The 65,204-nt window shown below is 33.6% G+C and overlaps 1 long non-coding RNA gene across 1 annotated transcript; it reads left to right on the forward strand.

Moving 5' to 3' along the window:
- The first annotated feature begins 33,003 nt into the window (after nt 1-33,003).
- On the forward strand, nt 33,004-58,854 carry LOC143235373 (uncharacterized). Its single transcript, XR_013019149.1, has 2 exons — nt 33,004-33,237; nt 58,671-58,854. It is a non-coding gene; the product is annotated as an uncharacterized LOC143235373 (long non-coding RNA).
- The last annotated feature ends 6,350 nt before the right edge of the window (nt 58,855-65,204 follow it).

The raw sequence follows: 65,204 nt of genomic DNA on the forward strand, positions 1-65,204 counted from the left end.
TTAGTTCTGTAGTATGCGAACATTCTAAAGTCTAAGTTATCTTCAAAGTAATTTTTTGTATCACAGTAAATAATTTAATCACCTTCATTTTTCTGCAGGTTAAATACTGTTTGTTCGAGAAATTTGCAGATAAAAACCGGGTGAAAAGCTGTGACCAAGTCAGTAGTCATTGGTTCAGTCTACTTTAATTAAAGAGTAATTAAAGACACGTGAACTGTTGCTGGGAGAAATATATTATGTAGAATCAATGGACAAATCAGGATAAATGAATATTTAGATTTTTTTATTCTTATGTTGGCGTATTCTTTGCATTTATTCTGACCATTACAGCTTAAAATTTTGAAGCATAAATATTTGATGATAAAGACTTCTGACAATCGTTTGATCAATCAATTTGTTCAAAGCGCTAAAAAGAACTCCCATCCTTTAAACAATAGGCCATTAGCGAGGCTAAGAACAGCTAAACATAGGGCTAAAACACATTGTCAGGTAGCAAACAGGCCAACTTTAAAATAAGCTTGTTTGAAGCCATCCATTTCTACTCCACTAATTTTTCAGATGTGAAGAGCTGAATACAGTTTTGTTCACAACACCTTGTACCCGATAGGATAAGTTAATTTTGACAAGATGTTTATACTTGAACCCCTAAAGCATAGATGCTTTTTAGTTACCCTTTAATGACAAAAGTATAACTTATAATATTATATTTTATTTAATAGCTATAGAAATGAAGGGTGAGGGCATATTTTAATTTTAAATCTGATCGAACCTTATTCGAACTTGGACTATACAACCAGATCAGAGACATTTAAACTTTACATATATCTAGTCGTTACTAACCAGAGAGGAAGTATCAGCAAGCAGTACTTACTGCGAAAGGACCGGATGACTGTTATTTTTATAACATCGGATAAGTTCTAGAGCATTCATCTCAAACCCGATAAGCTAACTATTAGGCCCAACTTTATGCCTAATATAAAATTAGTCAGCAATAAATTTCTCTGAAATGATGAAATCACTAAGTCGCATCTTTGAAACCGGTATTAGTTTGTTTCGGTCAACGCTTACTGAAACCAGATAATATAATCATATAATTTTCTAAGTGCTCAAAAACAAACACACAACTAGTAAGAGTTTCAAACTAAAATTTCATACACCACAAAACGCTGAAGAGCATAAATAATTTCTGACTCTTCCAATAGGCTGTATAAAACATTAGAAGCTACGAAAGATACCCTTACATCCCTTTTGCTGAATCGTGATAGAAACTTTTAAGACTTGCGTTACTACCATCGGAGACCGTATGAACTAGTTTGTTTGTTTTGGAATTTGGCGCAAAGCTACACGAGGGCTAGCTGAGCTAGTCGTCCCTAATTTAGCAGTGTAAGAGTAGAGGGAAGGCAGCTAGTCATTACAACCCACCGCCAACTCTTGGGCTACTCTTTTACCAACGAATAGTTGAGTTGACAGTCACATTATAACGCCCCCATGGCTGAAAGGATGAGCAGGTTTGGCGCGACGGGGATTCGAACCCGCGACCCTCAGATTACGAATCAAACGCCTCAACCCACCTGACCATGCCGGGCCTTATATGAAGGAAAGCACGAGTATGAACTGCGAGAGGCGACGTAACTTATATTTAACAGATATTACTGTTGCAAGTCAAGTACATACTACTGTAAAAAACCAAAAACAACCTCAACTTTACCTATTATTATTCAGTATTCTGTTGTAAAAGAGCAAAAAAAGAACAACTTTTAAACCTCGGAACTGTGCATCCAAACAATTTGCGGTCACCCTTAACAGAATATAACACGTTAAATCATTATACGGAGAAAAAAAAACAAAACCGACTTACATTAACGTCGTAACTATTCCACCTGATCTTACTTTGACAAGTGCAGAATGATCAATACTGAATGAGGAACATAAATGTATCTCCATTCCACCAAGCGTCAGTGAATTTCACTCAAAATGAGATTGCGAACTATTCTTTCGGCGCTTAACGATCCACGATTATCTTGATGTCGACAGTTTAAGTGAAACGAATAAAAAGCGTCTTACAGACGATGTAACAACACAAATTACAAACTGAAGGCCTCTTTTAGAACTTAAAATACATTCTCAGCAGGTGAACTCCTCCAATTAGGTCACTTTCACCACTTCATTATTATTTAGACAAATGTCATATAAAGATCAACAACATTTACTAAAACCACTACGTTCTAAAAAACAACCTTACCCAAAAAGAATACAAAGCATTTACAAAACATTTGTTCTAGAGACGAAATCATTATCAAACCATCGGGACGAACTGAGGCTGAATGATATAAAGATCTTATCTTCAGGTAGCGCCCCGTCACCTGAGTGACTTGCTATAAAATAAAGAGACGACCCGCTACCGAAATATCATGAAGTCATCACCAACACTGTGAATGAATTAACCAGTGCTGTGGAACACCCAAGTCTGCCAAAATATAGTATTACTAATTTATAACTGTAGAACAGGTGTTTTCTATTTAATACGTAAAATACATAAACCTAGCAATCCTGGTAGGCATATTGTGTCTGCCTTTAATGTACCAACTGAACTTATCTCCAGTCGTTTAGGTTCTGTAATAACTCCACTCCTTACTTACTCCTTACTTAAATTAAGGACAATTTTCATACCCTCTTGAACACAGTTACTTTTAACCCCAACCCTGATTGCGTTGTTTTTTTTTTTTGTTTACAATGGGCATCAAATCATTATACAGCGTAATATCACAAAAGGGTTTAATAGCCTTAAGACATATTTTGATAAACATCCTGAACTTCACACTTCCACAAGTATTTTGAATCGTTTAGGAAAATTAGTTTTAAAATGCCGTGGGTTCTGTTTTAACAATGAGCAGGTTAGCGGTAGAGCTATGGGAACTAAAATGGGCCTAACGTTTGCAAATCATTTTTGTAGGATATATCGAAGAACTCGTGTTTACACAGTATGATGGTCCCTTACCTCTTCTCTACAAATGGTTGTGTTGGGATTTTCACAGACTACTTGTCCGAACTAGAATCATTCATTCCATTCTTTACATGTCTAAATACGTAACATTTGCGATTCATTACTGCAGTTTCTGAATATTCTTCCTTCTATAACTTCCGATGAAATAACAACTAGTGTTCATTATGAATCCACAAACCCATAACTCTTTGCATTTTAATTATAGCTTTTCCATTTACATGCAAAAGAACATCCTAAAATCTCAGTTAATTAGGCTACAGAGAAGTGAATCTGATGATTTGAATGCCCGTTCGACAGAAATAAAATAATTTCTATGATTAAGGCTATTCTCAACAACTTCTGAAAAAAGCTCGCAACTCCCCTTCATTCTTCATGATAATAAACTCTAAACCTCTCATGTATCAGACCACAATTTAACTGTACATCAAAATAAATCATATATTCTACTGTATGCACGCGTTGTGGAAAATTATGCAGAGGAGAAACCAGTTGATGATTAGCAGAACGGATTCGAGAAGATCTTAAAGACATAATAAATTGCAATACGGATAAACCAGTGGCTTCACACTAATACCATACATTTGAACATTTTAAAATACTTGTTTTGAAGAAGGGTCCTAAAAAACAAATAGAAACTCAAACTACAAGAAAACAAAATCATTTTTATCATGGAAACTACACACCCCGATGGGATAAATTAATGTTTTAGCTTTTTTAATGTTTTTGTTCTTTAGTTTTATACAGTAAATTAAGTATTTATTTAATCCATAATGTTCTATATATTTTCTTACAACCTGTTCAGTGCTCCTTTTTTTTACTTTTACCTAATTCTTAGTTTATTCATATGTACATATGTATATGTACGTTAATTCTTTTCTATAAATATATGTAATTTTCTAATTCTCCCATAATGTTTGAAGTGTTTGGTACACATTGTCAGTAAACTTCGATTTACAACTTTTTCGTTTACGGTTTTATTGTTCAGATGGAAAAACCTGGTGAAGGGTATTGCCCAAAGCGTTGCATCTGCAACAATATACATAAAATTATGTCTGCAGTTCACATTTTACCCTGCAACATATTTATTTTTCTTCTTTAACCGCTAGGTTACGTTCTGACCTTTTAACTATACAGTAAACTGTACTTTTTTCACTGTAGCTGAGACTAGAATTTCCAAGAAGATTCAAATAAATATATTTTCTGGAGATACTATTATTAGACCATAAGTACTTTGTTCCTTTTCTCTCTGGGAAGATAATGTCGTTAAGTAGTTCCTCTTGGTCTTAGAACATAGGGCGATGAGAGGTCTTCACTTTACTCACTTATACACAGATGTTTTGGCCTTTCTTTAGTTCATACTTGTTTCCTGCAAGCTATCTTTGATAGTGTTACACCTGGTCTTCTTCAGATACCCATGAGGTGGTATTCTGCTCAGTGTTATCGCTTCTGCCAACTATCTGTAAATCTGATGCCATAAGCTTCATTCTGCATTTTAACACAATTACTTCAAGTTGTCTCTGTCTACCTCATCATAGAACCTCTTTGTTAGTGAAGTGGTCCCTGTATGAGGTACCCAGGATTTTACGTACACATTTTTGATAGAAAATATTAAGTGTGTGACATACTTTCGTTATCTTCTGATATATCTCGTAAGTATATATGACCATTGGTAAGATTACAGAGCTACAAAGGTGTAGTTTCGTGGTTACATAGATGATATTAATGAATCCAATGTTTCTAAGTCATGCAAACACTCCTGTTGCTTGTCTCATATGGATATCGACCACATTTTCTAAATCTCTATCCCTTTCAATGATAATAGCAATGCATGTTATATGGCCAACACTTTCGATATATTTCTCCTTTATTATTATGATGTGGCTATGATGCTTCCAGAAACTATAAACTACTTATTCTAAGTTCAATTCCGCTCGTCAGTAGTGGTCTTATGTAACGTATTTGTGTCGTTAGTGAATTAAAGATCTAATATCCATTGTTGTTGTCACCACGGGATGTCATATTCAGAAATAGCTATTGTTGTTTTCATAATGTAGTTGACAATAACGAGTGAGAGATGTGAAGAAAGTACGCAACTTTGTTTCACTCCAGTCACAATGTCAAAAAAGTCTGTGACATCAATGCTGGTCTTCACATTGCGTCTGGAGATTTAGTACACTGCTTTGAAAAAATACTAATATGTTTGCCAGGTATGTTTATTACTATTTTTCACAATGATTGGTGATTAATTCTATTAAAAGCCTTGTTAACACTGAGAAATTGGCTAATAAAGGCTGCTTTTTGCTCACTCCAAAATTGTCCATTTCAAAAACCAGCTTGTTTTTCCCAGAACATGTTATTCATCTCCGTCTTCAGTTGGTTAAAGATGATGATGCAGGAGGTTTGTCTCAATATCGTAAGTGTTGTAATTTTGTGCTAGTTCTTACAGTAGGCGAGGTTGCTCTTTTGGGGGAATTTTGACAATCATTCCACAATTTCACTCTGCAATTATGCTCTCTGTTCTCCAGCTAAGTTTGAATAAATAACAGAAGTCCACTATTATGATGTATTTACCATGTTTCAGACATTTAGCAGATAAATGGTCAGTTCCAGGTGATTTGTTATTTTTATGTATCGTGTGGTTATTTCTGCAACAGATATAACATTCATTTTTATGTCAAGTTGTAGAGAGTTATCTTCTAGGTCAAAGTTGAAGGAGAACTGTGGACTTAGGAAGATTAGGATTTCCCTTAAATGTTTGATCTATCTTGTATCTTTCTTCTCTTCTGTTAAATATGTCCTTTTAGCTTTGTCTTTGATTGGAACATTAATTAACGCTGCTTGGACCTATCAATTCTCTCACGATTTTCTAGAGAGTCTTGGAGTCGTCACGATCTGCTGCTCTTAGCTTCTCTCTCTACATCAAATTTTACTCCTATCTTCACTCTTTTTCCTCATTTGTTTATTTAGTCCTTGGTCATGTATAGTTCTTACTTGGTCTCTTTTGGTCTTTTAGTTTCTTCTTTCGTCAATAAGTTCCTATGTCGTCAATAAGTCCTTATGTAATTTATTATCCATATTTCTCTACATGTTCCTCTTCTCATTTTTACCATCTCTTTTTCATAATAAGTGATATGATTAACATTATAATACACTCATCATTTCTTGAACCTTAAATTCTTCACCCATATCTTCGTTTTCAACTTCCACTTTCTTTACTTTATATTATTTTAGATGTAAGTTATTGCTTTCATCTCAAGTGCTATTTCTTAGATATTTTGGTATGTAATAAGTGAACAAATAACGTACAGGTATCTCGCTAAAAACGAGATTTTTAAAAAGATAACATAAGACATTATGTCATCTACCAAGGTTTTTTATCAGAATTTTACTTTCAGTATTCATTTTAAATTCTGTTGTATTCGAATCCCATTTTTCACTTTTGCGGAAAAATATTTAATTTCATAAAACAGTTGGGATCATAAAACTTTCAGCTGGTTTCTGGCTATTTCTGACCTTTGCTCATTTTTTGCACCAAAATGATTGGTTTTGTTGAGCCATAGAGGTTTATTTCAGTCTTTTAATATTCCTACTGTATGTGACAGGTCATTAGTTAATATTCCTACTGTATGTGACAGGTCATTAGTTAATATTCTTACTGTATGTGACAGGTCATTAGTTAATATTCCTACTGTATGTAACAGTTCATTAGTTAATATTCCTACTGTATGTGACAGGTGATTAGTTAATATGTCTACTGTATGTGACAGGTGATTAGTTAATATTCCTACTGTATGTGACAGGTCATTAGTTAATATTTCTACTGTATGTAACTGTTCATTAGTTAATATTCCTACTGTATGTGACAGGTCATTAGTTAATATTCCTACTGTATGTAACTGTTCATTAGTTAATATTCCTACTGTATGTGACAGGTCATTAGTTAATATTCCTACTGTATGTAACTGTTCATTAGTTAATATTCCTACTGTATGTGACAGGTCATTAGTTAATATTCCTACTGTATGTAACTGTTCATTAGTTAATATTCCTACTGTATGTGACTGTTCATTAGTTAATATTCCTACTGTATGTGACAGGTGATTAGTTAATATTCCTGCTGTATGTGACAGGTCATTAGTTAATATTCCTACTGTATGTGACGGGTCATTAGTTAATATTCCTACTGTATGTGACAGGTCATTAGTTAATATTCCTACTGTTTGTAACTGTTCATTAGTTAATATTCCTACTGTATGTGACTGTTCATTAGTTAATATTCCTACTGTATGTAACTGTTCATTAGTTAATATTCCTACTGTATGTGACAGGTCATTAGTTAATATTCCTACTGTATGTGACGGGTCATTAGTTAATATTCCTACTGTATGTGACAGTTCATTAGTTAATATTCCTACTGTATGTGACAGGTCATTAGTTAATATTCCTACTGTATGTAACTGTTCATTAGTTAATATTCCTACTGTATGTGACAGGTCATTAGTTAATATTCCTACTGTATGTAACTGTTCATTAGTTAATATTCCTACTGTATGTGACAGGTCATTAGTTAATATTCCTACTGTATGTAACAGTTCATTAGTTAATATTCCTACTGTATGTGACAGGTCATTAGTTAATATTCCTACTGTATGTGACAGGTCATTAGTTAATATTCCTACTGTATGTGACAGGTCATTTGTCAAAACACACAATATTTCCGCACCAATACCGTTTTTGTTGAAAATACTATCAATTCAAACAAAAGATAATTAGTTGTTTTGGCTAAGTTTAACTGATTTTACTAATTATACTAAATCGGACGTCCTTTCAAGACGTTTTCACATATTAAAACCAAACTTCCAGCTCAATCGACCAAAAAAACATCTCTAACAACTGTTCAACATTTACGACTATTCTGAAAGTTTTGGATCCAAGCGCGGCTAGTAAGTTAATATATTGGACTGTGTAGCTGTTGTTCTGTAACTAGCATCTCGTTACCACAAATAAATAAATCGCACTTCGCACACTGGAGTAATACCTAATTATTTAACTTTACATTACTAGCCCAAGAACTAGCTTGTTGTACATGTTGACTATTTGCCTTCCTTGTAGTTTTTCAATTCAAAATGAGAAACGCAGATGAGAAATAATCACAGAAACAAAACTACACTTTTAAGGTAAATGATATCCGATTATTATGACTATAAAAGGATATATGGTAATTATTTCTTCTGCTAGAATATGAGCTTTCAGTAGGAGATATCAATAGGTTACGTTAAACCTCGGTTTGAAGTTGATGTGTTGATGAATTGTGCCCATTCAAGAGCTATGTCTAAGTTTTCTTAGACTAAGTCTAGAAGCTAGCTTCATTCCAAATGAAACTTTATGTTGATATGGTAATGAGTATTGTATTTTGATAATACTTTTTACGAGTTAGATGAGCGTAATAAAGATACAAGATTGATGAAATGAGTTTTAGTATTAGATTTGTTACATACAATGTGCATTACTTCATGAAAATAAAACAGATTTTTTTTTTATTTGTATGACATACAGATGCCTGTTATTGTCTCACTTGTGGAATTATTAGTGGAGCAACAATGTTAACATGAAAGTGTTCGATCATCATTTCAACACAGAACACTCCCTAAACTCCTGGGGCAAGAATTCCAGTATTGTAAATCAACAAAGTTCACTCATCTTTTCGTACTGTTTAATCAATACATTTCACAGCAGCCACTATAAGGTATTGGGTAGCATTTTAATAATAGAAAAACATGAAACATTTTCGAATATTTCATAAAGAATAATAAAAACCTCAAACTTAAGGATATGATTTAAAAACATGTTGTTTCTAATTGTAGAATAATTATTAAATACGAAAGCTTCAGTTAACTATAACTGAAAAGAACAAATAAAATCAAAACAAGTATTTGAAACTCAAACTGACTGTAGTCGGTACCCGTTTTGTTAGAAGAAAAGAAATTATGATAGAAAGCAGTGTAACTGCTCGATGACAATAATAGCTTTATACAGCACTTAGTAACCATAATAACAATATTAAACAATGATAATATTTCTCTAGAAACTCAAGAATGATGCAAAATAATCAACTTCAGATACACCAAATATCTACAATAATTTACAGCGATAACAGTTCTCTATGGTACACAATAATTACAACAATTATCTGACATTTTAAATGAAGAAATAAATCTTTAAACCTGAGACAGGTTTCTTTCGGTATTAAATGTCGATACCACCATTGTGCAGGGCATGACGATTGCCAATCATTTTTTTTTTACGTTAATCAATGACTACAAGACCTCTCAACAGAGATACCACTATTTTAGAATACAGGATTACCATAACAACTTTGTAGTACTCAATGGTGACCCCGGAGGAAACTTATAATACACTTATATATATAAAAAAAATATATAAATAGCTAAATTGTTAAAGTATGTCTTTCGATATGGACAATCAGAAGCAACATGTACGAAGTTATAACACTTGTCTTTGATACGTCATGAAAACATATCCAGCTACAGCTCACCCAAGCGAAGGATATAAATGTTTGTCAGAGTAGAACATGAAAACTTGACATTGTCTAACTCCTAACAGAAATATGAAATAGGGTGTTCAACAAATGAAAGAAACAAATTAATATTATTTATTGTATGACAACCGTAGATAATGATTGTATTTTAATATTAATTAAAAACATCTTTATATCATATTGAATTTCTAAAACTGTTTTATAACAGAAATAAAGAAAGCGTCTTTGTACTCAATACTGCCAGCTCTTACATTTATTTTAACTCAGATATATCTTCAAAAGATCAATAAGTAAAACATAATATGGAGAACAGAAATATACACAACAACGCGGTTTAAATTTTACCAAAATCAAATTTTCTTCAAAAACATTAAGAATTTACTGCTACCTTTATGTTAAATAAAATACGTATTTCGCTGCTCAGTAAATTAATTATCCTATTCCTATACTTATTCTTCTGGTTCACGGTTTGTCATGAATATTTCTTGGATAATATGGTTTAGATAACTGATAATTTTATTGGTAAAACCGTTTTTTGTTAATCACGTATTTGCAGTTAAAAATAATTATCTGGATTATTTTTATGTTATGATAAAATAGTTAGGCTTAGAGAGGTAAAAATCTGATAACAAGAATTTGCAATCCCGTGTAAAACTATTAAAACACATTATGCTTGTTTTGAATTTCGCAAAAAGGTACTCGAGGGCTATCTGCGCTAGCCGTCCCTTATTTAGCAGTGCAAGACTAGAGGGAAGGTAGCTAGTTATCACCACCCACCGCTAACTCTTGGGCTACTCTTTTACCAACGAATAGTGGGATTCACCGTCACTTTAAAATATTGTGTTGTTTATTTCGTTGAATTACGCTCAAAGCTGCATAAGGGCTATTTGTGCTAGCCGTTCTTTATTTAGCAGTGAAAGACAAAAGGAAGGGTAGCTAGTCATCACCACTACATGTAATTTGAACCAAAGCTGCATTCAACACTGGCACATGACACACAAATATAAATACTTCGGATTTTTTTTTTTGATATTCAATTATAAATTAAGAAATTAACTAATGTATAATACTAAAATATGAAATATAGTCTCCAATTTGATATACAAAAATGACATACTTCATAAAATAGTAATTCAATGACACTTTGGATGTGAGTCTACAAACGCGATGACGTGACCTTTCAATCCGTAATCGTAGGAAGACCCGTTGAGATAGGGTCAACAATGGGTTATCATGGATCACTCAGTGGGGCATGGATAGTTCTCCTACACTGTCATGTATGTACACATTTCGGTTATAAGCCAGAAGTAATAAATAAATTTAAAAAAAGTAAAATTCCACCAATTAAAGCATATGTTTTAAGTATATCTTAACATCACATTATATGTAATGCATAAGTAGTTAATTTGTTAATTGCACACATGCTACTAGAGGGCGATACAAACGTATCAAGCTCAGGCATTGAAGTTTGTTTGGAATTTCGCGCAAAGCTACCCGAGGGCTACCTGCGCTAGCTGTCCCTAATTTAGCACTGTATGACCAGATGGAAGGCAGCTCGCATTCACAACCCACTGTCAACTCTTGGGCTATTCTTTTACCAATGAATTGTGAGATTGACAGTCACATAATAACGCCCTCAAGGATGAAAGGACGAGCATGTTTGGTGGACGGGATTCAAACCCGCGACCTTCAGATTGCTAGTCGAACGCCTTAACCCACCTGGTCATGCCGGGCCTGTCAGGCATTGAGGAGAGATTTGATTTGAAATTCGCGCAAAACAATTATACGAGGGCTATCTGCGCTAGCCGTCCCTAATTTAGCAGTGTAAGACTAGAAGGGAGGCATCTAGTCTAGTCATCACCGTCAACTTTGGGGTTACTCTTTTACCAACGAATAGTGGGATTGACCGTCACATTATAACGTCCCCATGTTTGGTGTGAGGGGGATTCGAACTCGCTACTCTCGCATTATGAGTCGAGTGCCTTAACTACTTAGCCCTGTCGGGGCAAGAGGGAAGGAGAAGAGACGATGGTATCAACGAAATGACCAGAATACGTTTTGCGAGGCCGCCATGAAAACCAGACATGACCTCATACTTTTACTTCGTGGAACTCCATTCATAATGAGATCTTTATAAATGTCTCCACGTGTCTAAATTTAATGCTTTCGATATATGTACAAAACACCATCTCATTAATTTTATAAATAATCATACTTTGTTGGACTTTCTGAGCTCTTAAATGTAAGTCACTTATAGTTCAGAAAAGAACATTTAATTAACGTGCAAGCTTACCACAATTATTTAATTAACGTGCAAGCTTACCTCAATCATTTAATTAACGTGCAAGCTTACCACAATTATTTAATTAACGTGCAAGCTTACCTCAATCATTTAATTAACGTGCAAGCTTACCACAATTATTTAATTAACGTGCAAGCTTACCACAATTATTTAATTAACGTGCAAGCTTACCACAATTATTTAATTAACGTGCAAGCTTACCTCAATCATTTAATTAACGTGCAAGCTTACCACAATTATTTAATTAACGTGCAAGCTTACCACAATTATTTAATTAACGTGCAAGCTTACCACAATTATTTAATTAACGTGCAAGCTTACCACAATTATTTAATTAACGTGCAAGCTTACCTCAATCATTTAATTAACGTGCAAGCTTACCACAATTATTTAATTAACGTGCAAGCTTACCTCAATCATTTAATTAACGTGCAAGCTTACCACAATTATTTAATTAACGTGCAAGCTTACCACAATTATTTAATTAACGTGCAAGCTTACCACAATTATTTAATTAACGTGCAAGCTTACCTCAATCATTTAATTAACGTGCAAGCTTACCACAATTATTTAATTAACGTGCAAGCTTACCTCAATCATTTAATTAACGTGCAAGCTTACCACAATTATTTAATTAACGTGCAAGCTTACCACAATTATTTAATTAACGTGCAAGCTTACCACAATTATTTAATTAACGTGCAAGCTTACCACAATTATTTAATTAACGTGCAAGCTTACCTCAATCATTTAATTAACGTGCAAGCTTACCACAATTATTTAATTAACGTGCAAGCTTACCACAATTATTTAATTAACGTGCAAGCTTTCCACAATTATTTAATTAACGTGCAAGCTTACCTCAATCATTTAATTAACGTGCAAGCTTACCACAATTATTTAATTAACGTGCAAGCTTACCTCAATCATTTAATTAACGTGCAAGCTTACCACAATTATTTAATTAACGTGCAAGCTTACCACAATTATTTAATTAACGTGCAAGCTTACCACAATTATTTAATTAACGTGCAAGCTTACCACAATTATTTTACACTCGTTGATTTATACTTTTCATTCACATATGTTTTACAAAGGTTGATTGCGTTCTGCATATACATTGTGTTAGAAGCTAAATTGTTTTACAATGTGTCTCAACGTGTGGTTACGTCATCAATCTCCAAAATATAACAATTATTTAATAAAAAAAAAACTGTACCCCGCTGGCACAGCGATAAGTCTCCGGATTTACAATGCTAAAAACAGAGAGCCTTAAGTGGGTTTGCTACAAGAAAACACACACACAATAATAAAACTGTTATAAAAAGGTTTATACGTGTCAGTTTTATCACACAATCATTTAAATGAGACAAATAATTCCCAATTATGTGTCATGAAATATTTTTTTTTCATATCTAATGTTTTTTTATAAATATTGAATGATTTAAAATAAATATTATATTTTTCGCTCTACATCTTTACTTAGACTAGTAAAGATCTAATAAAATTAGGCATTTTATGTCCTAATAAGGACACTTTTTAGCTTTCTATACACATATAATTCATGTTTCATTAGCTTTAATTTTAAATCTAGTTAATAAACTTTGTCATAAGTAACTTTGCTACATAATAATTATATTTAATAACTATTATCGAACAGCAACACTTACCATTTTTCATAAATATTTGAGGACGGATGTAAAAAAAAATCTTTATACAAGATTGGAGATGTAACAACATAACATACATGGTCAAAACTACAATGTCAAGTGTAAAATGCAAAGTTGAATGTGTGTGCGTTCTTCCTAATTGATGTCATTAAGATTTAAAACATAGAATCACAAACTAACACTTTATCCTCGCTGGTTCACGTCTAATTCCGACGTTTTACCAAGAGGACAGTGGCAGTTAAAGTTCAGCTTAATTGTTCACATTGTTGATATTCAGTCTGATGTATCAAAGACGTGTTTGATATTCAATGTCACTGACCAGTTCGATAACCTTTGGTTTTAGAAAGTTATCTTTGTTAATATATATTTCTCTGTCATTTACAGAGAAGGAAGGCGGAGATATTACTGTTAGAAAATTAGCAATTAAGAGAATTAAGGGGTATAATGTAGCTGTTACAACATACGCAATATCAGTTAACCCTAAATCACTCAAATGTTACTGATACGCTTCAAAATATGCTAGACAGTACAACAAATCACCTAAACAACAAAGGCAAAGTTAAGGCGTGTGTTTATTCAAATCATTTTGATAAACTAATAAGTATGTGCTTACAAAATACGGAACTGTTTTCACCTGAAATGATTTTAACCAACATCAAAAACTAGTTAAGAAAAACACCTTGAGATAAGTCCTTCAAAATTAAAGTTACGACACTGGAATCGTCTGCAGGGGAAGACAGATATAATTATCCTTGATCGACTCATGTAAACATTAGTTATTTCCATAAATAACAATGATGACCTTTTCTGTGCTAAGATTACAGTAACAGCCTTGGTATCACCAAGAAAACATGCAAAATATAACTGAGAAAGCAAGTTTAACCATTGCTTGCACGTATGGTTAAAGACTTACACACTTAATATAATGTTCTAGAATAACTATGCGTTGAATAAAGAATTTCTAAACTGAAACATCATTTACATATTTAAATACATATTGTATCTTCTGACAATTTCAACCATGTAATTTACAAATGTCTTTTATTTGACACAATGACCATAATTTTAATATTATTATAACATATTTTTATATACAACCATTTTTATATTATTTCTTCAATAAAAGGTTTCCCCGGTGTAGTTTATTAGTGTTCAGATCGTGACAAGCGATTTGACCATTTAAATAAGCGTCATTATTCAGAGTATTGTAAATTTGTTACAGTGACAAAGATTAAAATCGTAATTCACGAGGTAAGCTTCTGTGAGTTTAATGGAAAGGATACAGTTTCTCAAAATTACAACTCATGTGTTGAATCATACAAATTCTTATTCATGAAATATGATAAGTATTATACAGCTATGGGACATAATATGAAAGGTTTTGACGGTCTCTTTATCTTGAACTATCTTATTCATGATACAATACGATCCGACATTATTCTTACTGGTGAAAGAATTATGGTAATGACCATCAAAAGTCTGAAAATTAGAGTAATCGACAGCTCTAATTTCCCACTAATGGCGTTATTTTGTTTTCCAAAAATCTTTAGTCAAGAAGAAATCTAGAAAGGATATTTCCCGCATCTTTTCAACACAAAATAAACTCAAGAATATCAACAATGTATACAAGGAACAATCTCAGCACCCCTAAGACAAACAGGAACAATCTCAGCACCCTTAAGACAAACAGAAACAATCTCAGCACCCCTAAGACAAACAGAAACAATCTCAGCACCCCTAAGACAAACAGAAACAATCTCAGCACCCTTAAGACAAACAGAAACAATCTCAGCACCCCTAAGACAAACAGGAACAATCTCAGCACTCCTAAGACAAACAGAAACAATCTCAGCACCCTTAAGACAAACAGAAACAATCTCAGCACCCCTAAGACAAACAGGAACAATCTCAGCACTCCTAAGCCAAACAGGAACCATCTCAGCACCCCTAAGACAAACAGGAACAATCTCAGCACCCTTAAGACAAACAGAAACAATCTCAGCACCCCTAAGACAAACAGAAACAATCTCAGCACCCCTAAGACAAACAGAAACAATCTCAGCACCCTTAAGACAAACAGGAACAATCTCAGCACTCCTAAGCCAAACAGGAACCATCTCAGCACCCCTAAGACAAAAGTTCTGGGATTGGTACTGTCTGTAACGAAAGTAAAAATACATATTTGGCTTTCAGGAAGAGATGTGCAAGTAAGAAAATTAACACTGTATTTGTTGCTTCTTAAAACTGTTGTTGAAAGTTTGTTTTATAAAATATTGTTGACAGATTTAAGGGTTACCTTTTTTTATAAGTACTGCTGATCAGATGCGGACATATTTCGATGGAGCTGATTCAGGGAAGAGTTTTTTGTAATCTATGACATAGGTCTACATGGCGTTTGCTTCTGTATCCATGGCTGTATACAGAAGCAAATTCATAGAATCGCGGTCGATAGCTCTCATATACTTTGCAACCAATAACTAAATAAGTATTCTTGATTAGATTATAGACTGAAATCTCATGACACTTAACCGTGTGAAAAACAAACCCTAAATTACAGAGTAAATGGATTCAGTGAGGAACAAAAGATAATCTATTTGTTTTAATGGTGAGACCACCATAGGCGTAATACATCTTATGATTCTGATACACATGTGTTTTATTAAAAAATACAATAACAATTAGAGTGACTACAACAACTTGAAGCTCTAAGGTACACGGCCAAAACGATATGGAAAAACGAATTTAGGAGAATGAAATATAAAGATTCATACTTGGTTAATTTCTTTAGGGACCATACAATAGTTTTCCATGTGGATGTGGAGATACCTTCTATGGAGGGAGAGTCAATACTACAAAGTCTTTATATAATACCAAATATGGAGAAAATACATGGAATTTACAATATTATATAAGTGGACAAACAATCCATTGTGACACACCGTAATATCATTACAAGTTTCTTTGACTCAAAAAGTATTTCTGATTCATAAAATGTAATTGTCTAGCCTTAAATAAACTATGCGATCCAGTTTTATGGTTTAAAAATAATGGCAAACTAACTTTTACTTCATGTGAATCGTGTGTGGTATCCAAGTCACCACAACTTGTAACCACTCAGATGACAAGGTAACTTCATTGGGGACGTCGGTGTATGTCTGAGGATGAACCACAATTTACCTCTGTAACATCAATTAAAAATTGTTATTCCTTAATAAATGATAGCAGTAAGCTAATAACATATGTTACACTGGTTAATGAAGACGTTACAGCTCTTCATTTGAAAAATAAACGAATATCTGTCCCCAACATCTTTCTGGGAGCTTTCACGACAGCACACGCTCGTCTGAAGTTATAATATATCATATACTAGAGAAGTTAGGTTCGTGTGTTTTGTATTATAATACAGGCAGTATTGCCTAAATTGCAGATAGATCTAATGATTCACCGCTAGGGGATTATCTTGGCGATTTTACAGATCAGTTGAACGGATATTATATGAAATCGTGGGTTAGTGCTGTTCCAAAAACTACGAGTACTTACTCGACGACGTAAAGTTATGTTGTAAAATTAAATGGTTTAATCTTAATTTTAGCAACAGCAAAAATTTAACTTATCAACAGATTGTGAATCTAGTGCCCTTAATAATTTAGCCATGTCAAGTCATGTCAATTTAAGGAATGTTATATGCCTAGATGGACATATGAACTATTCATTATTAACGACAGAATAAACAGAAATCCACCAGTTTATAAAATTTAATACTATTTTGTAGAAAAATTAAATGGAATATTTCACGAATCTTAACTACAAAGAGTTATAAAGTCTCCAGATGACATGTATATCATGTAGCAAATAATATTACCTTAATGAGGTAGGGGCGCAACAAACAATATCTTGTAAAATGTAAAGGGATATATTGATACATATAATAACTGTATCCCTCATACTGATCGGAATCGCTTGTCATCACAAAATATTATGCATAACACTATTTCTTGCTATTCAACATAGATTAGTTGTATGTAGCGTCGTCTAGTAACCGTTTTATGAATTATTTTGGTAATAATACTTTGAAAAATTATATCATCATCTTCCGAGATCTATCAACCTTGATGGTTCGTGGGAAGTAGTCTTAGTCGAATTATAGAATCCACACAGCTGGCATAACATAGGTGGCTATTTCACTTTTAAATCTCTCATTTTGCTGCTATAATAAATTATATTAGATTAGGTTATTACAAACATGTTGAAGATTTAATTCGAATATTGAACCAAGTAGAAGAATCACTTCCTAAGCCCAACAACGAAGTTATATTTACTTATTATTCCTTCTCCTGAAAATAAATGTGAATGTAAATAATGGAGCCTTTGCATCATTCGATCCTGTACTATCAATTATACTTTCATATAATAATAATAATGATACGATAACAGAAACTCCTATTACTCCATATACTGGTAATATACATGGTGGATTTTATTAGCTGTGTTTACTCAGATATTGTGGAATCTAATATTGTTGGTAATGCGTATTTACTAACGATACCACTCATTCAGGTTAAGGTCAGGATGGAGACATGATTACAAAAACATTTACAACCCTTCGATACAGACCTGGCCAAACATGCTCGCCCTCCCAGTCGTGGGGGCGTTATAATGTTACGGTCAATCCCACTATTCGTTGGTAAAAGAGTAGCCCAAGAGTTGGCGGTGGGTGGTGATGACTAGCTGCCTTCCCTCTAGTCTTACACTGCTAAATTAGGGACGGCTAGCACAGATAGCCCTCGAGTAGCTTTGTGCGAAATTCCAAAACAAACAAACGATACAGACCCAATTTTAAACAATATTTTCAGGCTATTGAGATCGACATAAAGGATGACATCAGAAGTCGTTTTGTCTCATTAGAACAAGGGAAGGGAACAATTAGAACAATGGATCATAATGATCCATTTTTCCAGTCATTAAAATATCTTACTATCAATAATCAGCCGTCTACGAAGCCTATACAATTACCAAATGCAAAATTGTTTGCTTTATTATAATTCTAGTCAATGGAAATGGTGGCACAGGTTATGAAACGTTTCAAGAAACGTGTTTTCCTCAGCCATACCATTTCTGAAAATGGAAAAAAAAGGAGAATTTGCTGTTATTTCGGACATAACATTAGCGTCAAATGTAATACAAAGAAAATCTTTAGTTAATGCTGGAAAACGACGAGCAATACAAAGAACTTAGAAAGTGGTTCGAGATGCTCTGCCTAATAAAAAGGTTCCATGCTCAGAATCGCTGAAACAAAGAGATGAAGAACGCCGATCTAGACTTTTTTGACAAGTAATTATAACTTTCCTATCACATGAAAAGTTCTGTCAGTGTACAAAGTGTGAACGACACTTATTTTCTCTTTCAAATATTGAGGAAGGAAAGTTGACTATAAACATTAACCTCTACTTTTATTCACCGACAAAGGACGCATCAAATTTTCTGTACTGAGATCAGAAGATGAATATTTAGGTCCAACACAATCATATATTCATGTAAAAGCAAGTATTGTAAAACCATATGAGACTAACGTAAATGATAATTGAGATAACTGTGAGCCTCTCAATCTGTTGGTTCATTCTCTATTTTCTTAGATAGATACCGTGTTTCTCCGAAAATAAGACAGGGCTTATATTAATTTTCACTCCAAAATATGACACTAGGGCTTATTTTCTGGGGATGTCTTATTTTGATATATTAAAAAAATGAAGTTACAAAGTAAAACTATTAAACTAACCATTTAAAATAAACTATTATTAAACTATTAAACTAACTGATTAATACTTAAACAAACTAATTAACTAACTATTAAACTAATTAATAAATTAATTTTTTTATTTCTTTTCTCTTCCTGCCACTCTTAACTAGGGCTTATTTTAAGGGTAGGGCTTATATTAAAACTATCCCCAAAAATCACACTAGGTCTTATTTTATGGGTAGGTCTTATTATCGGAGAAACACGGTATATACCTGAATGACAGACCTATTTCCTTACGTGTATAAGGGCTATATACAAACTTTACTGAGTTATAATGGAGAAGCTAAGAGAAGTAATTTGACATCATCATCGTCTATAAGATATATGACGGATACCTTTGGACAGAAAGAATCATTTGTGTAATGACCTTTGGACAGAAAGAATCATTTGTGTAATGACCTCTGGACAGAAAGAATCATTTGTGTAATGACCTTTGGACAGAAAGAATCATTTGTGTAATGACCTATGGACGGAAAGAATCATTTGTGTAATGACCTTTGGACAGAAAGAATCATTTGTGTAATAATCATTTCTTATTTTAAATGCTAATTTTTATATAAATCTGATTTGAATATTTATGTTATATATATATATATAAAGTTTTGTTAAATGTTCACTTTTATTAATAAAATTAGGTGCTTTCTATAAAATATTTCGTGGGATTTATACTTTTGCCTTACTTCATTTAAATATCTCTTGGTATTTGTTTTGGAAAAAAGACCTCTGTTTTGAAACAATTTGAATATAATTTGCTTCTTCTGTTTCTCTGGAAACATTAGACAGGGTTTATTAGTTTATTATTATTAGGTAGTTTATTATCACTTATCACGATCTGACCATTTAAATAGCGTCATTATTCACAGTATTGTAAATTTGTTACAGTAATGAAGTATTATATATATTGCTTACCTTCTTTTACCGAACATTTACAGATCTTTGTCCAGTTTTAAGAAAACCAGTACTTACGAGATCATTTTTAATGTACTCCATTACGCCAGATAAAAGTTCGAAAATATAAACGTAGATTTAAAATTAAACGAACACATGCAAGTTTTTTTCTGAAAGTCCAGGTCTGGCATGGCCAGGTGGGTTAAGGCGTTAGACTCATAATCTGAGGGTCGCGGGCTCAAATCCCCGTCGAATCAAACATGCTCGCCCTTTCAGCCGTGGGGGCGTTATAAAGTTACGATCAATTCTACTATTCGTAGGTAAAAAAGTAGCCCAAGAGTTGGCGGTGAGTGGTGATGACTAGCTGCCTTCCCTCTAGTCTTACATTGCTAAATTATGGACGGCTAGCACAGAAAGCCCTCGTGTAGCTTTGCGCGAAATTCCAAAAAACAAACAAAAACAAACTGAAAGTCCATGTATCACATCCTTAGAACGTTTATGATAACTTCTTCCAGCGATCTCATGCAAATTTTTACATAAGTTCGTATTTCCCGTTCGTAGAACCTCTTTAAATAATTCTATGTTAAATAATTTCATGCCAGCTTTCACATAAGTTCATTGATCCAGTCCTTATAACACGTTTTACTACATGTAAAGTTCTGAACTTGAAAACATCCAAAATTTAATTTATTTTCAATAGCTTCTAACATATTAAGGCAAATTTTCAAAATAATTGGTTTAACCAAATCTGAAAGTAGAGAATGCTCCGTTTCATTTATAATCTATATTATAATCAAGAGTCTACATGCACAATTTCAGATAATTTTGTCAAAAATGTGGCCAACTAGTGCCACAGCGATATGGCTGCGTACTTACGCCGCTAAAAACTGGGTTTCGATACCTGTAGTGGGCAGAGCACCGATAGCTCAATGTGTAGCTTTGTACTTAATTCCAAACAAACAATAAAAAAATGTGACAGAGTTCAAAAATTACATAAACATAAATGCATACATTAGTAACATTGAGTAATAGAGATTATATGGATATTTATGACCCACAATAAACCTACTTGAATGTTGTGTATTAGTTTTGTTGCTAATATTTATTTACCTTATCATCTCATTGTGTGATTTTTTTGATTAAACGTTTCATTAGTGTTATTATTTTATTTTCAAGTGTCTATTTTTGATTTTTGATTTAATTTCTGGAAAATATTAGTTTTGTACAAAAGTGTTAGAACACGAGAATATTTTGTCATTATTTTCATTGTTGAGTCTTATTCTTCCATGACACTACTTAATGTAAATTTCAATGCTTCACTGATCCCTGTTAACAACTGAATGAGACAGGGTTAGAATATTTATCATTCAAGCAGAATCCTTATGATATGCCTTTAGTAGAAGTATATGGGAATTCTAAAGTGTTATGGTATCCCATGTAGTGTCCAAACCATATAGAAAGAAGCTAGTTATGGTACCGGTATATGCTAGAAGAAATCAGTTTAATAGCACTCTACAAATCAACCCTGATATAAACAGTGTTTAAAACTATACATTAAGTTTCCTTGTCATACCACGAATTATCAGTGGAGCAGAGAGTTCACATTAAAGCTTCAAGTGCTGTTGGTTCGATTTACGACAAATTACTGCAGACGTGAAATGCTCCCCAAACACTATCAAGTACACTCTAAATCGTGAAACCAAGAAAGGTAAATTTGAAAATAAGAAAAGAAGAGGCAGAACACCCTCTACTGATCTCAAGCATGAGATAAACGACCATGTACACCATTTACCAAATGTCAGAAAAAGTGTCCAGATCTACAGTATCAAAAAGACACAACGAGAATGGAATATCAGATCGTGTAGTAGTTAAAAACAGAACAACTTTAATTCAGTCTACAGATATTGTAAAGATATTGATATTTGCCAAAGAAGTACAAAAACTGTCAGGTTGATGGTTGGAAATGAGTGTTATGGACGAATGTGTTCAAGTTTGAAATGTTTGATTGAGAGTCTAAATGTACGTCAGGGGGAAGAAAGGTGAGTTATCTAATGCATAGTGGGCCCGGCATGACCAAGTGTGTTAAGACGTTCGACTCGTAATCCGAGGATCGCGGGTTCGAAACCAAACATGCTCGCCCTTTCAGCTGTGGGGGCGTTATAATGTTACGGTCAATTCCACTATTCGTTGGTAAAAAAGTAGCTCAAGAGTTGGCGGTGGGTGGTGATGACTAGCTGCCTTCCCTTTAGTCTTACACTGTTAAATTAGGGACGGCTAGCGCAGATAGCGTTATAGATAGCCCTCGAGTAGCTTTGCGCGAAATCCAAAACAAACAAACAAGCAAACCTAATGCATAGTACATACCATGAAGCATGAGGGCAATGTGATGGTGTGGTTGTGTTTTTCTAATGAGGCAGTAGGATATATTTCCAAAATAGATGGAATAATGGACCAGGATAAGTACTATCAGATACTAATCCGTAATGGTATGCCTAGAATTTTGTTATTTTTGGTAAAAGTTTCTATTATCAAGAAAATAATGATCCCAAACACTATCCAACTTATGCAGAAATTATTTAGCTAAGAAAGAAAATGCTGAAGTCAATGAAATGATGCAATGTCCCTCACAAAGATCTGTGATTTGATAGATCAAAAACTTGACAAATCAAAAGTTACTCAAAAAAAAACTTTATCGAACTGTATTAGAAACATTTCAGCAAAATTCCAAAGGAAGCTTTGACCAAACAGGTTGCAACAATGCCTGAAAGACTGTTTGAAGTTATTAAAGCAAAAGGGGACACACAACATATTAACTGTTTGCTGTCATACTAAATATGAAGATTAATAACAATTTGATGTTTCACTTGCGATTTACCTTCTAATGTTTTTTGAAAGTAGCCGTAAATATAATTTTTGACTTTGTTCTAACACTTTTTGTACTGTAAACTACCAAATCTCATTTCGAAATTGTATAACATATTATTATATTTCGTTGTTTACTATATAGATGATGTTGGAAGTTGTTATTTATTAAAAAAGCTCATAGCAAAAACAAAAATATTAATTTCTACATAGCACCGCACAAACTGTAGACTTGCATATGGTATAGTTTTCCATGTCGTTTGTGTATTATCCCAAAAATGTAGCTTTTTTGTTAGCATAGAGCCTCAAAATATTTAGTATTTCAGGGAAACAACGTTTCACGTTAGTACCTTCAGACATATTCATTATGTAAGTATAGTAGAGGGCAAGTATAAACCACTTAAGAATTATAAAATACCTTCACTACCCCTTATAATCTACTTTTATTTAGGTATTTCTAAAATTGTTTACCGCTTTTTGCATAAAAGCTTTATAAGTTAAACTTCCGTGATACTAAGTAACATAAGATTTACCAGGTAAATACCCTTACCTACACCAGTGGTACAGCGATATGTGAAGGGACTCGTACCCATTGTGCTGTACTACAAACAATATGAAGAAAATGATAAAGTGTAAAGTATGTTCAAGTGGTAACAGTTTCGAGCACTATTTTAGAAAGAAAGTATATTCTGTCAACTAATTTACAAAGTAGAAATGTTTTAAATATTTTTTCAGCATCCCTCCAAACGTTTAAAAAGATGTATTTTATGCAATAATTCAAAAATAAAGTGTATTTTTTCATCTTGAGCAGTAGTGTAGAGATTACTCTTCATTAGTATTTTAGAAAATAAATAAAACGTTTTGTATAAAATTCACAAAATACAAAGGCAGTAGAAACTTTTACAATAGTGTTTCAAGGCTGACCTACTTTATATTATCACAGAAAATGAAATGTTCTACAGATAATCTAGACATCATTATTTCAAATTCATCGAGTAACCTAAAAAATTCAGTTTTAGTACTTTTTGAATGAAAGGAAGTTAATTTAACACAATGTACATCCCTACACTTGGTTGAGTTTTCTGTTTTGTTAAGCGAATTAAAATTTTATTTTTATATTTATAGGTTTGTAGCTTCCGCCGAGTCTTAAACTAGTTATGAAAATGAATTTTATACAAATATTGCGAACTTAGATAGTAAATAGTGAGCATGATATTTTTAATTTTAAACACATATGCTGGAGGTACAATAAAAACTAAAATTAAACAAATGGAATGTTGAACAGAACTATTCTTTATCATACAAATAACATACTGTATAAAGGCCAATGCTAAAATCAACAAGAGAATGAGCTTCTGTACCTCAGCGTCTTTGGGATTTCGACAAAATGTGCTTAGGAGGTGGAGAGAGTTGACATAATTGACGTGTAAACTCCAGGCCTATTTCACGATTTTCTTCTGCTATCAAAACACTATTGATTTCCAACGTGTACTTCCCAGCTGTGCTGTCTTCTGTCCAGCATTTAAAGTAGTCGATTTTATGAGGTACAAACTTAAACGGAAAGCAAGGAAAAAGAAAATTGAATAAGTATTTTACCTCTTGTTATTCATGTTTATTTGTTATGTATAATTATAAAAGTAACTAAAATGTACAAATAAGGATATTTTAGGTTATTTAAGAATAGATTAAGTAAAATAAATAATTTTTTTTACTAGGCTCGCTTGCGAGCTACTTGTACTAGTTGTACTCGCTCGTACAAGAATAACTTGAGCTGCACTTGTTCCGAGTGATCTACACTTATAATAGCGTAGACAATAGTTAGTTTCGGTTTAAAGGGCAATAAAACAAAAAAATATTTATATATATGTGTATATTGTTACAAATGGAGAGCTACTTAATATAAATAAATGTAGTTTTATATTACAATATGAAGTAATTCTAGAAAGAAAAAAAGAGTGATGTAATTTTGGATTTTTTTCTTTGGTGGTTACGAGTTAGGTCATATTGTCTAATCCCACTTTTAGTTAGGGTAGATAAAATAGCAGATAAACTATCAATATTTACTGAATAGCGTTTGAAATGTATTTAGGAAGACTAAAGTACAACGTAAAGAAAGTTTAAGATAAGGAAAAGTATTTTTAATTTTTACATAAAAATTACTTTTCACAGAGTTTTTGTACCTCTTCTGTAACCCATGTTCCAATGAAATCTTTCTCTTGTTATTAGAATGATTACAAGGTGGCAGTATTCTTAAACATATACATATTTTACTCATATGAAAAGTTAATTTACCATTACTTCTCATATAGGTAAACAGGGCTATAAAATTTTCTCGAGGACAGAGGTTTGCACTTAATGAAACCAAAGTAATTATATACATCTGGTAAATTTGTTGTAATGATAATAGGATGATCAACCAAATATTCTCAGTATTTATTTGTCTATGGATACAAAGATATTGGCTCAACATACTTGATCTTTCTACCTTCCTCCACATCGTACGAAACCTAGTAGCATTAAATCTATCACCATAGAAATTAAATCTTATACATTTAAATTCAAGTTCCCAGATCGAAACGACCATATACCCTACAGTTTCTAGCTAATGTTGTCTGTCCATTGTACACTTTCTAACAGACCACATACTAGTGTCAAAAGTGTAATAAAAATTACACTCGTGATAGTAACACCTGTAAAATGCATATATTGTGTTATTATTCTTGAAGAAACCATCAGCACCATAATTTTACTTCAACACTATTAATAATATGTTTGATGTAAGCCCCTTCAGAGTGCTGCAAGTGGTCTAGCACTGTATGCTTGTGTGACTAAAGTTATTAGTTGTAAAATATTCATGGTTAGGCATAGGAGTTCTACACCATGACGGTATAAAGTTGCTTCTCTGTATGGTCATACATAAAGAAGCAATGGTTGTACATATGAAGGGGACACTATTGCAGAAGTTGAGAAATTTCAAGTACCCAAAGGAATAAAAATAAAACTAACTACGATAAATAATGACTTCTTCATAAACTATTCAATAAAACCCGACAGTCGTTTATATACTCTTCAAAACAAGAAACGCAAAAGGGATATTTCTGTTATTTTAAAGAGAAATATATGTAATAACGTTACAAGCTCAGAGTATGTGATGTTACACGTGTTATGGCACTGATTGTCAGACCAAAATGACAATAAAAGTTGTGCACTTTGAAAACGGAGGAAAACATCGGATTTTTCGCCGAAACGCATTCGTGTCCAATAAATTTGTTTGAGAGATCTGGATGTTCTGGAAGTGCAACATGTGCAAAATCCCTATAAAAGTGACGGGTTCTCGGTTTCCATAGCTCAGTGTTAAGCCACCGACACGCAATACAGTTACGCCAAGACTGACTGAAGCACACATAACAACGCCATTGGTCGCTTGGAAGCAGGTGAATCTCGATCAGATGTTGCCAGAGCTGTGAATGTCCTCCCAAGCACCATCACAAGGCTATGGAATCGTCACCAACAACATGGATCAACTTGTGACCATCCGCAATCTGGCAGACCTTGTGTGACCACGCCCGCACAAGATCGCAACATCCGGTTACGTCACCTTCGGGATAGGACCACCACTGCAACGTCTACTGCCTTAACCATACCAGGGCTGCGTAGGATTTCCGATCAGACCGTACGCAACCGTCTACGAGATGCAGGAATCCGACCTCGACATCCAGTCAGAGGCGTCATCCTCACCGAACAACACCGTCAAGCACGGCTGCAGGGGATTCGGGCACATCGGGTATGGCCTCATCGACGATGGAGGCATGTTTGGTTCAGCGATGAATCACGTTTAACACTTTGTAGGCAGGATGGAAGGACCCGTGTTTACCGTCGCCGAGGTGAACGTTTTGCACCAAACTGTGTACAGGATATTGACAGATTTGGTGGTGGCAGCGTCATGATGTGGGCTGCCATCGCCTACAATGCCAGAACAGACCTTTTGCACATTCGAGGTAATCTTACGGCTCAACGATACGTCGACGAGATTCTTAGGCCCCATGTGCAACCCATCATGGTGAACGTCAACGACGTTTTTCAACATGACAACGCCCGTCCTCACACAGCCCAACTCACCACTGTCTTCTTGAGACACCACAACATCAACGTTCTTCCCTAGCCCTCCAGATCACCAGATCTAAACCCCATCAAACATCTTTGGGACGAGTTGAACCAACGTCTGCGACGGCGACAACCTCAACCGCAGACTCTTCCTCAGCTTGCAGCAGCTTTGCAGGCTGAGTGGACAGCCATTCCACAGTATGTGATTTCTCATCTCATCGCTTCCATGGGCAGGAGATGCCAAGCAGTTATTGATGCTCACGGGGGGCATACTCGTTATTGACGTTCAGTGACGTTAAACTTCACCTAGTGAGCGTGGACTTCGCCTTTGCAGACTTTGGATGTTTAGCAGTGAATGTGCAAAGTTTCACACATGTCATACAGAACTGCCCGGAATAAACTTGTTAACAATTTGTCTCATATTTTGCCTTTTGCGTTTCGTTTTTTGAAGAGTATATATATCAATGATAAACACGTCATGCAATATTTAAATATTTTTTCAACCCAATTCAACCCAGCAGATGGTGCTACATATCGAGGGGTAAACAAACACAAGACAGTTCATAAAGGTAAAGTGTGATATGCTTATACTTGTAGATTTTGTCATTCAGTGGACATATAAAAACTGAAGAAATAAATAAGAAAAAAATTATTTCAAAGTGATGATCTAAAAAGTCGAAACGTTGTTCTCTACTTTATTTTAATAAAAGTTTTAATACCCATACCAGCCATCTAGAGATAAATTTTTACTTCATGTGGATTTCTCGTCATCACGAAATAAGAAAGAAAGAACTAATAGTTTAAATAAAAGTAGGAATCAATCGTTATTTGCAGAAGTGTCCAAAACAATATAAAAGAGACAAACGTAGACTGTTTTATTTAACTATGTGAATTACAATGCCAACATGGCCAGGTGGTTAAGGTGCTTGACTTGAGGGTCGTGGGTTCAAACCTAGTCATCACACCAAAAATGCTCGCCCTTTCAGCCGTGAGAGGCGTTATAATGTGACGATCAATCCCACTATTCGTTGTTAAAAGATTAGCCCAAGAGTCGATGGTGGGTGGTGATGACTATCTGCTTTCCCTCTAGTCCTTCACTGTGATATTAGAGACTACTATCTCAGGTAGCCTTCAAGTAGCTTTGCACGAAATAAAAAAAACAAAAAAAACACAATTCCAACAAAAGTAAGGATTAAAAATCGGTAAAATCTATTTTATTAGTATCACTTTACTTGTTTGTGTGTTTTTATTGCAGAATTTATTTAGTTTTGGATATTTCTTGGAATGGTGGTATCTAGTTGGAAAAAATCCCCGCAACTATTTAGCAAGCCTGAGTTCTCTTCTGTGCTGGATGTATCCATTTTATCGAAACCACAACACATAGTAACACATGAAAGGACAAAAGACAATTGGAAATGCCCACTAGAAAATAATCAACTTATATAACAGCCAAATGTCGGGCCCTCCAGTGGCACAGCGATATGTCTGCGGACTTACACCACTAGAAACTGCGTTTCGATACCCCTGACGGGCAGGGCACAGATAGTCCTTTGTGCTTAATTAAAAAACCAATAAATCAAATATTGGTCATGCTTGATTTCTACTAATTTTGTGAGTTACATGAGTCAAATTCCATTTTTGTTTTACTTATAGTACTTCCTGTTTTGATTGCCCACACCTGTTTCAGTTGAAATTAATCGCTAACATATACGTAAGTACTTCTTAACTTTCAGCACTTTATTTACTATGGTGTTATTTCTGCGTGCACTTTTACACTATTTTTTTCTTTTCAGTATATTATTTATTTGTAGTTAAGGCAACAAGAGGATGTGTAAACCACCCAAACTGTTATCTGCTGAGCCCACCGATGGGGAATCGAATCCCTGATTTTAGCGTTGTAATTCCATAGTATTACCGCTGTACTAGCGGGAGGCATTTCTTTTTGTAAGAAATGATTTTATGTGTTAAAGTGTACTCATCATAAAGAGCAGTTGCTTCCTGTATTGTTTCAACTTTATTTTCATCCAAGTAAGATAAGAGATCGTCACTTTTAGAGCGTTTAAATTCCTTAATTAGACATAATTGTCTTAGTTTATCAAATCTGTTGGCAATATGCATAAATAATTTTATTTTTATTTGTTATATTTAACAAAATAAACTTCTATTGTTGATGGGCGAATTCCATATAAATTTGATTACTTTGCTTGCAACAACTCTGAAATCTTCGGTGTTAAGCCTCTGATAATAACTCGTAGGCTTTGAGAATAACTGCTTTAACCTCATCATAACTGGTGCCTAAGAGTGGCATAAGCTTTTTGTGCTTTACCAGCTAAAACACTTTGTAATAATAATGACCATTTTTTCAGTGAACCATTGAATGGTTTGGGCAACCTTCTCGAAATGTTTAAAAAATTTATGAACTTCACTTTCGTTGACTGGTACTACTTTAATATACTGATTGAGTTCAGTGGTCATTTTGCCTTGGTCGATCAGAATTGAGCCTAATTTCCATTTGTTTCAGATTAATTAATTTCCCGTCTTAAATACAAGTTAGTTTGGCCTCAAAACATTTACTTTCTATTTCAGCTTCGATACGTGTTTGCTCTTTTTCAGTTTCGATACAGATTTTTAGCTTATCTTTATCGTTCATCTATGACTGGTTACTTGAAATACTAGAATATAACTCTATGCTTTTTCTGACAACAATCATCATGGACAAGTATTTCAGTTTACCTTTTTTCATTTCATTTTTTCTCATTCATTTCTTGACTTTCTAATGCTAAAACTTTGGCAATTTATGGAATTCACATATGTTGTATCTTTCTGGTTGTTCGAGGTAGGTTGATTTAAAATGCATTTCTAAATATACATTAAACTGAAACAAGCATAGATATTAAAATAAATATACAATATTAAATTCGTTACAAAATATATGTGTATTTCTTATCATGATGTTAAGGAAACACACAGGTTCAGAAAATCGATCAAAGACAAAAGTACGGAATCGTATAACTCGACAGTTGGTGAAAAACTTTTCTTTCCAATTACATAAACTCGAATGAAAATCGAGGGGTTTTCCTAAACGGTATGAGTAGTTCTTGGTAATGTATTTTTTGATAATTGTTCGATCGCCTTTGCATCACAAGCTACTTAACGACACGATGAAAAATTGTAACAAATACGAAGAAAACAAAAACAAATAATTCGAGTGCTTTCCAAAAAGCCCTCGATTTTCACACGAGTTTATGTAATTGGAAAGAAAAGTGTTTCGCTAACTACAAACTAAAAATAATCTAGAACAATGACGCCAAAACTGTTGTTTTCAGGTGATCATAAGAGACATTTCGATTCAGATGTAAAACTGCAGGTGATGAGATGGGCTGATATTCTTTCATTTTATATTTTAATGTTTCGAGACTAAAGTTGTATTTTTGTGTCTGTCTTAGTAATAATGTAATAAAAATGAAATATCGTGGTTTACAACTATATTATATACATGTAGCACAACAAATGGCCCGGCATGGCCACGTGGGTTAAGACGTGCGACTCGTAATCTGAGGGTCGCGGGTTCGCATCCCTGTCGCACCAAACATGCTCGTCTTTTCAGCCATGGGGGCGTTATAATGTGATGGTCAATCCTACTGTTCGTTGATAAAAGAGTAGCCCAAGAGTGGGCAGTGGGTGGTGATGACTTCTCTTTAGTCTCACAATACTAAATTAGGGACGGCTAGCGCAGATAGCTCTCGAGTAGCTTTGCGCGAAATTAAAAAACAAACAAAAAATCAAGCACAGCAGATATAATGCCGGTACGTAAATATGCATGTATCATTCCCATTGAACTAGATTACCCTAATTTTGATTTTAAAATTCATTTTATTAATATTTGCGTGATTATATACCGTTTTACTTGATATACAGAGAATGTTGTTGCCTGCTGGATATGTACATCATAAAGCAGAATACCACAAACAAATACGTCGTTTAATAAAAAATAAAATATGAATCATAATAATATATTGTTATAGACAGAAAAAGTAAACCCGTTCTCACATCAGAATCATAAGTTCAATAGTAGTTTATCTACAGAAATTTAAGAATTTCATGGTTACACTGAAGAGCCTAAGATAAGCAAATATTTCACAATTACACTTCTACAGGGCTAACGACAGTCTTATGGTTGTGTTGTGAAATGTTAAACAAATGTGTCGACTAAACTTTATCACGAGCCACTTTCAAATTAACACAAACTTCGACTAAGTTTTCTTATATGACCTAAGCTATAGACTTATGTACATGCAGCAAAACATTAGTTTTGAAATGCTAACGAAAGGTGATCGTTGACTTGTGTGTTTGTTTAGAAATTAAGCACAAAGCTACATGATAGACTATCTGTGTTCTGCCCACTACGGGTATCGAAACCAGGTTTCTAGAGTTATGGCACTAAGGTGGACGTGAACATTGAACACACGTGTCAAGAACAGATCTCATTGTGTTGAACGTAGTCTGCATATCAGGTAAGGTGATTTTAACTTGACGGTTGTGTAAGTACATGTAAGAGGCCAAACAGGCCACTGGGACGTTTTGTTTAGGATTAAGCACAAATCTACACAATGGGCTATATGTGTTCTGCTCACCACGGGTATGAAAACCAGGTTTGTAGGGGTGGGAGTCTGCAGACATATTGCTGTACCACTGAGAGGGCCCACTGGGACGTAGAATAATCATACACTTATATTATAACGATGTTTCAAATTGGGGATTTAGAATTCTAAAGATGGTGATATTCTTTTTTACTTAATGGCATTAGAAATCAAAATGATACTGATCCAACTGGGGCTAGTGATCATCCAGAAATAGACGTTGTATCCCAGCTGCAGTCAGCAAAAAGAGACAGTTATTTGTAGTAGGCAAAAATCATTTAATCATGTACGTCATTTTAAAAATGGATTCTGGTTTAAATGATTGCTTGCATGCGACTTGATTACAAACCCTGTATACCCCTCTGGTTGTATGGTTACGGTTTTGATGAATGCTGAGAAATAAAACGAAATTATCGGGTTAGTAGCATTAGATTTCAGTTCTAAACAAAATAATTCAATCTTCTCTTAGCAAAATTAATATAGTAAATAAATACTATTCCTTTATTTAACGTAATGTTTTTCCTTATTGATTTGTTATTTTTGTATAATCAGATGTTACTTTAGGTTCCTTACATATATCGTCCAATGGAGAGAGTTTACAGGATGCTTTTAATCCTATTTGACTCTTTCTTCATTAGAAAATCATCAGTATCATGATGACAAAATGCTGTATAGGCTTGAATAGAAATATTTCAAGCCATGGCGAGCTTGCATAAGAGGCGTGGCTGACTTCGTCACGCACGTCTCTTTAGGATCAGGACCATATGCTATTGTTTGTAAATGGATCGTGCCTTTAAAAGGTGCATAACTCAAGGAAAACATTTTAAGTGGCTAGAATCCTTGAAATGAAGGATGTTTTAACTTTATTTTACTTACACTTCTACAACTATGGTACTTAAGCTGTTTACTGGCGTAATTCACACCATTTCTATGCGCACGCAGAAAAGCAGTATATATGCATGCAAACGAATTATGGTAAACATTGTGAAAAGTTGTGAGTTAACACTAATGAATTACAAATCAGTATTTATTTATCAGACGTTTTTACGATTACCCTCTCATTATGTTCCTGAATATGGTTCTTTAATATCGTTTTGTTAGTACAGATGGCGCAGGGGTTGAGGATGCTATCCCAATAAAGTGTAGAGGTACAAACTATTTGGACATATATCTTTATTGCCTAAATTTACAGATACCAGAATATCAAACACACCACGATAATCAGAAAGCTAGAAGTGTATAATGCATCGGTTAGATACTAATATTCCAAGTATGGACCAGGCAACATTTGTTTAAATTGAGTTTTAACTGAAATTAATACTCTAATTCTTCATATATTATGTCGTCGTTGCATGAAACCAGATGGTGGAATCCTTTGGATGTTCAACAGCCCTGATACCTGCTTAGTTTGGTAAGAAGATATTTAAGTAGGTATATATATATATATATACCCACCTGGCAGATACATATACTTAGAGGTAGACAGATAAATATATAGATATGTAAGCAGACAGATACATAGAGGAATAGATGCATATATAAGTAAGCGGGTAGGTAAGTATGTAGCAAGCAAGGTATGCAGATACGCTTATACCTGAGCAACGTTAAACGAATATATATATAGAGAGAGGTAGGTAAGGGCATACATTAACAAATAGGTGAAGAGATATAGGTGAAATTTCTTTCTTCATTATTAGCTGTTTTATAGGTAAACTCATAGGTTATTGAGCCTGAGGTTTAAGAATGTACACAATTGAATATTAAAGTGTTATTTTAATAGTCTGTTTGTTATTTATTTGGTGAAAGATCGCTGTTACTTCACGACTGTTTATATTCATGTTAATGGAGCGTTAATCGTTTGCTGATATGTATACATATATATAAAAAGACTGTTATTTTTGTTTGTTGTTAGATATCGATTATTTATATCCATTACTCTGCTCTTAATCGATTGCTGATTCATTTTACTGTTCTTTTTTTTCAAACAAGTAGTGAGATAGTGGATAACTGATTTATTGTTACTGTTACTTTTAGTATTAAAGCATAATAGTTTGCAAGTTGATAGTTAATGATATAAACACTAATAGTTTTCTTGTTTTGATAGCTGACAGCTGGTTCTTGTAGTTGTTCATATTTTAAAAATAACTCGGCAGTTGACTGTGAACTGCTACTACTGTTCATACTCAAAATAATAGTTTGTTAGTTGATAGTTTTCTATTAATTAATTTTACTATTCATAATCAAATGGTAGTTTGCCAGTTTAATGTTAATTCATTTCACTTTTCGTATTCATATAAAACTTCACTAGTTCATTATCAACTTTTAGTTCTTCTGGTGTTTCCATTTAAATTTAACTCGATATATTTTTATTTGTTTGTTTGTTGAACTTTTCTCAAATTACTCATCATCGCAAGCGATCTCTAATTTAGAAGTGATAGACTATAGGGAAGGCAACTAGCGAAGACTACCCACCGCCTACTCTTGGGTTGCTATAATCGAATAGTAGGTTAATCCATGAGTGAAAGGACGATTATGTTCGGTGACGTGAATCTGACGCACTGTTCAGCAGATTATGCTAAGACCGTAATCTCGTGATGACGAGAAACCCACCTGAAGTAAAAATTTATTCTAAAGACAGCTGGTATAGGTATTGAAACTTTAATTAAAGTAAAGTACAGAACAACGTTTCGACCTTCTTGGGTCATGTTTTTTTAACCTGAAGTGTCCAGTGGACACTTTGATTAAATATGTTGCAACAGCCAAAAAGCCTGCGCAGTTATTAAAGCAAAGGGGAACACAAAATATTAAGTGTTTGCTGAACTCAAGCACTTGCTCTGAGTTTCTGTTGTACGAAATTAATACATTTTTGATATTTCACCTATGTTTTACCTTCAGTTGTTCTTAAAAGTAACCTGAAATATAATATTTAATTCTGTTCTAACACTTTTTCATAGTTATGTATAACGAGTAGTTAAATGAGATGTGAAAACAGGTAAAAGAAGAAAATTGAAGGAGATATTTCTATCAACAGCAAACAGTATGTTGTGAAAAGCGAATCTTCAAAGTGTAATATATTACAAACTGATGTAAAATGACAAAACCCTTGTAACCCGAGCTTTCGAAAGTTCGACTTTTGTTCTTCTTCAAGTTACCTCTGTAGAGCAATGGTGTAAATATTGTACTTTCTATAGACTCAGGAAGAGATCACCCATGACAGGGAAAACTTTAAGCTTTTCATTTCAGAAAATAGTGCTGAATATCAAAGTGATCACTTTTTATGTAGGAATAAATATATTCACTGGCTAATGCATCAGTTCAAGCAGCCATTTACATTCTATTTATACAACTGCAATTGTATTTTATTTTAATTTTTGCTCTGACATGTTCGTACCATTTTCTTAATATCTGAGAAGCAAGCATTCACCTTCGAAAGCAGCACGTAATCACGTATATAGGCAAATATGCAGATGGTAAAGTTAAGTGATGCGAGTGATATAGAAATCTACCAACACTGTTTGTAGATAAGAGATATGAGACCTATGCATTGGACTATACACTGACCAGAGTGGAAGACTTAAATGTCTATTTTTTAATGAAGGTTTCGAAACTTACCTCTTTTTGCCAAAACGTGAACTTTTGACTTGTCTCCGTTGGGTTTACCAGCCTGATGTTATTGGTCTCTTTGTTTTCCCCTTTATCAAATAGTCTTCATTCTTTTCCAATTCAGATTTTTAGTAATTTACGTTGGTGCAATGGAAGGTGTTTTAGACGTCAGTGTTTAGTTCAGTCTTGATCTGGAGGACTTAGCCAGTATGTTAGTTACTACTAAGCTCAAAGACGTTGGTAATACTTCGACAAACACTTTTATGAAGAAAGACAAACCTCTACCTGCACCAGTTTTCTGTATGTGTGATAATGTTATTAAATAATGAAATAAAAGATGCGTTATTTGATAAGTAGATCTTTCTAGTGTTACGGATTTGGTAGCCACACCAGTCTCATCATCTTATGTTGATTTACATGACTGTAAAAAAGTCAGATTGGCAACAGTTGTGCCTACGATAGTCTGAGAACAGGAAAGAAGGACTATCGACCTAGTTGTGTGCTACTTGTCTACTCAATAAATACCCAGAAAACAAAATTTAGGGTCACCTTCAGTAACAGCATGGTTAAAGAAATCTAAAAACATCTGTGCTGAGCTGTTGAATGGGATAGCTGTGGAAAATTTTTTACTTACTGACGAAAAAAGTCCCTATTATATAAATAAGCTCAAATTAGGCAGAGCACAAAAACATCCTTATGTCAGAAACTCCAATTTTCGGTGTGGCTGCACTACAATCATCGGTTGATCTACATGGCTGGGATAATCTAGATCCAGGAGAAACCAGCAGAGTCTTTGTTCACAATTATGGGAGAATTCGACTGCCGAACAGTGACACATTGGCAGCGCCATTTCGAAACCAAAAGATATTTGTGTCAATAATATGTTCTTTCATCATTCCCGTCAGCTTTGACTTTCTCTTGGTGCTCTTGGTATATAAATCTAACACAAACCTCAATGTAGACGACTTGTTAGAATGTCTTGTTGTTTGAATTGACTGACATATTTTCATTGTCAAAACAAATTCTATGAACAAAACGGTGATATTCCTAGACATGAGAAAGTCGAAAAGCCTTCTCTCTGTGCCATTAGGGTAAGTCAACAAAAGAGAATACACGTCTTAATTACGTCGTTTTATCTTAAAGACAAATCTTCGATTATTCTAAATAGTTGTCGCATCACTACTTATTATATCACTAAGCACTAAAATTAGATGTAAAGTGATATAAATGGCTGTATCTGACCATTTAATGTGGTATCGATTGAAAACATAACAATAAGAATTACCTACACCACAGTTATAGTAACATGTTTCAAAGCTTTGTATAGTGCAACAAGTGTAAGGAAGACATTATGTGATTGTATGATCTTATGTAAAGTATGGAACTGACATTTGCAGAAATTTTGTCATATGCATACATTAATTTGTACGTGTTTTCAATCTGCGAATTCTTGGGACCAACATAGATGAGAAAATATCTTAATTTTTTGTCGCATACCATAGTACAAAATAAAATATTTAGTGTATATATGTGCGTAGGGGAAACAGGCTCTCCTTATTTCTTCACTGGCTATGTCTCCAGTACGTTCCCTTCCAACAACGCACGAATAGCATATACTTAAGGCCTGGCCTCCCTGTTTGTCTGTTTGTTGTTTCGTAGTACAAAGATGCATTATAGCTATCTGCACTCGGTAAACTATGGGAATAAATCCTTGTATTTTAGTGTTGTTTATCTGTAGACTTTCTGCTGGCCCACTGTGGAGCTATATTAAATACATCTCATAAGGATTGTGATTCTGTTGACGCAGGTGACTGAATGAAAATACTGTACGTTAATTAAAGAGTCACACAAACTACAGAGAGCTAAGGTTTTTCAAATGGTTACATTACAATGCCGAGGTCATATATACTGAAAACTGATCTGCCTATTCTGTGATACAAGTTGCGTGCTGATATAAATAAATATATATTATATGACTTGTTAATAGGCATGTAACTGTACCAAGAGTGACTAACCGAAAAATATGTTATAGATAATATAGTTTGGTCCTCACACATATTTGGCCGCATTCTTGAGAAGTCAGAGTAGGTAAAAGTATACAATGTTATAACCAAACTATCATGTTTTATTTCGCATTTGTACAAAATTATTTTCAAATCTGATATGGGTCACTTTAAGCATTTCGTGTAACCCACCCATTTTCTTCATTAGGATTTCATTATAGGTAAAACAAAAATATTATGTTTTACACCATAAAACGGAACTTATAGTGATGCTTTCTTATGATTAATTATCTTTTGTAATCAAATTTTTATTGGTAATAATAAATGTATGTGGCTGACCGTTAATGGTCAACTTATTTGTAAAACCATCCATTGTGCCCCCCAGTGGCTCAGCGGACTTACAATGTTAAAAACCGGGTTTCGATACCCGTGTTGGGCAGAGCACAGATAGCCCATCGTGTAGTTTTGTGCTTAATTCAAAAACAACAAAACAACAACCATCCATTGTTAGACTCATCTTAAATATAGAGTAGTGAGTTAGATTTAGATGCGAAAGGTGTGATAGATTTTTTTATATTATATAAACGTACATGCTAAGAAGCAAAGAATACAACTTTAAACTTTTAGGTGTTATTAGACTGTTAGTATAGACTAAAATATTGTTCCACACCTAGAAATATTTTAACTTTCATCAAATTGTTTGTGGTGGCTCAATTTACATCAAGTAATATTATTATTTGTAATTAAATACAAAGCTATATAACAGGCTATCGATGCTCTGCTCACCACAAGTATCAAAACCCTGTTTCTAATCGTGTGAGTCCGAAGACACACCTCTGTGCCATTGGGAAGTTTAAATTAACTAGATCAACTTTCATATGTTATATGATTTTGATACTTCATCTTAATAACTGACATAATTTTGAACTCAAAATTTATCCGTTTATGATTTAATATAGAGATTATATTATTGATCCAGACAGTTGCCTGGAAGAACTGAAATGTTAAAAATCTAGTGTGAGAGGCGTATGTCATGTTTGTACATATATATGTATAGGTAGTATTCTTTACGGTAAATGTCTGAATTCTTTACGGTAAATGTCTGTATTCTTGGCGATAAATGTCTGTATTCTTGGCGATAAATGTCTGAATTCTTGGCGATAAATTTCAACAAAATCCACATGATTTAAAATAATATACACTTAAAAAGTCAAACATATAAACAAACACCTTTACGCTCTTGGTTATCTTTTCATTAAAGTCCATACAGGAGAGTTTAATTACTTTAGAACAATTTTTGGCAAGATATAATATTCTCCTATTATATTTTATTGCAATACAATGCTGCAAAACTCATTTTAGAAATTTCTCATTATGACTTAATTCATATACGGTCTAACCTTCCTTTACCTTGATTAACTTGGTTGTCTGTATGTTGTCCAACTGAGGTATAAAACTTAATGTGGACTACGAGATGTTGTGATGTAATAATACATTGCTTAAAAGCATCGTGAAAATGTCAGAAGGGTCATGTAACGTGATGTCTGTGTGTGTGTTTTTTAGTATAGCAAAGCCACAAAGGGCTATCTGCTCAGCCCACTGAGGGGAATCGAACCCCTGATTTTAGCGTTGTAAATCCGGAGACATACCGCTGTACTAGCGGGGGGCAACGTGATGTCAATTCACAACAATTAAACTACACAAACAATGATATGTAAACAGTTACATAACTTGTCATAACTATTGCTTCCAAGTATAACTTTAATGCTCTCAGTTTATAATTATCTAAATCATAGCTCTCACATTAAATATAAATAGAACAGTATATCTAATAATAAGCATCTTTTCAAGAAGCATATTTACAATATTTTTACAGTATGTACAAAGAGTGATTTTAGTTCATACAGAAAGTATCCTTTTGTAGACTCCACTAATATTTGCATAACTGGTCTCTCATTGCAAAGGTCATGCTGCAGAGCTTCACTTTTACAGAGTATCTGGTTGTAGTCTCGATATTGTGCTGCACAAAGTCTGTTTTGACAAATATATTTGTAAAGACATCTGCATATTGGCACAGTAGTCATCGTCGGTGTTTTTTTGCTTGCCAGTCGGGTCAGTTCTTTAATTATAATGATGTCCTTTTATACCTCGTCTTCATTCAGTGGTATTAGGTCTAGTAGGTCTTCATCTTCTATGATAAAATTACCATATTATTGTTCTGCAGCTATGACATCCACACTTGCAATGACTATCCGGGTCTCAATAACTGCACCTGTTATGTTTTCTTCCCTCTCAATATGCCTCATTAAGAGATTGGTGCAGCAGATCTTTGTTTTTTCATCCACTTTTTAGTCCGTTAGGTTGACCATTTCCTGTATTTCAAACGATTCTTTCTATTGCAGGTGAGTTTGTTGTTGTCTATAGGTAGCTAAAGCCTACTGTTCGACCTCAAAACATTTATTTTTGAGTCTCTTGTCATAGAAATGTTTGAAATGCATACATACTTTTTTGAGCGAGTTAGCTGGTCTCTTCTCCTGTCCACAGCTCTTTCATTAATTGAATTGGATTAAGACTCGTGCTGTTCTTCCGTACGGAAACTCGAATGGAGAAATCTCTGTATCTGCTTGTGAAACTTCTCAGTAAACAAATAATACTGCCTGCAGCTACATGTAACAGTCAGGTGGTACCTTTTGATACATCTTCAAAATACTCTTTAAGATTCCATTGATTCTCTCACAAAGTTCATTAGATTTGGGATTGTACAAAGGTGATAAGTCTGCACACTTTTTGCATAAGTTTTGAGGTAAACTGGTTTCCTTTATTATTCAAAACTTCTTTTTGGAAGCTTATTCTGCAGAAACTTCCAAAACGGATTATGCTGCTCTTTTTGTTCCTATTTTCGACTGTTTGTATGACTTCTGGGTAACGTCTTGCATAGTCGACTACTGTTAGCACATAACAGTTATCCTCGTTAGATAGAGGTGTTAGTGGTCCAATCAAGTTCACAGATATTCTATTGAATGGTTCTTCTATGAGAAGCTATTTACAAAGTGGGATCTTGAAGAACCTCACTCTAGGTATTGTCATTTGGTAGTTGTAATAACCCGCAAAATCTTATCATATCTCCGATATTCCCCGGCCAGTGGAAGTTTATGTTAAGGTGTCCTCTTGCAATCGGCTCATGAGTCAGCTTCATCACTTCAGTGTAGTATTTTTGATATTATGATCTGTTTACCTTTTCCAGGAAGCCTACATTTACAGAGCACTTTCTGCTGGTGCTCTATTCTGTAAGTCTCTTTTTTTGTCTTGTTCTCGACTTTCGTTCATATACCGCTCCAATGTTTCTTCAGTTAAGAGTCTTTTCAATGCTTTCTTAATTTTTCCTAAACCTACACTCGGGATGTCATTTTTAGAGACTTTAATATCTTCTTAAACTTCTTCTCTGAAACCCTTGTTATGATTGATGGTTCATCGTCTATTTCTTTTCTGTCTGGTTCCATCAAATGTCTACTGCCTGATACGTTTGCAAACACCAAGTCATAGATGGATGCCTTCATACACAGCCTCAAAGCCTCTTACATATTATGGAGTGTCCGTCTTTATTCTTGTTATGGTAAACTTTCTCCCTGTTCCATCAACCGGTAGACAAAAATGTACTGTTCTCATCATCTGGTTATCATTTAATAGACTGGTTCTCACTATTGCACTATTACCTCGTAGGACCCCCACTTTCTAGTCCCTGGAATAGCCTTTACCTACTGGACTGTTGTGATTTGTTGGCATCTTTCGATATTTGCTACATGATTCACTGGCAATGTTGACCTATTCGCTAATTTGAACTATCAGCGAAGTGCTGTTTAATCATGAAAACTGCATTTTTTCTTGTCAGAAATCTAATTTGCTGTTTCTATTCTGTTTCTTTCATCAGTGGTATCCATGATGATAATTACTATTTTCTTGTTTCTTACCAGTATTACATTTGTGGTCAGCTCCAGCTGCTTTATGTTGATATTTCTTCTGTTGTTGCTGGTGACAGGCTTACATTACCTTGTAATACCTTGTAACACGCCCTATTTTATAGCAAGTATAGAACCCATTGCATCGGCCCGTCATGGCCTAGCGTGTTAAGGCGTGCGACTCGTAATCTGAGGGTTGCGGGTTCGCATCCCCGTCGCGCCAAACATGCTCATCCTTTCAGCCGTGGGGGCGTTATAATGTCACCCTCAATCCCACTATTATTTGGTAAAAGAGTAGCCCAAGAGTTGGCGGTGGATGGTGACGACTAGCTGCCTTCCCTCTAGTCTTGCACTACTAAATTAGGGACGGCTAGCACAGATAGCCCTCGAGTAGCTTTGTGCGAAATCCAAAAAACAAACAAACAGAATCTATTGCTCTATTTATTTATTAATTTCTCGTTACGTTTGATGAAGCATTGCTTCTGGTCAGCCACCCCTGGTTTCGACTTTAATTGGTTTCCATATAACGTTCTTCCAGTTTGATCATCTTGTTTACTTTTAGCGCTGTCTCCTTTAAGAACAGTGATGTTTCTGTGGAACATGTGATCATAAACTGTTCGTGTATTTACAGATCTGTCAGTCCTTCAAAATTATCTTCACACTTTGTCATGTAAGTCCACATTCTGAAGTAGTGCTGTAAATTTGCCATAAACTGAAATGCAATTTTTCCTTTGACTTTTTAACTTTCTACCAAACGCCTACTTCAGTAAGTTTGCAGAGTTTCAGAAAGGCCTCTTATAATTTTCAGAATTCATGTAACCTTCTGATCACATACCTGCATACACTTGTTGGCCTTTTGCTGTGACAAATGGGTTGAGATAGACTGTCCAGTCACCTTTGTCTCAGTTCTGACTTTGGGTGAGTGTTTTTTTTTCTTTTCACAAAAGCATCCATGTCATTTGTTTGTTAATACAATTGGACAGTTTGGGTCGGCTTGCTCTGAAGTCATTACCCTGTCTGGGTCCTTTATCCTTCTGTTGGATGATTCTGACAATATCTTTTTTCATTTTCCCCTTTTCGTTTTCTATCATTTGTGCTCTTATTTTCTCTCCTTTTCCTCTTTCTTTCTTTCTATTTTTCTTTTTCTTTTTCCCATTTCCTTTTTTTCTCTTTCTTCCTCTTTTCTCTGTTGACACTCTTGCGAGATCATGTTGTTTAACAAACTCTTGTATATCGCCATCTTTGAGCCCAAGTCACACACCTCTACCTCTCTAGTTATCAAAGTCAATCGACATATTTATATAGTATAATTGTGTACTATTCAATATTTTTGCCACCACTACAGCTGTGCATCTTTGTTTGTTTGTTTGTTTTGGAATTTCGCACAAAGCAACTCGAGGGCTATCTGTGCTAGCCGTCCCTAATTTAGCGGTGTAAGACTAGAGGGAAGGCAGCTAGTCATCACCACCCACCACCAACTCTTGGGCTACTCTTTTACCAACGAATAGTGGGATTGACCGTCACATTATAACGCCCCCACGGCTGGGAGGGCGAGCATGATTCGGCGCGACTCGGGCGCGAACCCGCGACCCTCAGATTACGAAGCGCACGCCTTAACGCGCTAGGCCATGCCAGGCCCAGCTGTGCATCTAAACACCTACTGATTTTCGCTGTCGTTCACGTTTTCTACTGCCACTTACCACTGTATAATACTGGCTCGCTCGTCAATGTCTTTATAGTGGATGTCTCTCTCTTGTTGCCGATAAATTTCTACAATAAACAGACAAAACACTATGCGCTTTTTTAAAAAATAATAATGTATTTAAAACAAGTATAAAGCTTCGTTATAACAGTTGTATCCAAATCTCGAAATGATTATATTTTTCGTCAACATTCACGCAGGTGGGTTTTATTACTTCAGAACACTTGTTTATAAGTCAAATTATTCTCCTTTAATGTCTTATTACAATAGAATATGTGAAACACAGTTTAGAAATTGCACGTCATGGCTAAACTCGCTATGACAAACTTACTTGCACTCACTTGATCGCCTGTATATATATGTATATACTTATATATTGCTAGATTGAGGTAAAACAAACGATTTTTTCAAACTAAATACTTTATGATGTAACAATACTCATTTAAAAGGACGAGAAAAATTTAGAAGATTCGAGTAATATGACTAATAATTTGTAAACAGTTACGTATGCAAACTTGTCATAATTTTTGCTTCTGGAAAGTCATTTTAATACCAGCGTCTTATAACTATTTAAATAAAAACTGTCGTATTAAAGTTAAACGAAAAAGTCGAGTATATATACATATGTTTATATCAGTTGATTGGCTATAAAACTGCATTACTTCAATGCATGTTTGAGAAAAGACCATATACTCAGAATATTCACAAATGTTTTTACGTTATAAAATGTACTTTAGGTAGTCTACAAATATTTTATGTGAATTTCTAACAGTGTACAAAAAATTATTTATTCTGAGCCTAATAAAGTTTCACACAACAAGCCTTGATCCGGGCAGACAGCTCAGCTGTGTTTATAACTCACAGCAACCAATCCAAGCTCTACTAAAGCGTTATTTTAAGAAGTTGAGGTGGTATATAGAACATAGCTGTAGTAGATTGTAGAACAGGTTGCTTGTGCTATATAATGTTTGTTTAAACAGTGGGGGGCGCTTATTTACAATTTGTTTATTGGTTTCTATAGAAACGCTTTCTCACTTTTTATATTTTAAATATGGAGATATGGATTATAACGTGTTCTAAGGAAGTTTAAGAAGTGCTGAAAAATGTTTGACATAAATATATTATGTATAATGAAACAGAGAAAATTCATTGACGAAAATATGGGAATAACTTAAGGTGTTAAAAAAGTTTGAGCTATCCTTAAAGTTTAAATAATCTATTGGTTTGTAACAAACGATTATCTTAAATTTATCATAAAATATATGTTGTATTTTATTTGCTTAGATTCTTCAATTTAAATTGGATGTAGACAAACAATATGCTGAACAAACACTTATTTTGTACACAAATATTAATATGAAAGAACAATTAGATAGGGACTTAAAATTGTATTTATAATTTATATTTTACTTATTTTTGTCAAATTATTGTTTATAGTTACAGTAGAAACTTTTTTTTTTTTTTCCATTTCTCACAGAAAAGCTGAGATTTCACCATTTTGGAAATTACTAAGCATAATTTCACAATAAAACATTTTCCTGTTAATTAAAGCGTTTCTTACGGATTTCTAAATTAAAAATCTTATTTATTTGCAATGAATTAACAGAACGATGTTCAATAAAATCGTATAACTGCTCTTAATTTACGAGTGAAAACAATGTAGTTCCAGTAATTTCTAGCCCCTGTGTGGTTAGGGAGTTCATATCGTAAACTGAGGGTTGCGGGTTTGAATCCCCATCACACTAAACATGATCACCCTTTCAGCCGTGAGAGCGTTATAAAGTCACAATAAATCCCAATATTCGTTGGTAAAAGAGTACCCCAAAATTAGTGATGATGACTAGCTGTCTTGCTTTTAGTTTTTCACTGCTAAATTATGGACGGGTAGCGCAGATACCCCTCCTACAGGTTTGCGCGAAATTGAAAACAAACAAATCTTTAATGCCTATTGAAGTAGTTAAAAGTATTAAAAGAAGCCCAGACAAAGATTGGAATGCAATTGATTTTTAGACCAAAGAAAACTTTCATTACCCCAGTAAATAACACAAAACCTATTTGGATCATACGAAAGTAAATATTTTTTCAGTATGCTGTAAGCTCCAGAAGAAGGTTAGATGTGCAAAGTTGGAGCATCAACTGTAATAAGACATAATTTTTTGAGCTGTAACTCCTGTTTTTCTTTTAATAGAAAAACTAAAAAAGCTAAATTGCATGTCTCTTAAAATAAAAACACAACTTATGTTTGAACATCAAAAATAATATCGGGGTATTACCTAAAAATCTGATTTGTATATGATTCAGATAAAATCTGTAATAATAAGAATTCATTGATTCTTACCCTAAGAGTTTCTGTACGTGAACTTTGATGATATACATATATAAAACGCATGGACCACTATTGTATGTCATGATCCAGCTGACCTAATGAGAACTTTTAATAAGTGAAAGGTATCATCGGCACTGGATATGGAAGATGTAATGTGTTGTAACTTATCAACCTTTGCTTTTACAAGAATGTAGGTGCAGAAGACTGTTTAGCTTTACTATTATCAAGTAAGAGTAAAACAAGGAATCGTTACAACTAACAACAGACCTGAACTCATTACTGTTTTTAAATGGAAATATAAGAAAGATAATCTTGTTAGCTTTTCATAAGCATTGGAAGTATGGGTAAATGATTTTACTGACTTTGGGATACGTGTGTTCGCAATACTCCATTATTAGCCTGTTTTTTTTAAAAGTTTTAGATTCATAAATTATGGGAAGAAAAGAGAAATTTACATTAATCTTATACGTGCTGCTACAGTTAAAAAAAAAAAACTCCATCAGGAAAATAAAATTCGAAAATTTAAAGTAAAGTTATGTATACGTTCTTCATTAAACCGTAAATATCATGACAGAACGACATACGTAATGTGTAAAAGTTGGTCCAACTGGTGATAATGTAAGCGCCAGATGACACACTTGTAATGAGTAATTATTATGAAGTTTTCATTATTCTGTAAGCCTTTTTAATATGGCTGAACTTAAGGCATGTGTGCCTCTTTATACCGACCTGTAACTTACTATTTTCAAAGAACTAATTATATTGTCCTTTAATTTAATTAAATTTAATTTAATTAGGTAGATGAACTCAACAAAGCAAAAGGCAAATGGAGAGGAGGTTGAATAACACAAGCACAGTGTGGTCAATTAATCGTTTGAGACCTTTATCTAAGTTATGAAACCCGACATTCTGAATTCATTGTTTCGCGAGGAAGGCGAAGAAATAAATTTGCTTAAATCAGAAACAATAAAAATACCAGTGAGGAAAAATCTCCACTCAGGAACTAAAATATTTGGGATTTAACTACTGCTAATGGACCTATTGTCTATATTTGTAGGCGTGTAGTATCCAGCTATCATTAACATTAAGATATATATATTTTCCGTGTAGTATCCTGATAGAACAACTAGGACCTAATCTCCAGAATTAAAGAATTTTCAGAGTAATCAAACTATCCATGATTTCATTACTAAAATTACTGAATATACACATAAAAACGGACAAAAGGATGGTGAGAAATAATCTGAAAAATTGCCATTTTTTTTCAAATTTTAGTTTGAGTCTCAAAAATGGTGAGCCAATATCTCAATAGAAAAATATTCAAACTAGTTGTGTGACATACCACGCTTATCTTCATCAGAGATCCCAACAGACTTTCATCAACGCCTCTAATACAGTGCTAGTGACACAGATGGTTCATTATATTTTGTGATTGGCAATATGGAGCTGTGGCATTAAGGTGAATAAGAGGCACATAAGAGGTTAATGGCATGAACAAGAATGAGGATTGTTAAAATGTCACAAACACGAATGACAAGCTTACAGACAATTAGATGGAGGTCTATAGCTTAGAAGCTATTAAGAGAAAATAACTTGAAGGAGAGGAGAGTTTAGCTTAAAATCTGGAACATGAATAACAGCATATTTCAAAAATGGGACATTCTTTGGTTAATGTGACACTAGAAGACAATCCCAATGAGCTGCAGGTTTCATTGAAAATGCAATATCTGGATAATTACTGAATTGTTTAGTTTTGTCTGAACATCCAGAAATATTTGTCATGCAATATTAATAAAACAGCAAACAGCATACTTGCTATTTTCTTATTCAATTACTATACGAAATCAGGTGTGGAAACTGTACAACACACATGCTGAGTCCAGTGTTTTTCTTGATCACGAATTCTCCACCAACAATAGTGGTAATAAGCTACCTTTACCTCGTGTGTGATGTTTTTCCTTAGTGAACATGTAATGTATTTTCAATAAATATAGCAATGAGTTATATTTATAGAACTAGAATTTAAAAGATTGTTAATGACAAAGTTTTGTAGTATTTGATTATATCGCGATATGATTCTAGGAAGAAGATTAGAAGAATGACAAAATCTCCTCACGTAGCTGACAAAAAAGGGCTTGGGTACACTGGGTACATTTACGGTGTAAAAATTTTAGTGGTCCATAACACTCTAAAAATACAGTATGAGAGTTACTGTATTTGTGATATAAGAATCGTTATTTTATTTCTTTGTGTAACACTGTATATGCATCATATTACCTTTCAATGACTGAATAAGCTTATAAATCGCCTTAGATAATAGTATCAGCTAAATGAATTAACTATGAGTAAGTAGTTAATGAATAAGGCGTTCAAATAGACATTAGGCTTAATAAGTGATGCTGCTGTGAAATTCCAGGAACCAGGAAAAGAAAGATTGTGGCTAGTTGTCTTTGACGTTGTTAATATTTTGAGATAAATAATCAGTGATGTATTCTGGAAAATATAAGACTTCAGACTATTACTCTTTCAACTTCTGGAAAGTAACACATGCGAATTATTTTAGTTCAATTATTTGTATATATGTAAAGAACTATCAAGTTTTTATTTCATAACAAGTATGTCAGTTCTGGAATCATTTAACTGAAAGTCCAAACTATGATAATTTATTCTAATGTAAGCTTAAATAACTTATGGAGGTATTTTACATATAAATTTTGAGATCAGTATTTTAGTGTTCAAATGGTTATTGGCTGCCAACTATAAATATTTTAAGTAACATTAAATGATTTTTAAGATTTTCAACATAGTTTAAAGACTAACTTGAAGTACACTGGAATAATTTTACATAAGGATAAATATGCAATGAATTTTAGTTATATCAATTATATATGAGCTACAGTTTATTTTTCTCTCTTGATAAAGACCATCTTGTTTTTTTATAAGTAATGTAACTTTTAATATTCAAACTTGAGCAGTTTTCTTTACGCAGTCATCTCTTGACCATTCACTCAATGTGGTGGGATTTTAATGAAGGTAGATAAATCATAAGTTTATGTTCTAGGATCCTACTCTGCCACTTCATTTAAATTATCTTACATTTTTAAAAACAAGCTTCGACTTGATGTCATCACTAAACCATTACAGAAATCATTTACAACCACAATATCTATATTTTTATCTCTCATTTTCAAATGTGTAATTTTAAAAAAGACTATTATAAAAAATTAACATCCAAGTTTTTGTTTGTCATTAAGCACCAAGCTACCAAATTTCAATTTTTTATGCTTGAATCAGACGAAAATTATTCAACGTAACAAGTTACACCTAATATTAAAAAAAAATGTGGGGAGGAATGAAGAATCTGAGAACTAATAATGATAAAACTAGGCTTTCGTTACCAGCGAAGTAGGGGATGGGGCATAGCACAACTAAAATGCAAACTTTAATTAAAGCTTGAATACCTTTACCAGTCGTCTTGAGAATACGAGTTTCTCAAAGATTCAACACTCTTGGAAACCGCGTTAGCGTTCTCGTAAAATAAATATTGTTGATTCTTACTCTCAAGAATCTTCTACAAATTTAGAGAACAGGCGAGACTTGTGAAATACACAGCCACCAATATACATCACTTGCAAAAAAGCAAACTATACTGAAATAAGCACAAGTATTAAAATAAACAAATATTAAATCTGTTACATATGTGAGAAGAAGTAGCCTAAAATGTTCACTTTAAAATAACCCACAATGTCATTAAATAACTGAAAGTTTGACATTTATATTATCTATTATCACTTGAATATTTGTTGCACTGTTTTAATAAACAAATCACTTGTCATGTCGAGATAGTTAAAATACCGTTTTATCAGAAGTATACCCGAAAGGAAATTTATGCAGCAACTTTCTCATCAGTACAAATTTTTTTGTGATCAGAATGATTTTCGACGTTTGACTATTGGTGATCTTTTTCTGTAAAAATATTTAAAAATGGTATAAATGTTCTATAAAACCTCGATCTCATATTAAGAGGGTGGTCTGAGAATTTTCTAAGTTAGAAAAACAGAAACAGTCGATAGACATAGACATATCTTAAGTGTTTTACCATGCTTGAAATAACAACTTGAGCATGTTATAAAATCATCTTTAGATAAACAATTACACGAAAGTTTTCTTACTTCAAACATCTTAAGTGGTAAAGTTGTTCAACCCAAGCACGTGTTGCACAAAAACTTTCTTTGTAGAAGTGTGTTTGTTTAATTCCATTCTTGTTTACTTCATCTGATTTCTAGAATATTGGGTTTAAAAAAAAAAAATCTTGCGCCTTCTCTGTTGCCCAACACTCACAGTGTCTGTCACTTCATATAGTAATGAATAAGCCCATTATTGCAAAAAAAATTCAGTATGGGTGGTCAGTTTCATGTTTTTGTTTCCCACTGTTCGGACAATTCACAAGTTGTTCCGTTCGTTGTTATTATTATATCCTTAATCAAAGTTAGTAATTTATAGTAACCAAAAAAAAGAAATTTGTAAAAGAGGGAAAATACAGGACTAGACAGTTTTATTTATATTGAGAACACTTAAAGCTATTAGTTGCAATACTGCATTTGTTAAAGTACCAAAAAAAGCCCAGATGCTATCTGGCGGGTTCTGTTAAGAGTTAAAATATTTAGGATCATAAAGTCTAATTCTGGAAGTATAATTAAGTTCTAACAAAAATATGTTATCATGCAATAACTTCGCAATAAAGTGAAATAAATAGAAATAAATAAATAGAACATTTTACATGATATATAACGTTATCATAGAAAACAATGATGGCATTTCGTTTCTATTACGCAAACAAATTAATAAAATTACGTGTATAAATAAAGAGAAAAGAGATATTGAGAAAATATTCTTCTTTCGTCTCGTTTTTAATTAGTCAGTTATTTAACTACAAAACTTAAAGTTTCAGGTGTCATTTTTAACATTTTTATTAGGTGGTGATTCAGTGCATTTGTAACTTTCCTTTTACTGAGCATCGCAAAAGTCAGATTATTATTGGCAATTGCCACATTAATACAGAAACGTAAGAAAAATTTAATACTTAAATTATGATCGTAGAACATAAGCTTGGCATCAAGATATCATCATTTTTACAGGGTGACTCGTAAGTCCCTACCCATCCATATGTTACCATGTTATGTTCAATTACGCATGTATTATACATTTATTTTTCTTTTTTGTCAAAGAAATATAGCTAATTTAAGCCCATTTACACTTGAAAATGTCTCACAGAACATGGCGTCGCATAATATTATGCAACGAGAATGAGGGACAGCACACAGATACACTGGATACATAAGACGGGTAGGGACTTACGGGCCACCCTGTACATCACATAATGTTCTTTGGAAGTCTCATTTCAAAATATTCATAATTAAGCTTATACCAAAAAGCATTGACGTGATATCTCATTTCTAGCTTATTCTAAAGAAAAATAGTGTTATCTGAATTTTTCAGCTTAACTATGTGCACACTCATTGTTTTCAGTCTTATGTACCATCTATTGTTTGTAGCACGTAGATTCAAGATTATTTGTTTTTTTATCTTTTTGTACGTATTTGTTTCAATATAAATTGTTGGTTATGTGGCGGGTCAATTGCTGCTGTATTTACGTTATGAGAATTTCGAGATTTTGTTTATTTATATGTGTAACGTTATTTTTGTTTATTATAGTTGTTACTGTTGTAATCATTAGGGCTGACTCAGAGCTGCTGGGGATGAATTAGATAAAATAATATGATATGACCATGAAGTCTGACCTCGAGTTTAATTTTCACATTAACTGCGTCAGTATGTTGGACACGGATAGAATCACTGATGTTTTGGGGCAAAAGTTTTTAAGTTCAGTCAGGATTTTATGACAGAGAATTACCTTTAGCTGGAAAACTATTTTAAATACCCTGATTAATGGTAATACATCTTTTATAATGATAAAGACCATTAAACTCTGTACTGTTTTTAAGAGTTTAGATATAGAGTAAATAATTTCTGCATAAATATATGTTTATAAACGTAACATCCAGTACATAAGTATATAATTAAGTCTCACACTAAAAAATAATAATTACACACTTATTAAATATATAACTGACGAGAGCGTTTGAAGTACTTCAGTAATTACCAGTAATTTGTGTGTTAATAACTGCATACATGCTGTTAGCACGCATTCAACGATCATGTAACAAGAGTTTCTATATTATACAAGTTATTATATAGTACAGCATATTCTTTTTATATTTTAGACAGCTTCTGTTGGACATGCATAGATTATATATAATGTAACATAAACATTATCTAAACAAGTAAGTTAATACTTACATCAAAAACAAAAGACTACGTTACAAACAACAAAACCAAACATATGATGAAATAAAACATATTTATAACACGAAACAACTTTAAACCACACGCTACGGAACAAAAAGTCACTAAGGCGCAGGGTCTAGAAGGTAGAGAAATATCTAAAATTAGTTGTTACAGTAGACTTTATGGGTGGAGAATGAGTGTCATACTAATATAGACACCTTGGTAGGGACTTTATTGGAGTATAATTTGTCTGCTGTGCTACTTACTCATTTGAACTTTTACTACCAAACTGGTGACTGGAATGACAACTTCAGGTGGTAAAGTTTTCATATTCACCACTCCTAATGGTAAAATGTTATTATTTTTATTATTTACTGTTCACTACATCTTTTTGTGACAGCAGTTGTCTTCCCAGAGTTCCATGCGGGAAGTGATGTGAGAAGTTGCGGGATTGAACCACATCTTATTATTTTATGTTTTTATTTTTTTATTATATTTTATTTATTTTCTAATTATTTTCTTCTTTACACGTTAGGTTTCGCGAACGGAGGCTCAGACTGATAGACAGTGTATCCACTAAAAGTAATTGAAAGTGTACTCGTAATGCTATTTGGGTCCTACTTTCACATTTACCTTCTAAGTTAGGACACATCTTATACCTCAGATTACAGTCTGTGCCCTAGTGACTTTGTTTTTTGTTAAGGCTAATTTTGTATTATGAACATGTTTTCTTTCATCGTAGATTTGATTTTGCTGTTTGTAACACTGCCCTTTTTTGATGTAAACAGTTAAGTTTACATAATGTTTGTTTACATTATCTATCTACCTCCATGAATATGTTGCTTTCAAAAGCTGTTTCCACCCAGACTTAATCTATAGATTCACCCAAACAGCTAACTGTTTCATGTGTTATTTATGGGTCTATTTGTTCGAGTGTTAGGATGAAAATCTCAAGCGCCACATGAAAATTTTAACAGAACTTGCTGTATAAACAGGGATCAATTCATGCCTTTGTAGTTGTAGCACCATCTTTGGTTAGTCACAATATTTACTCTGGCGGCAAAAGTACAGGTTCAATTATGTTGTAAAAAAGGAATTTATGAAGGCGGAGAGCGAAGTATATTAGCGACAGCGGAAGCTTCTGAAAGTCGTGGAGTAGACCTTATCTAAGTTTTACTGTTGGTTCATTGTTGATAAGGGATGGACAGTTATAGACTCTAAGTCGTGACAGCCTTAAAATCGAAAACTTAACTTCATCTTCGTTACAAACAAACTCTTTATTTGCTTGACTACAAAAGTCTTAACAGAATTGAAATTAAATAAAACAAAAGAATGAAAAATACAATAAATTTCGACTAAGGATCTGTATAAGGAAACTGTTAAATCACGAAAGAACCTGTAACAATAAACATGATTCCTCTATGCGTGTTTTTGTAAACACACGCCATGACTAAAGTAGTATATGTTTGTGGACATTAATCATGAATACAAAGTGTTGAAATATCAGATAACTGAATAATACACTCTATGTTGCTGTTAATAGTTTTCTTACCAATTTAGGTTCCAAATTTTCTAATATTTATATAAAACATAATTTGTTTAAATAATGTGGTGCAAAAATATACAGGGTTTTCACAATATGCAACAGGTGAAAACCAAAAATTACGCTGGTCCTCAAGTAACTTGGATTGTATGAAGACCTAATTGTTAAACATAACCGTAGCGAAAGTGCATCATAAGAAAATTTATTTATTTATTTATTTCATGTAATGACTACTCCAAATCAGGTATATTTTTAGGAAGTGAACGTATTAGGTTTGCATAGCAAAAATAATTACCTGAACACCCCATAATAAAACCTACGATATTCGAACTTTCACATTTATGGAACAAAAATAAATACATATTCACTCCTCTAGGATAAAGTTAAGATATATTGCTTGTCATATAAGTGTCGGAGTAACAATGCATGTAAAAAAAAAAGTTAAGTTCCTTTGATGGAGGTAAATTTAAAAAAAAATATTTTTCTGTGATAAAACTACCCTTGACGCTTAAAACTGTTAAATAAATGCATGTTTTGGTCACAACTATTTATAATGAAAAAATGTCTAAGCTTAAAAGCCATTATATGAAATAAAACTATATCTAAAACCTTGAAATGAATATGAAATTTAAATGCCACATTATCTATGATAAGGAATAGATTCAAGTTGTTGAAAATTATAGAATAAAACAAAGTTGAGCTTTTTAATTTCTTTCGAATTAGTACAAGTTAAAAAAGTTAAATCTTACAGGTTATTGGCACTTAAAGCTGTGCATTAAAATATGATACATTCTTTAGGTAAAGTTTTGTCCTCTGTAAAATAACCTACTTTTAGCTAAACGTTGTGAATCAAATAAAATACCTGCTCTCCTCTACGGAGCTCAGAGAACTATTAGGCAGCGGTCAATATCTCCAGTTACTACTATAGCTTCAACAAGGGGATTCATAACCTAAAAAAATCCTATTTGGACTTTCGTGGTACATCGGAATGTTTTTCAGGTTTGGTCTCACTAGGTTGTAAGAGTGGATTTGATTACAGTTTCAAATATGGTGCACACGGAATACCAAGGAAGATAGGTGCAAAATTTGAGCTCAGCGACACCAAAAACCTATTGTGTGACCTCCATTATGCTTTGGTGATCTTCCGGATACATTTTAGCCACTTTTAGTTGGGAGATCAAAGCCATATAGAAAAAGAATACTCTCTGGCCATCTCGTGTTCTCCTGTTCAGTTTGCTCCTGCTAGGTTTAAACTAATGTGAAAGGAATTCATGGACGAATAAATTAATTAATTCATCAACACATAATGTGAACTTATATTATTAAATCTCAGAGATGAAGCTATCTGGAAGACAGCAAACCTTCTCGGATAAAATAAAATCTTAAATATCAAAACAACTGGCAAGGGACTACGGTATTCCTGAAAAAAGCTGATCCCAGACACATATTTAAATATCCAAGATATATCGGGCTCAGCTCTAGATATTTTTAATTGCGGAATAAGCCATGCCCAAATCTCCCCCATTTGCATGGATAAACAAGTTAACGAACGGTTAGAGCTTGGTAGCCATTTCAAGTTTACTCCTTCAATACTGAAAAATACGTTAATAAATACATTAAACCGACACGAAACGAAAATGGCATTTACTGCTACGCGTAGTATGGGTGTCTTTTTTATAACATTCTCATTTATAACAATACTTTTTTAAGCCTGGCGTTGGCGAATACCTTTGCTTGTATATATGAAAGCTTAATAATTGTTTTTGAGACTTTTTTAAACTTTGGTGTTTGTCAAAATAATTTCATTTCTTATATATATAACTACTTCTTATAAATATACGTAATGGTTAAAGGAATAAAGCTTTTATCAAAATTCTTGAGTGGATTTGATTACAGTTTCACACGGAATACCAAGGAAGATAGATGCCCAGCCTTGACCTCCATTATGCTTTGGTGATATCCGGATACATTTTAGCCACTTTTAGTTGGGAGATCAAAGCCATATAGAAAAATACAATACTGGCCATCTCGTGTTCTCCTGTTCAGTTTGTCCTGCTAGGTTTAAACTTTGAGAGGAATTCATGGACGAATAAATTAATTAATTCATCAACACATAATGTGAACTTATATTATTAAACTCAGAGATGAAGCTATCTGAAGACAGCAAACAATCGGATAAAATAAAATCTTAAATATCAAAACAACTGGCAAGGGACTATATTCCTAATAGCTATTAGATAATATAGGTCACAAAGGTTTTAGCATGAATTTGTTTCCAAATCAGCAAAATAGCTTTCCAATATTTAAACATGATTATCATTTCATTTTTGAATTGTTGTGCGATTCCTGCTGCATTTATAATATTCAATGTAGCTTCCTTTCTATAAAAGATTTGCTTCATTACAACATTTTGTATTTGACAGTAAGACATGATCATACAACGCTCAAAATATTATGTATTTTGAAGGTTGATGTAACCATATCTCACTGTTAGAGATAAAACGTTGTATCGAAACAAATGTATTAGTATTGTCTCATAAATAGTCGTTTAAAAACTTGTATATACATTTAGTGAAACTGTTAGTACTTTTTTTAACAAGTAGTAAGGGTGTTTATTTTGGGTGCTAAACGGCCGATTTTTCATGATCTTATGGTCTGTCATCTCATTCCCCTGTCTCACCTGCGCTCCCCGGTAGTACAGCGGTAAGTCTCCGGATTTACAACGCTAAAATCAGGGGTTCGATTCCTCTTGGTGGGTTCAGCAGATAGTCCGATGTGGCTTTGCTATAAGAAAACACACACACGCCTCACCTGCTACAGGCTTCATGGGTAGAAATATAAAGGACCAAAGTCGTTCTTAGGGCGCTGGGAGCTTTTGCTACCGAAGCATCCTCACACAGAGGATTTACTGAGACTTTATTAGGCATGTGAGGACATTAACCCACATAAGAATGATGGCTAATCTATCAAGGAAGCTGAAGTTCTGTAAATATATATATTTACACCTAGTACTTAGTGAAGTGATATCGATCACTGTTTTTCAAATTTAGCCAGCCAGCGAATGAAACTTCAATCTGGTAGAGAGAAACAAGCACAGTATTTAAGTTAGGGAGGAAAAAATAGGGTTGAAAAGTTAAGAAGCTAAATACTTTAGGTAGAAAAAAACAGTTTAAGATTAAGTTTGGAGTTCTAGTAATGAATATAAGATGCCAGAAAGAGAGACAGTTAAGAATACAGTATAAAGAAATATGCAGTACACAGAACAAAAACTAAAACGGAAAATAAAATATTAGGTAGCTGGATGAAAGAAACGCTTTCTATAAAAGCACAAGGAAAATAAGGTTATAAACACCTCAGAAATGTATCTTAGTTGTCTGCAGATTATCTGTATATTATGATTAATAAATTAAAACACGCAGTATCTTACTTGTAGTAAATGTTATGTTGGGAAAGAATAAACAAATGATTGTAATTATTCGGACATTCTTCACAACACTAGACAACTTACACACACACACACACACATATATACACCAACAACAGTCTACTTACACACACACACACACATATATAGACCAACAACAGTCTACTTACACACACACACACATATATAGACCAACAACAGTCTACTTACACACACACACACATATATAGACCAACAACAGTCTACTTACACACACACATATGTATACACCAACAACAGTCTACTTACACACACACATATGTATACACCAACAACAGTCTACTTACTTACACACACATATGTATACACCAACAACAGTCTACTTACACACACACATATGTATACACCAACAACAGTCTACTTACACACACACATATGTATGCACTAACAACGGATCTATTTACACACTTATGTAACAATGTATACACCAACAACAGTCTACTTACACACACACATATGTATATACACCAACAACAGTCTACTTTACACACACATGTAACACCCAACAACTATATTACGCACACACATATGTACGCAACAACAGTCTACTACACACACACACGCACACATGTATACACCAACAACAGTCTCATACACACGCATGTATACACCAACAACAGTCTACTTACATATGTATACACTAACACACGCACATATATGTATACACCAACAACAGTCTACTTACGCACGCACGCACATATGTATACACCAACAACAGTCTATCTGTACACGCACAAACATATGTATACACTAACAACAGTCTACTTACACACACGTATGTATGCATACAACGGATCCAACACACATGTATACACCAACAACAGGATCTACTACACACACACACATATATGTATGCACCAACAACAGGATCTGCTGTACGCACACACACATATGTATACACCAACAACAGTCTACTTACACACACGCACGTAATGTATGCACAACACATACTTGCATATGTATACACCAACAACAGTCTACTTATTACACACACACATATGTATGTATACACACACATATGTATACACCAACAACAGTCTACTTACAACAGTCTATATATCTGTATACAACAACAAAACAGTCTACTTACACACACACTCACACACATATGTATACACCAACAACAGTCTTACACACACATATGTATACACCAACAACATCTGTATACACCAACAACAACAACGGATCTACTTACACACACACATATATGTATACACTAACACACACACATATGTATACACCAACAACAGTCTACTTACACACACACACACACATATGTATACACCAACAACAGTCTACTTACACACACACACATATGTATACACCAACAACAGTCTACTTACACACACACAATATGTGTACACTAACAACAGTCTACTTACACACACACACACACATATGTATACACCAACAACAGTCTACTTACACACACACACACATATGTATACACTAGCAACAGTCTACTTACACACACACACATATGTATACACTAACAACAGTCTACTTACACACACACATATGTATACAACAACAACAGTCTACTTACACACACACACACAATAGTCTACTTGTATATACACATATATTTTGAATTTTGAGGTGATCAACTCATTGATACAAACTAGTTAAATGTGCTGCACAGGTTGAGGTTCCAATAGCAGGACGTCTCTTACCTGTATAAAACAAACTTAGTGTTTATAACTCTCGCATTTCACTTGTGGGAAACCAAACCTAATCTGATGTCAGGTTTTCATGCAAAGTCTTGGCTATTCTCCATAAAAAACTTTGTTTGGAATGAATTAATATTTAATTATATAGTTATTTATTATAAAAAAATAAAGTATATAATATTAATGTTGGAGAATAATGGTTATTCATTATTCCTTCATTTTCGTACTAGATAGAGGACAAGCCATGAAGATTCCAGCCAATGTCAGACGTTTAGACTCTTTCTAAGCTTAAGATAAAAATGTTTTCTTCGGTAAATATCAGTGGACGGAAAGACTTGTTGACTATCTGTTTGGAATGAAAAAGAGGAAATGTTTTGTAAGATTTCTGTCTGTTAATAAAATTATTTTACCAGGTCTAATGTTAACATTTCTAAAGAATGCACATTCATTTTTGTTGTATATGTTCCCATTAAAATTTTATATAATGTAAAGCTATAACTTTAAAAACATAAGGAAATCCAATATTGGAACGAAGCTAAATCCACTTGCAAACAAATACTACTACTAATAAAACTGATGAGTATTAGTAGTACCGCTATGTAAGTAGACGTGTTTGGTTCATGTAAACATTACGGAGAATTACCTAGTAGACGTATTTCAATTATGTAAACATTAAGAGGAATAACCTAGTAGATGTATGTGAATCGTGTAAACATTACGGAATACTATATGTGTGATGCGTTTGATTCATATAAACATTAATAAAAATGACTTTAAGAAACAAAATACTGTATGATCTTTGTATAAAGTAAGCTTAAGATGGAAAACTTACTTAATTACTTCAAATAATGTAATGTAAAGAAACCATCACTGTTTTCAGATATTTTTGACATGTGTGTGTTTAGAAACACTTGTTTGTTATTAACTGCTATTTGTTTATTTTAATTGTTATTAATTCCCTTATTACAATATCATTTTCTTTTTAATGGAATGTAATTAGTTTTATTTCAAATTCAATATATTGTGATGTCATGATGAAATAAGTTTGTTTAGAAAGTCGTGCAAAGTTACGCGAGAATTAGGGGAGCTGGCTTCTTGGGATACACTTATAACTCACCCACGACTGAAAGGGCAAGCATGTTTAGAGTGTCGGGGATTTGGATCCGCGACCCGACGATTTCGAACCGAACTCCCTAACCACTCGACCATGCTAGGCCAACGAAATAAGTTCATCCTCTTATCGCTCTAAAACAAAATTAATAATAGACAGACGTTGTGTTTAATTATGCAACAGAAAATTAAAGAAATTAGAATTAAACTAACAACAGTATTTTTATATGCAAAAACGGCTCGTTTGGGTTGAGAAAATATTTTATATATAATAATATATATTCAAAGATCTAATACCGCCCTCTACATTTCGACAGACAGTTACCCTTTCAAACATGTGGTCAGCTTCCGGTCAGTTACCTCTTTCTTTGTGAACCTGACGATGACCGAAGAAGGTCGAAACGTTGTTCGCTCTTCTATGTAAAATATTTTCTCAACCCAAACGAGCCGTTTTTGCATATAAATTTCTCAACAAGTGGGTTTCTCGACATCACTAACAACAGTATTAATTAAAAACTTCCAAACAATTAAAAAAGACACGCTTGGTTTGATTTGCTTTTAATGTCACTCAGTTGCAATCTTATTAACGATAACGATGTTAAACTTTATCAAAACATGTTTATTATACTCGACAAATTATCGAATTTCGCGAGAATGTATTTTGTATACGAGTCGACAGCTGCCTGAAAGCAGAATTCATAATTTCCTCTGTACTAGAAGGGCTTGTAAGGTGATAGGAAACGAAGGATTTTTTGTTACATATACGAACTTTAACCTAGAAAAAAACTTACAATAAACTTGAATACACCGAAGTTCAGCTTGTAGATAAACTGTGCTCCAATAGACATTTACGAAAGAGAACGCCTCAAAAGGAGATGAGTCTACAATCTGAGGACCCTATAACCATTTAGTTTAAATAGACGCTTTTCTTTCCTGTAGATTTGATTTCTCCGTTTTCTTTTTGAATTTTAATTGTTATTTACTTATGATTTTGATTTGTAACTTTTATATAATAGATATTTTTTTATCAGAAGTTTCACGCTCAACATTCAAAATACTGCACACGTAAGTTATTTGAATTCTTCGCATGTGACTTGTAAACTGTATCATCTGACGAAGAGCGCTAACTCGAAACGTCATTATTCTTGATATAAAAGTATGTAAAACTTGTCCATTGTTCAAATTGTTACTCAGTTTTGATGTTTTTGTCGCCTATACGGTTTTCACTATATTTTCGTCAAACTTAGTTGGAATCTTAAACATTACCTTACATTTACTAAAAGTATGCGAGTTTTACGCAACATCAGGCAACAATAACGTAACTGTTAACAGCAAGTAAAGTGTAAATTGATAAAAAAGCATTTGATAAAATCATTCAGTGCTTATATCTGCATAACATTACCTGGCACATTTGGTGGTCTCCATTTCGTCATAAGCAAAATATTTTGAAAAAAAATAGCAGTTGGAACGTCTTCCAGTTCATCTTTAGGGAGTACATGTTTAAATACGCAGTTGGAAGGTGTTCCAGTTCATCTTCAGGGAGTACATGTTTAAATAAGCAGTTGGAACGTCTTCCAGTTCATCTTTAGGAAGTACATATTTAAATAAGCAGTTGGAACGTCTTCCAGTTCATCTTTAGGAAGTATATATTTAAATTAGCAGTTGGAACGTCTTCCAGTTCATCTTTAGGGAGTACATATTTAAATAGTGACAAGATCTGCGGATCATTTTATCGTTTGACAATCAGATTCCCCTTGTCTGTCATTTTCACCCACTAAGGAACCTCCAGTAGAACAACCAACCACAATATTCTTGTCGGATACAAAAAATGTATGAGACAAATGCATAATATTGTCATGTGAATAAGTGTCTATCATTTATCTTTGGCTTACTTTCTGAGCCTAATCTCGAATCACAGCACACGAAAGAAACACATGGGCATTTTCCTCAAAGATAACATTCTGTTTAGATGAATCAGTGATAGGCTCACTAACAATTTTGGGTTCGGCAGCAACCTTTGTCGATAATCCTCTGGTAATAGCTCGTATACTTTGACAATAGTTGCTTTAACTTTATCATAATGAATACAATCTTCTAGAGAGAGAGTGGCATAACCTTCCTGTACTTTATCAGTTAAGACGTTTTGTAATATTATTGACCATTTTTCAGTGGGTCGTTCCATGGTTTGGCCAACTTCCTCAAATTGTTGGAAATATTTATGTACTTTAATCTCATTAAATTTTGGTACTTTGACGTACCCATTAAGTTCAAAGTTATCATTGCCCTTGGTCAATTGGACTTGAGTCTAATTTCAATTTCTTTCAGCCTGATTTCCATTTTCTGCTTCTTTGTGAGTATACTCAAACTCGATTGACTTGAGTTTTAGCTGGATCTCTTACTTATCTTGGATGGTGGGGATATTAAAGTGTTCTCCTGATGCTTCCTCAGAAAACAAATCCTCATAGACTAGTAATTCGATAATACACTTTTTCAGTTATTTTTTCTCATCGAGTTCTTGATCTTTAGTTCTAAAATTTTGGAAGTTTTGAGCAATTTACTTTCGTTACATTTTTCTAGTTGATTCAGAAAAATGTTGCTAATCAGATATGATAAAATTTTTTTGGCACGGATAAATATAAATTAAATTATGATTTCAATTGTAATTTATGTCGAAATTTGTTTTTGATTCAGATCTCGGACACAAGTTCCAAATGTATTACGTTATGTATTACAATTTACAATAGCCTAAAACTGAGTTAGATGATAATTTAAAGTTAGAAATAAAATAAATGTCGATATGTAAATAATTTATTAAACCTGCCAACAAGATTGAAGCACACACTTTCTTTTTTAATACAAATATATTTTAACATACAAGCAATAACACAATTTACAGCTATGATTATTACAAATAATGGTCTATGTACAAAAGTATTACAAACATTATCGAGTCTTCTATCTGGTCTCGAGCTTCCTTGATGTCTTATTGAAGATTCACGATGAGCGAGCTAATTTCGATTTGATATAGGCACAATTCTCTTAACACTGAGTTTACTCTATTTTCTTTACTCTTCGCCGATCGTACGTATAATTTTCAACTGATGAAGTTATTAATATCTGACGTAAAACCACTGACGTTACGTGGTTTGTAATGCTCAAAATCTATAAACGTTTCATGGTTAAATATATAAAATTTCTGATTGAAAAGCAATAATAACAGTTATAGGTATCGAGGTTTATAGCATACCAACTGCACCAATCAAAAATATATGTTGTCTCTTAGCGCATTGCGTTACATTTATAGGCGTGAGGAGAATTTCTAGAAATGTCAGCCTGCTCAACAATATTAGCGATACATTAGTGTTTACATGCACATGTATATTGCCGATTCTTATACTCGAGAATCTTCTACAACTATAATGAATAGACTGTAATTTCGCAGTACAGATTTAAGAGTATAAATTATGTACGTTTCTAATCACAGATTTAACTTAAACAAATATCTATGTTTAAAAAAGATATCATAGTCAATCCGTCACATCCGTAACAGTATCATTAGGGCCATTCAAATTAAATGTCAAGACTTTTTATTTGCATCCGCCAGCCACCAATAACATCTTTTAAAGATTTTGGACCATTAAAAGTTCTAATGACCTGTTTATGCTAAATTTTGACCTTGCACCTGAATTCTAGGTTTGTATAATAGTCTTTGCTGTGCTCAAGTTTCGATCTGTTGTGCCATTCCATATTAATGGAATAGGTGCATTAATGATTATAAATGTTGTTCTCGAAAAGCAGATTTCATAATGTTTAGGTTAAAATGTTTTATCTGTTTGTTTCTACCTTTGCGATTGAGATTTTGAGTGTATGAAGCATATTTATATACATTCTCGAAGAACGTGACTTTAAAGTCTACTCTCAATAACTTCAGTGATATTTAATATAGTAGGCCTGCAAAATTTCATTCTATACTACTAAAATTATTTTCTCGTACGATTTCATTTCTGAATTATTTGTTTGTCAATATACTTCTGAAGCACCCTGTCTAAATCAGGCATCTATTTGGAAGTCAACGTTTTTGGTTTAATAATTGAAATGGTCAAACTGTTCTCGTATTTCAAACAATTCATTATACTATCGAAGTTAGATTATTTAACGTTTAGCTTGTGGGTATGTCTTAGTTTGCCGATTGTTCCACTGTAGAACAAGACATGAAAACAAGCATAAACAACTGATAAATAGTGAGTCATTGGACAAAAGAAAGCTGACCAGCTACAACAGACTTTTACAAGGCATCTAATAATGTTTTTATCAGGATATGGAACATCTTACAAGTCAAAGACAAGGTAAACTGTTATTCAGAATGTAAACAGGCCGCCTCCATTAGTGATTTATATATCACTATATTTGTATAGGACTTATCTGCTAGAGAGTAATCACATGTTCACAGAATCAATGTGCACTTTTAGATAAAGATGGTTAGAAATAAACTTCACAAGTCAGACTGTATGCCGGACAGTATTACGTAACTTACTATTAACAGGCACAAAACGTTTGTCTGGTACCATGGATTGCATGTATTATACAGACCATATCTTTTTCTACCATATGCGAGTGAAAATGTCCTTGGCTTCAAGCCTAATGGACGTCAACGCTCGTTTCCATCGTGCTAAAATGATGAATGCATTGCTTGAAATGGATGGAATTACCCACATGAATTAACCTGAACAATCAATCGAGGATGTATGATACGATCCTGATATCATGTCACGTCAAGTGATCTCCAGACATAAACCAGCTCTTTCAAATGATTGGTCGAGGATGTTTGAAGACTTCAGCAACATTTCTGATTTTACAGAACTCAGTGGTAAGTTTCTCTTACTGTCCGTGGTGAACATACTCTTGCTGAAGTGAATGTTCGTGATCTCTAAATTAATACTTTTTATCAGTGCGTTTTAAGAAAGATGACATAAACATTAACTGATAGGTAATTTATATTCTCTCTCACAGTGATTTTATCTTGCTACAGTTAACAGTATTTGAATTCCATTTATTCTTTAATTAGTTCGTGTAGTGTAAAACAAGATGTTTTTTTTCTTATAACAAAGCCACATCGAGCTATCAACTAAACCCACCAAGGAGAATCGAACCTCTCATTTTAGAGTTGTAAATCCGGAGACTTACTGCTGTACTAGCGGAGGGCAATAAGCAAAGACACCACGTAATTACTATTTAATCACAATGGTTTTGATAATCAGAAATTTATTGGCTTCAGTGATGCAACCTCAACAAATATAAAACAATTGAAAACACACGAGATAGAAAGATAAACTAAATATGACACTAAGAAATTAAAATACTATATACAAACTTTGATAAAAATGTATCTCAGAACGGCTGGTATGGGTATTGACAAGGAGAGAACAATGTTTCAACCTTCCTAGATTATCTTCAGGTTCTCAACCTATGTAGGTCGTTGTTCTCTCCTTATCAGTAAAAGTGTCAATACCCATACCAGCCGTTCTGAGATACATTTTTATTTTAAGTGGGTTTCTCGTCATGAAGAGAAACTACGATAAAGGAAAGTTAAAACTAAACATTATAAGTAATTTAAGGTAACCTGAAGAAGATTAATGTCAGGTTTTGTATCTTTA

Source organism: Tachypleus tridentatus, chromosome 2 (assembly GCF_004210375.1).
Source record: "Tachypleus tridentatus isolate NWPU-2018 chromosome 2, ASM421037v1, whole genome shotgun sequence".
Taxonomy (NCBI): Eukaryota; Metazoa; Arthropoda; class Merostomata; order Xiphosura; family Limulidae; genus Tachypleus; species Tachypleus tridentatus.